Here is a 72,089-nt window from a genome sequence, read left to right on the forward strand (position 1 = left end):
CTGGAAACAGTTACACGACTTATTTGCCCAGCTGGATTTTTGTCTTGCTTTGATCTCATCCTTTTTCTTTTTTTAAAATTTTTTTTAGTTGTAGATGGACACAATACCTTTATTTTGTTTAAATTTGGGGTTTTTTTATGTGGTGCTGAGAATCAAACCCAGTGCCTCACACATGTTAGGCGAGTGCTCTACCACTGAGCCACAACCCCAGCCCCAATCCCATCCTTCTTTCTATGTCCCTATTGATCCCTTATGGAATAGAAATGTTTACTCTGTGCCATTATACATTGGATAAATTTAACTTTACAGGGGAAAAGAGATGAAAGTTTGCCTTCAATCTCAGAAGAGATTTTGGACTTGAACTTTTGGGCAATTCTTGCGACTCTTGGAAATGGACTAAATACATTTTGAATTGTGAGATGTGCATGAAAACTTGGGGTTCAGGGTGCAATGTTATGGTTTGGATATTAGATGTTCACATGTACACTCAGAAAAATGAGAAATTATGTCCCATTGATGTATGATATATCAAAGTGCATGAATGTATTCTACTGTCATGTATAACTAATTAAAACAAATTTAAAATGTTTTTTTAAAAATCTAAATGTGAGACAATATAGGGATGTTTACCTTAAATGATTTAATTATGAGAGCTTTAATCACTATATTAATCCACTGATATGGATTAACTAGGTAGTAACTATAGGCAGGTAGGGTGTGGCTAGAGGGGATAGGCATAACTTTGGGGTTAATATTTTGTCCCTGGTGAGCACAACTCTCTGCTGGCTATATCCTATGTTCTTCTCCTCTACCATGCCCTTCTGCCATGACTTTTGCCTTACCTTAGGCCTAGAGTTATGGAGTCAGCCATCTATGGACTGAGACCTCTGACATCATGAACCAAAATAAATTTTTTCACCTCTAATTTTTCTTGTCAGGTCACAGCAATAAAAAAGTTAACTAAACAGGGTACATGTCTTGGGGATTCTATATTTTGTCTCTCTCTCCAATTCCTTGCAGCCTTGGGCTGAGCTTTCTTCCTCCACACCTTATACTAAGATGTTCTGCTTCAACTCAGGCCTACAGCATTCAGGTTGGCTGACCTGAATGAACTGAACCTCTGAAACTGTGAGCCCAAATAAACTTTTAAGGTGTTCTTGTAAGATATTTTGGTCACAAACATAAAAAGCTAACATGGGATTTACATCTAGTATATGGATGTACAGGAAAAGATTGAAAACTAAGTTTCATGTTTGCTACCCTGTGTCTTTTTTCATGGGTAACATTTCCCAAATGGTGAAGGACATACTTTCCAAAGTTGTTCTAGTCACTCATGCTTACCGTTGGATCCCAGGAATTTGGAAGAAAGCCAGCTAGCCTTGGGATGAGAAAATGTTTGCCTGACAAATGTATCTGCCCATAACTAACAATTCCCTAGGAAGATAAAGGACAAGAAGCATAATGTATCTTCCATGGTCAAAATGGCACAACCCATTGGACAAAAGCACTGACATGCCCACAAACAAATGGAAAAAGTATTGGTTCCCAGCTTTAAATATTCTCAGTGATTCCTATGCAGCTGCAAATTTTAGATAGGCTCAACTTGTTTAGTTGGATCTTTAGACATTGGTACTAAAATCTCTGTTGTTCTTCCATCTGAATTGCTGTTTGAGAAGGAATTCAGAAACTTGGAACCAATTTGAGATTTTGTTTTAATGATTCTCATCAATATCTATTTCCCGTTTGACAGTCCTAAACAGGTGCTTCTTTCTCTTTCTGGTTTTGATGCCAAAACCTCTGAGGAAGTTACTGCTGATTTGGCTCAGCCTGGAAGCATAGGAACCCTGGATCTTCACATCTTCATCTATTTTTTTCAGGATAGCATTGGCTATCACCTTGATAGCATCTCTGGGATCATTCTTCACACATTCAAGAGCTGAAACCAGAAGGAGGTCAACTTAGACTCTGGATCCCTGAAGATTGTCTACCTAGCCCCACTCAGGCCCTACCCAAATGATAGGCCATTATCGTACAACTCCACTTAGAATCATTCTTGGCATTGTAAAAAAAGTAATGCTGGTTTCATTATAGAAAACATATTAAAGATTGTTTTTTTAAAAATGGAAAGGATAGCTGGATAGAATATTGAGTTCCTGTTGCCTCAGCTATTTATCAGATTGAGGCAGAAGGATTGCTTAAGCCCAGGAGTTCCTGGTCAGACTGGGCAACATAACAAGACCCCATTTAAAAAAAAAATGTGGGGAGAAGGAAGAGGAATCAAGAACCCTGTGAAAAAATACTGCTAATATTTTGGTGCCTATCCTTGCAGGGCTTTTTTTATATTAAAGATAGAACTTTACAAAGAATAAGAATAACATTTTTTCTTCCCATAAGATTTACCTGTTTACACAGTATAAGATCAAATCACAGGATTGTCATTTTTATGAACCCTCATTACTGAATAATTAAACTGCCTCTAATTTTTCACTGTTATACATAAGAATAATTAATTCATTTGTCAACTATTATTGAGTTCTTCCTATCACCAGGCACTGTGCTAGGTGCGGTGCATACAGTAGTAAACAAGAAAGATAGATTTCCCACTCTGACCATACTACCAAAATCTCTCTACAGATTTAATTCAATTCCTATTCAAGGTTCTGATGACATTAAAAATATGGAAAAATAAGAAGCCCAGAATAGCCAAAGAAATCTTTAGCAAGAAAAGTGAAATAGGAAGCATTACAATACCAGACCTTAAATTAATACTACAGAGCTATAGTAATAAAAAATAGCATGGTTCTGACACCAAAACAAACATGAAGACCAATAGAATAGAAGACAGACCCACATAAATACAGTTACCTCATAATAGACAAAGGTGCCATAAACATACATCGGAGAAAAGATAGCTTTTTCAACAAGTAGTGCTGGGAAAACTGGAAACCCATATGTAACAAAATCCAATTAGTCCCCTGTCACCCTTGCACAAGGACCTGTGCATTAGACCAGAGAATCTACACCTACTAGAAGAAAAAGTAGGCTCAAGTCTCCATCATGTCAGCTTAGGAACTGAATTCCTCAACAAGACTCCTAAAGCATAAGAAGTAAAATAAATAATCAATAAATGGCATGGAATCAAACTAAAAAGCTTCTTCACAACAAATAAAACAATCAATAACATGAAGAGAGAATGGGACAACCTTTGCCACCTGCACCTCAGGTAGAGCTTTAATCTCCAGGATATATATTAAAAAACTAAAAAAAAAAATAATAATACCAAAAAAAAACAAATAACCCAATGAATAAATGGGCAAAGGAACCAAACAGACACTTCACAGAAGAAGAAATATGAATAGTCAATAAATATATTAAAAAATGTTCAACTTCACAAGCAATTAGAGAAAAGCAAATTAGAACTACGCACACCATGATTCCATCTTACTCCAGTCAAAATGGCAATTATAAAAAATCCAAGTAACATTAAATGTTGGCAAGGATTTAGGAGAAAAGGCACATTCATACATTGCTAGTGGGATGCAAATTGGTGCAATCACTCTGGAACGCAATATAGAGTTTCCTCAGAAAACTTGGAATGAAACCACAATTTTATCCAGTTATCCCGCTCCTCAGCATATACCCAAAGGACTTAAAATCAGCATACTATAGTGACACAGCCACATAAATGTTCATGGAGTCAATTCACAATAGCCAAGCTATCAAACCAATCTAGGTGCCCTTCAATAGATTAATGGATAAAGAAAATGTAATATATAAACACAATGGAATATTACTCAGCCATAAAGAACGATGTATTATGGCATTTGCCAGTAAATGGATGGAACTAGAGACTGTTATGCTAAGTTAATCCCCAAAAATAAGCCAGTTCCTCAAAACCAAAGGCCAAATGTTCTCTCTGATATATGGATGCTGACTCATAATAGGCTGGGGTAGGGCATGGAGGGAGTGGAAGTTCACTGGATTGAATGGGGGAAATGTGAGGAAGGGAAGGGGGATGGGATTGAGAAAGACAATAGAATGAATCAAATATAACTTTCCTATGTTCATATATGAACCCATGACCAGTGAAACTCCAAAAAGTGGATCAAGGACCTGTGCATTAGACCAGGGACTCTACAACCACAAGAATGGGAAGTTATACTCCATGTATGTATAATATGTCAAAATACATTCTACTGTCATGTAAAACTAAAAAGAACAACAAAAAAGATATAAAAAAAGAATAAACCATTTATTTCGAATAAAAATAAATAAATTCCACATTGGTTTAGTCTGCTGCCTAGTCCAAATCAATTGCTTCCCACAAATTTGATGTAAGTTTTTTTTAAATGATAGTTTTTTAAAATATATTTATTTATTTATGTATCTTTAGTTTTAGATGAATACCTTCGTTGGTTTTTATGTGGTGCTGAGGATCAAACCCAGTGCCTCATGCATGCTAGGCGAGCATTCTACCACTGAGCCACCACCCCAATCCCTGATGTAAGTTTTAATAGTTCCTTGTATATTCTAGTACCCTGTTCTAGATCATCTACTGCATGACATACAAAAGTCTTTTCCAACTTTGTGATTTATCTTTTTGTTTTCTCAATGCTACCCTTTGAAGCATATAAAAGTGTTTTTTTAATGTCAATGAAAAAATTAAATTTTATTTCACAACAAAAAAAGCATAGGTATGTCTATTGGCTATTGGAGCTTACCAAGAGTTTTAAAAGTAATGATAAAAATTTTTTTTCCTAACACTGGAAATATTGGCTCCTCTTTCTACAAACCACCAACTCCCACCCCCTACCTCTTTCTTGGGACTTTGGTACCAATTAAAGAACCACACAGGAGTGTGGGTTCATGGAAAGGGAAATAGAAATTGAAAATTCTCATACTGGTTTTTTTCAGTAATTAACTTCTGTGCCCTGGGAGAAATGGTTCAGATCTGCATTTAGGAGAGTTGTAAATTAAGGCTAGTAAATGCTTCTCTGAAGTGTTTCTAACTACAGAGACATTAGAAAATAAACTGGTAGCTTCAGAGGTTTGGATGAAATGCCTCAAACCAGTTCCCAATTCTTGAATAGTTTGTAATCTATTCCATTATACCTTTTTTTCATGTTTTGTTTTTTAAAAGAATCATTTAGAAACATGTACTATTTATAGATGGGATAATATGAAGTCTTGGATTTAATTCAAAATAACCCTGCCAGGGACAGGGTATAGGTGGGAAAATTAAAAAAAAAATTTTTTTTTAAATAAAGGTTGGCCACGAGTTGATACCTGCTGTATCTGGGGTACAGGTACAGGGAGTTGATGATAATATTCTCTGTACTTCTGTCAATGTAAAGATAAGCTACAAAGAACAAAAATTAGAATGGCCTCAGGCTTCTCAAACATAACAAAGCAAGCCAGAAAACACTAGTATAATATCTCCAAAGTGCTGAGAGAAAGTAATTGTTGATCTAGAATTGTGTCAAATTGTCTTATTCCTTTGAGAATCCTTACATTAAAAAAAACATCTACCAAGAGTCTGAATATTAAATATTAGCATCCCAGAAATTTCTTGGGCTGGGGCTGTAGCTCAATGGTAGAGTACTTGTCTAGCATGTGTGAGGCACTGAGTTCAATCTTCAGCACCATATAAAAATAAATAAATAAAATAAAGGTCCATCTACAACTAAAAAAAATTTTTTTAAAAAAAGGAATTTCTGCAGGATCTACTCCAGGATAAATAAAAATGTTCCCTAAAAGATGGTCAGTGAAACAAAAAGGAATGGTGAAGAATACCTAAAACAGTTCGTGCAAAACAATAATAACAATCATAGTATCCAAATTCTGGGTTAAAAATAGAACCAAAATATTTGCTAACTAAAGCACAGAAATTAGATTCTATAGTTTGGGTATTAAATGTCCCCAAAAGGCCCATGTATTAGAGGGTTGGCCTTCCACCTGCAGAGCTATTGGGAAGTGGTGGAACCTTTTAGGAAGTGGACCCAGTAGAAGGAAGGTGTACCTTAGAAGTGGGTATTGGGACCCCAACCCTTTCCTAGCTCTCTTTGCTTCCCTAACATAGAACTATTGGGAGGAGGTGCAACCTATGAGGAAAGAGGGGACTAGTCTTAGGACATTGAATGTGCCCTCCAAGGGGGTTGTATAACCACAGCCTCTTCCTCTTTCTCTCTTTGATTCCTGGTGACCATGAGGTGCTCCCTACCTTGATCCGCTATCTGGCCATAGATCTAAGGCCATAGGTCTAAAGCAATGGAGATAATCAGTCATGAACTCAAAACTTCAAAACCATGAGCCAAATAAACTTTCCCCCTTATTAACTTGATTTTTGTCACATATTTATTATAGTTACATAAAGCTGACTAACACAATATATGTTATATATACTGTATATATACATATTTATACAAGTTGTATATATATATGTGTGTGTGTGTGTGTATACAATAATCCATGTATATGTATATATATGTATGCATGTACACACACACACACACACTATTACACAGAAAAATAATACAAGACAACACAGCACACAGGAGGAGAGAAGACTAGATTGGACACAGAGTACATGGAACTTTACCCTTATTGATAATGCTTCTATTTCTCTGCAAAGAGAATATATTCATGTATTTCTTCTAAATATAAATAACACTAAAATATTTTAATGCCATATAAAAGAAAAAACACTGCAAGTTCTTTAAGGGCAGGGACAATCTTGTCTTCAACACTATTGCAGTGAAAGCACCTACACCACATAATGTTCAATGACTGCAAGGATATATCACCAAAATATGAGCATTGTTTCTATCTTACTAGGAAAACAGCAAATAATTTGTTTCTTTCTTCCATTTTCTCCATTCTGTACTATTTTATATTACGCTTAGATGATAAAGATAGATTTCAAAAGAATGACACATGTCCTTAAGACATGTCCTCCATCCTGCACTGGATCTTACCCCACCCCTAGTGGAACTCAGAACCCAGGTACAAGGTCCAGACTCACCATGCCGTATCAGCTGTACATCATCATCATGTATGCAATTCATGTTTATGCTCTTAGTTGTTAATCCTAAAGACAGAACAGATAGAAAAATTTTTCTATAATTCCTGGGCCTTTGGGCTGACTCTTTTCCCAGGATCAGTGGTGGGAAAAAAAGGATATTTACAACCAGTGTTAGCAAAGAATATTTCGTATTTTATTATTTGATCTAATTAGTTATACATGACAGCAGAATGCATTTTGATTCATTGTACACAAATGAGGCACATTTTTTCATTTCTCCAGTTGTACACAATGTGGCGTCACACTATATGTGCAGTCATTCATGTACCTAGGATAATCATGTCCATCTCATTCCACCATCTTTAGTAAAGAATATTTCTAAGAGAAGATTTGCATCCTGGGTATGTCTTAGTAAAAGAAAAATTCTAGGTTACAGGAGAGACTGTGACCCAAAAGTTATCATCCATAGGTGACAAGCAGAGCATTAGATGAAGGTGTCGAACTTTATGGGATTCCTACACCTACAGAAAGATGCACAAGGGGCACAAGGCAACAAATTTGCCAAGATGAAATATGCATTGCCAATCAACATAGAAAAAAATTTAACTTGGATGCCGATAAAGACATAATTAATCAAAAACAACAGAGCACTCAGGAGTAGAGAAGAAGACTAGAGAACAGAGTACATGGAACTTTACCCTTATTGATAATGTTCCCATTTCTCTGCAAAGAGAACATATATATTTCTTCTAAATATAAATAACATTAAAATATTTTTTCACTTATCAAATTAATGATTTAAAAAATAATACTCAGGGTTGGCAAATGTCTGTAGAAATGAATACTCACATATACTATTGCTGAAAATTACTTGAGCTTTTCAGAGAGCATTTTAGCAATAAACATCAAAATTCTGCAAACTCTTTGGGCCTAGTATTTGTACTTTAAATTTTGTACTTTAAATCCATGATGGCTTGCAGAGATTTTGCCACTGCATACCTGCTTAAAAATATTTTTAAATATACAGTCTCAATATTCAAAAGTATGGACTGATTAAATTTTTCCATAAATCCATGAAAAAGAATTAATAATATGCAACTATAAAAATACTGTTGAAGCTATATAATGCTATGCATTTGTGATATAGCAAGGGAAAAAAACAATATAACAAACTGTCTTTTAAAAGTATTTGTTGTGGGAAGGGATATGGATATGTAGCACATTCTTAGGGAATAGTCTCTAGAATCAGTAGTGACTAAATCCAAATGGTGAAATTTTTGGCATTATTTTCATCAATCTTTTTGCCAATATAAATTGCATACATTTTTTTACTTAAACACATGCAGCTAATTGTAGTTTGAAACAAAAATATTTTGGAAAATCCATGGGGTCTTAATGGAAGCAATTGTTTTTTTCCTCTTTCAAATTACACTTCTCTTGTCCACAAGGCTGAATCCAGATGGTGTAGTGGAACCCACACAGAGCTGGGGTACAGGAGCATAGTCTCCTCTTCTTCCTCTGGACCTTTCTAAAGCAGAATTTGGGGCTGGATCACATGTCAACCTATCCAATCAGGTCAAGGCTAGGAAAGGAGGTCATCTGCTCTGTCACACCATGGTTCTGACCTAGCCCTTTGGCAGAAGATGCTCCCCTGCCAAAGAGGGGAGAGAGGAGTTGCCAGGTGCCACTGCCTTACCTATGAAATTGACTGCAGCTGCCCTTAGGAAGGGCTGTGGTCGCTTCAAGAAGCCAAAGCTCTGGAATAGTAAGTCCCCAAGTTGATGATATTTGTGCTGGCCCACCTGTGGAGCCACAGATGGGTGGTACTGAGCAGGAGAGGGCAGGTCTGGGATTACTGCAGATCTCTTCATAGCAGCACCTGCTCACCCTTGTCCACGGAACCTGCAGACTCCTTCATCCCAACCCCTCCCACCCCAACAGACTCAACGGAAAGTTCATAAAGAGAAACCTGCTCCATGAAAGAGAAGAGAATAAGGACAAAGAACTAATGTGGAGCTAAAGACACAGTTGTTCATTACTACCCAAATTGCTAAGCCCTTAATTATTTATTTTCAGAGAGCATTTTAGCAATAAACATCAAAATTCTGCAAAATCTGCATAGACTCTGATTCCTAATCTCTGGCTTGTCCTTGATTTCTTAAGAGCCACAGACCCTAAACATCATGACTACCAACCTAAAATCCTTCCCACATCTCTTTCACCCACTTTAACCAAATATCTCTATCCTATCACAATCCAGTAATCCAGCAGGATCTTTCAGCCTCTAAGGAAAAGATTGTGATTCTGGGAAGATCAATTACAGACACCAGGACATTAGCATCCTAAATGTGGATTCTCAGAATTGATTGGTGAAAAAGAACAGGACTAAGGAACAGCCTTAGTCCTGTTTTGTCCTCCTAACAACATGGCCAATAAGAACATTTTTTAAAAAAAAAATTTGTTTAGTTGTTGATAAGCCTTTATTTATTTGCAGTGCTGAGAATCGAACCCAGTGCCTCACATATGCCATCAAGTGCTCTACCACTGAGCTACAACCCCATCCCCCAATACGAACATTTTAACTGAGCTTTCTCAAGGACTTTCACTTACCAGGAATTTGCAAGTTTCTCCTACTACCTGGATGTGATCACTGAGTGTGGTATGCCGGAACGTCTCTGTGAGTGATGACCAGCCAAGCACGTGAGTCCACTCAGTCAGGGTCCCGCCACAGGCCTATGTGATAGAGAGAAGGGAATCCCCAAAACCCCACTACAATGATTCCCCAGGTCCAAGGGCTGAGTGGAATACTGGAGCGGATCCAAGTGCCCAGATCCAGCCCAGAGGGTGAAGTCCAAGAGATGGGGATGGACTGGACAGCTAAAATTGGACTCATGACAAAGGAGACAAAGGGAAGAGCAAAGGTGGTATGCTATAGCAGAAAAGGGGAATGAGTCAGGCTTGGGGTTGGCAGAACAGAGGTGACTGGTACCTTAACCACCTCAATATTGTTGTCCTGAATGCTGAGCAGCAATGGGACTAGAAAAGTGAAGACCTCTTTGCGAACAAAGGACCCAGGCTTCAATTTGAAAATTCGGCGTAACATGTAACTTAAGGCAGAGATGGCTGAGATCCTCACTTGGTCCCTCTCCTGCCATGATGCACAAAATAGAGAAGAGATGGCAGTAGTTTCCTGGCCCTGTCTGGCCTGGCTTCGTTCCTCCCATATCTCACTGTCCATGTTCACAGCACACCCATTGCCTTGTGTTACATTATGTCAAGGTAACATGAGTTGAGTGTTTGAATAATTTTCTTTAGATCCCTACAGCTAGTAAATCAGGGAAGCTAGGTCTTCCTCTCAGTTCTGCCGTGGACTATATATCTACGGCTTCTAACTTTGTCCCCTTCTAAGGGTATAACTCAAGAAGGTCAAATTTTTAAACAGAGTTATCCTACTTACACTATAAATAAAAGTGCTCAAACATACATTAGCTTGTGTCCATTTACAATGAGCACAAGAATCTGAGTTTTGTACATTTTCAGGATTATATTAATTGAACAAATCTTTACTGAGTACCTATCATGAACTAGGCCCAATGTCAAATAATAGAGACATAGTGAAATAAGACAAGACAGTACCTGAACCAACAAAACAAAACAAAAGAACATTTCAACAGTTGAATGTATACATTTTAGCATAATGGCAAAAATAAATAAATAAAACAGAAAAAAAGTCACATGTAGAGTAGCTCAAGATGAGTGAAGTCATCTCTTCCTACACCAAATCCCTACAAGAAATAGTAGATATCTATTTTTAAGTTTATAATGGATGTGGACTACTAAACAGGATCCCTCCCCAGGAGGATGCATGATTTCTTGGAAAGACAAGCAGCTGAAAGAACTAGAATTCAAGTAGACATCATAGGTCAGAGCTGCTACAGAAGGGGGCAGTAGGTCTGGAAATACTCTGAGCTGGGGTGCTGTGAATACAAGAAATTCAGGAAACTCTAGGAAACCAATAGAGAGATTGTACAGTTCCCAGCTATCCAATAACATCCAGGAAGATCAGGAAGACTGCTACTGATTGCCTGTCCAACTATCCATGTACCACTGGATGTTCCCCCAGCAATAGCCATAATAATGATAGATTGGTACCGCCTTCAACAAAATCTCTCATATGAAAATGCCAGAACTCAATATTAAGATTCAGCACACATCTAGGAAAACTAATGCTACAAAACAAAGGAATCATATTTTATAAACAATAGAAGAATCTAGCATTTAAGGACACAGTTAATAATATAACTGAACAAAAATTAGGAGTATAATTGAATCTTCAGAAAGGTTTTCTAAAAAAGAGTTCATTTTTATAGTGCTTAGAAATACAAGTTTTGACATTACACTTGATACTGAAAAAGGAAAGGCAGTATCCTTATAAGATAAAGGCAATATTCCCAAAAGTAATATAATAGCTGTTGGTATAATATAGCTCATCAACCAGAAGAGATCACCTATCTCATTAAAAAATAATAATAATTAATTCAGTTGATGGATTGAATAGCAGAAAAAACCACAGCTAAAACGGTTAATTTGTAAGAAGAAAAGAGTCAGCTCAGGAATTCTTCCAAAGAAAAAAAGAGATGGAAAATACAAAGAAAAAGAATTAAGAAACAAGGAGATTTCAAAGAATTAGAAAGAAGAGAAAGGCACACATGCTAAACAAAAGAAGAAAATTTTATGGATGATAAAACTAGAAAGCTTTGCCTTAGTAATTCACCTCAGTTCAAATGGCTTAACACAAAGTCGGCCACTTACATCTTAGGGGTCCGGCACCCTGATCTTTCCATGCTGCCAGACTGCCCCTGTGCAAATGGCCACTTACTGCTTCTTGGCTAGACTATAAATTCAATATAAAACATAACAACGTTCCTATTATAAGTACCTTTAAGTACTAGATAATATATACGAAAAGTATTTTAAAATGGGTAGATGAGATATGAAAAAGGCAGAAATCCTCAGGGGCCAAAATGGAAGCAGTTGTTCCTGAAGAAGGAGAGCATTACTGGTCTCAATAACTCTGGGACCTAGGAAATGCAGCCAGTCACAATGGGCCACAGATAGAGCTCCACAAGAATCCCTACAGTGAATGCCAAAGGAAACTACAAGGGAACAAAATATTCTCAAAGAAAAGTGGAGAAATCCTGGATTTCTTTTCTTTCCTGGCCCCCTTGCAGCAGGCTTCCAATGAGAGCCTGTAGGAGCCAAAACTCTGAAGGAGAGACACTTATTTTCCACTGGGAGGAACTGTGTCCCCAGGGGGAAGAGAAAAACCCCAGGAAAATCTCAATTCACATGTAAAGAGCCAATGTATATGCCAAGTCAAGAGGAAACAGGGGTTGGAATTATCTGATAAAAATTTTTGAAAGCAAGAGTCAGTAAACTTCTTTAAGTTCAGATCAACAAAAATCATACACTCTGAACTGAGAAAAAATTTTCAAAGTAAAAAGAATGTTGTGACTACACAAAAGACAATAACAAAAGGTCTCACAATTGTGTCAACAGAGCCTTAGAAGAACAGGATAAACACTTTGGAGCTGAATTTTTTTTTTTTTAGAAATAATAATTTAGCCAGACATGGTGGCACATGCCTGTAATCCCAGTGGCTCAGGAGACTGAGGCAGGAGGATTGCAAGTTTGCAGCTAGCCTCAGCAACTTAGCAAGACTCTATCTCAAAATAAAACATACAAAGACCTGGGGTTGTGACTCACTGTTTAAATACCCTTGGGTTCAATCCCCAATACAAAGAAAGAAAGAAAGAAAATAAATACTAAAGGGACAAAGATGTCATAGGAGACAAATGCTGCAACTTCCAGTTGCTCTGTAGTTCAAAACTGAAAGATGGTGATACTGCTTCTTAGCAGGGAATTTACTGAAATTCAATAATGGACAGTTACAGACTCAGAGAGACCCATAAATTCCGGTGTTTAGAATGGAAGACAAGAAGAGTATACTAGAGCGCAGCTGTGGCAGCAATAGTGCTACAGAGGAAAAAGAATCCACAGAAGAAAAGAATGAGAACCATGGTGGACAAGTTGGCACAGGAACACATGTAGAATAGCAAGGCAATCGAAACTTAGCTAAGCTCAGAGGTTCCAAAGGAAGGTGGTGTTTGAAAAGTAGTCATGTTTCTCAACTTACGAGTGGAGACCTAAGGCAGGGAGCCATCACGTGGCAATCATGCTTGAGATTGCTGCATGGGAACCTAGGAAGTCATAGCAAACACTGCCTCCCTGTCCCAACTGGCACCTATTGTGTGGCCTATGGTACCCCTGGCAGAACACGATTGAAACAGGCACAGAGAAGATTGGATCCAAGAAGATTCTGGCCAGAGATATGACTGGGAGTACAACTTGCTGACCCTGTGAGTCTGGTGACTCATGTGACCTGATGAAGAGGATCAGAAAACTGTTAAGCATGATTGGATTCAGGGTCTGAGCGTTTGAAGGCCATATTTGTGGATGGTGCAGTGCACAAGACTGGCTACACCACTTCTCCCCAGCACAGTTGACTGCTCTACTCTATTAGAATTCTGAGGAAGCCTCCAAGATCCAGACACCCAGTAGGAATTGGCCTCTTCCCAGCGATAGAAGTGTGTTGATCTAATCTCCCCAGACTAGATATACCCAACAAAGTTCCAAATTTTTTTATCATAGCTAGACCCTAAGCATAGGACCTTCTCTTTTAGAACTCATATCAGGCCTGCTCTGTGAATGTGCACTGATTTAGTCTGTGTAGACAAAACTCCAAGTGAAAGTACCTCCTTTTCCATTGTTCCTTGTACTGATGAACAGGAAAGCTGAGAGCCATTTTGTTTTGCTTGCCAAGCCTCCTTCTCTTTGGCCTTCACTTGCAATATCTCTCTTTTTACTTTTTGAATATTCTAAACTCTCTTTTGTATTCCTAACCCATTTTATTTTAATGAACTGTGATTCACCATCTTTTAAAACTATTTAGTTTATATAATTTTTGCCCCCAACATTCATTAATGTTGTTGCAGTTATGAGTGTGGTAGATGTCACAGTTGACACCTGGCGTTTTCTTTAATGCTATATCTCATTCATAGATGTTTGTTATTGTTGCTGTTGTTAATTTCTTACACCACCATTACTGCTTTTGTGATTATTAGTGTTGTAAATATCATAGTAAGCACTTAGTATTTATGTTAATGCTGCTTATTATAGGCTGCTTTTGTTATTTATTTCCCTCATTTCTGTGAGGTGGTGGAAATCCAGTGTGAAGTTCCAAGGTCACCGGGTAGACACTACACTGCTGAGCTACACCCCCAATTCAGCTAAGAGATAACAAACCTTGCTCCACACACAATTTAATCCACTTCAAATTTCTATAAAAGAATGGAGAGAGAAAAACCCCAAACCAACAACCAGACCTCAAGTAGAAATGACTAGTGAGGGTTTCAGGTCCCACTTATCTAGCAAGAGCAAAGAGAAGAAAACACAAAAAATGTAAACACCACATTTGTGAGGGGCCTCAATACAGATCACTCCTATAGACAACATGAAAAAATAGGGGAGGAAAGTGCCTCAAACAAACCAGGATACTATAGTAATAGAACCCATGAACAGCAAAGTTGATGAAATGTCCGAAAAGGAGTTCAGAAGGTTCATAATTAAAATGATCTGTGAATTAAAGAATGACCTAAATGAGCAAATACAGGCAAAAACTAATCACTCCAACAATGAGATAAGAGAGCAAATACAGGCAGCAAAAGATTACTTTGAGAGAGATAGAGACTCTGAAAAAAAAATAGTCAGAAATACTTGAAATAAAGGATACAATAAATCAAATTAAAAAACTCAATAGAAACCAACAAACTAGATCACTTGGAAGAAAGAACGTCAGATAATGAAGACAAAGTATACAATCTGGAAAATAAAGTTGATCACACAGTAAAGAAAGTTAGAAACCATGAACAGAACATCTAAGAATTATGGGACAGCATCAAAAGACCAAATATAAGAGTTATTGGGATAGAGGAAGGCACAGGGTTTCAAACAAAAGGAATGCACAATCTCTTCAATGAGATAATATCAGAAAATTTCCCAAGCATAAAGAACGAATTGGAGATACAAGAGGCTCACAGGATACCAAATGTACATAATTACAACAGATCTACACCAAGGCACATTATAATGAAAATGCCTAGCATACAGAATAAGGATAGAATCTTAAAAGCCGCAGGAGAGAGGAATCAGATCACATATAAGGGGAGACCAATTTGTATCTCAGCATATTTTTCAACCCAGACTCTCAAAGCCAGGAGATTGTGGAACAACATATACCAAGCTCTGAAAGAAAAAGGATGCCAACCAAGAATTTTATATCCAGAAAAACTAAGCTTTAGATAAACAGATAAACAGAAGTTAAAAGAATTTACAACTAGAAAGCCTGCACTAAAGAACATCCTCAACAAAATATTCCAAGAAGAGGAAGGGATTACACTAAAGGAAAATCTAATCAGAGGAGAAACCATGTCATGATAAATACCAAAAATAAACAAAAGTGGCTGGGAATACAAATCATGTCTCAATAATAACCCTGAATGATAATGGCATAAACTCACCAATCTAAAGACATAGACTAGCAGATTGGATAAAAAAAAAAAAGACTCAACAATATGCTGCCTACAAGAGACTAATCTCATAGAAAAAAACATTCACAGACTGAAGGTGAAGGGTTGGGAAAAATCATACCACTCACATGGACTGCGGAAGAAAGCAGGGGTTTTCATCATCATATCAAATGAAGTAGACTTCAAACTAAAGTCAATCAAAAAGAATAAAGAAGGACACTACATACTCAAGGGAACCATATACCAACAAGATTTAACAATTATAAATATATATGCCCCCAAACAATGGAGCAGTTATCTTCATCAAACAAACTCTTCTCAAGTTCGAGAGTCAAATAGACCACAACACAATAATTTTGGGTGACTTTAACACACTTCTTTCATCACTAGATAGATCTTCCAAATAAAAGCTAAACAAAGAAACTATAGAATTCAATAATACAATCAATAACTAATATATATAGAATATTTCATCCTTCAATTAGAGAATATACTTTCTTCTGAGCAGCACATGGATCCTTCTCTAAAACAGACCATATACTATGCCACAAAGCAGCTCTTAGCAAATATAAAAAATAGAGACACTACTCTGTATTCTATCAGATCATAATGGAATGAAATCAGAAATCAATGATAAAATAAGAAATAAAATCCACTCCAACACCTGGAGACTACATAATATGCTACTGAATGAACAATGGGTTAGAGAAGACATCAAGGAGGAGATTAAAAACTTTTTAGAGGTGAATGAGAACACAGATACAACATATCAAAATCTCCGGGACACTATGAAAGCAGTTCTAAGAGGAAAATTCATTGCATTGGAGTTCATTCCTTAAAAGAAGAAAAAGTTAACAAATAAATGACTTTACACTACATCTCAAAGCCCTAGAAAAAGAAAAAATCAACACCAAAAGCGGCAGAAGACAGGAAATAATTAAAATCAGAGCTGAAATCAATGAAATTGAAATAAAAGAAATAATTTTTAAAAATTGACGAACAAAAAGTTAGTTTTTTGAAAAGTAAAATTGACAGACCCTTAGCCATGCTGATTAAGGAGAGAGAAAACTCAAATCACTAAAATACATGATGAAAAAGAAAATATCACAACAGACACTACAGAAATACAGAGGATAATCAGAAATTATTTTTGAAAACTTGTACTCCAATAAAATAGAAAATATCAAAGGCATTGACAAATTTTTAGAGTCATATAATTTTCCCAAATTGAATCAGGATGATATACACAATTTAAACAGATCAATTTCAAGTGATGAAATAGCAGACACCATATCAAAAGTCTTCTAATCAAGAAAAGCCCAGGACCGGACAGATACAGAGCCGAGTTCTACAAGACCTTTAAAGAAGAACTAATACCAATACTCTCCAATTTATTTCAGGAAATAGAAAAAGAGGCAGCACTTCCAAACTCATTCTATGAGGTCAATGTCACTCTGATTCCAAAACCAGGCAAAGACACATCAAAAAAAGAAAATTTCAGACCAATATCTCTAATAAACATAGATGCAAAAATTCTCAATAAAATTCTGGCAAATTGAATACAAAAACATATCAAAAAGATTGTGCACCATGATCAAGTGGGATTCATCCGGGGGATGTAAGGTTGTTTCAACATATGGAAATCAATAAATGTAATATATCACATCAATATACTTAAAGATAAAATCATATGATCATCTTGATGCAGAAAAAGAATTTGACAAAATACAGCACTCCCCTTTATGTTCAAAATACTAGAAAAACTAGGGATAACAGAAACGTGTCTTAACATCATTAACATGCTATTATGCATAAAAACAACAATAATTGTTAGCAAGGATGTGGGGAGAAAGATACACTCATATATTGCTGGTGGGAAGGCAAATTGGTGCAGCCAATATGGAAAGCATTATGGAGATTTCTTGGAAAATTGGAAATGGTACCACCATTTGACCCACCTATCCCTCTCCTCTGTTTATACACAAAGGACCTAAAAACAGTATACTACAGAGACACAGCCACATTAATGTTTATAGCAGCACAATTCACAATAGCTAAACTATGGAAACAACCTAGATGCCCTTTAATAGATGAATGGATTTAAAAATATGGCAAATATACACAATGGAATATTTCTCACCAATAAAAGAGAATTAAATCGTGGTATCTGCAGTTAAATGAATGGAATTGGAGAAGATAATACTAAGTGAAGTTAGCCAATCCCAAAAAACCAAATGCTGAATGTTTTCTTTGATATAAGGAGGCTGATTCATAGTGGGATAGGGAGCAAGAGCAGGGAAGGAACAGACAAATTCCAGATAAGGCAGAGGGGTTGGAGGGGAAGGGAGGGGGATCTGAGGTTACTAATAATGGTGGAATGTGATGATCATTATTATCCAAAGTACAGGAATGAAGACATGAATTGGAATGAATATACTGTGTATACAACCAAAGATATGAAAATTGTGCTCTATATGTGTAATAAGAATTGTAATGCATTCCACTGTCACTTATAAATAATAAAAATAAAATCTTAACACCAAAAAAAAACAATCAATAAATGGGCCAAGAAACTGAACAGACCCTTCTAAGAGGATATACAATCAACAAATATATGAAAAAATGTTCAACATCTCTAGCAATTAAAGAAATGCAAATCAAAAGTACTGTAAGATTTCATCTCACTTCAGTCAGAATGGCAGCTATTAAGAATACAACAACAACAAATGCCGGTGTGGGAGAAAGGCACACTCATACATTGCTGGTGGGACTGCAAATTGGTGCAACCAATATAAAAAGCAGTATGGAGATTCCTTGGAAAACTGGGAATGGAACCACCATTTGGATCCAACTATCCCACTCCTTGGTTTATACCCAAAGGACTTAAAAACAGCATACTATAATAACTAGTGACACAGCCACATCAATGTTTATAGCAGCACAATTCACAGTAGCTAAAAATTGTGGAACCAACCTCTTTTAACCAGGCCACTGAAGTAGCAGATAAATGGATAAAGAAACTGTGGTATACATACACAATGGAATATAACTCAGCATTAAAAGAGAATAAAATGATGGCATTTGCAGGTAAATGAATGGAGTTGGAGACTATTATGTTAACTGAAGTAAGCCAATCCCTAAAAATGAAGTCCTGAATGTTTTCTCTGATATGAGGATATTGATCCATAATGGGGATGGCAGGGGGAGCATGTGAGGAATGGAGAAACTTCAGATAGGGCAAAGGGGAGGGAGGTGAAGGGTGAGGGCAGGGGGTAGGAAAGATGGTGGAATGAGATGGACATCATTACCCTAATACATGTATGAAGACACAAATCATGTAACTCTACTTCGTGTACAACCAGAGACATGAAAAATTGTGTACTTTGAATTGCAATGCATTCTGCTGTCATATATAACAAATTAGAATAAATAAATTTTAAAAGTTTTACTGGGTTATCAAAGAAAAATAAATAATATTTGTATTTCTGCATAAAAAATGGCCATATTATCAAAAGCAGTCTACAAATTCAATGAAATCCCCATCAAGATACTAATTACGTTCTTCATAGAAAAAGAAAAACCCCAAAAATTCATATGGAGGAGTAAAAAATGCTCAAGACCAAAACAATACTGAATACAAACAGCAATACTGGAGGTATTCTATTTGAAATATTCTATTTCAAAGCATACAGAATTATATGGAACTTACATGAAAACAGACACATAGACCAATGGAATAGACTAGAAGATACAGAAAACAAACACACTCAGATAGAGTCATCTGATCCTTATCAAAGATGCCAGGAACCTTTGTTAGAGAAAAGACAGACTTTTTAACAAATGTTTTGGGAAAACTGGGCATCAATATATAGAAGAATGAAACTAGTTCTCCATCTGACACCCTGCTTGAAAGTCATCTTGAAATGGATCAAAGACCCTGCAACTGCTGAAAAAAAAAAAGGATCAACATTCTAACATAAAGGCAGAACCAATGACTTCATCAGTAGAACTCCTAACGCTCAGGGAACAATGTCAAGAATTAATATATGGGATGGTCCCAAATTAAAAGCTTCTACACAGCAAACAAAATAATTAAGAGTGTGAATAGAGTCTACAGAGTGGGAGGAAATCTTTGCCAGCTACTCTTCTGACAGAGGATTAATATCCAGAATAAAGAACTCAAAAGACTTACCACCAAAAAAAAAAAAAAATAACCCAATCATTAAACAGGAAAATCAACCAAACATTTCTCAAAAGAAAAACAAATTCGCTAACAAATATAAGGGAAATGTTCAACATCTTAACAATCAGGGAAATGCAAAACAATACTAAGCTGAGATTTCATCACACTCTACTTCAATGGCAATATCAAAACTACAAATAATAATAAATGTTGGTAAAAGTGTGGGGGAAAAGGAAAACTTATACCCTGTTGCTGGTATCGTAAATACAAATAGCAATACCATAACCACTATGGAGATCAGTACAGAGTTTCCTCAAAGGATCGGAATGCAACCACCAGATGATCCAGTTATACCACTCTATATTATCTGTCCAAAGAAATAGTTTCAGCATATCCATATTTATAGCACGATTCAAAATAGCCAAGTTATATAAGAAACCAACCTTAGGTATCCATAAACAAATTAATGGATAAAGAAAATGTGGTATAAATACATAATGGAGTATTGTTTCGCCACAAAGAAGAATGAATATATGTCATTTGCAAGAAAATGGATACAACTTGAGAACATAATGATAAGCAAAATAAGTCAGCCTCAGAAAGTTAAGGATCATGTGTTTCCTCTCATATGTGGAATATAGATAGAAAAAGGAAGAAAAAAATCACATGAAAATAGGATAACCAGTAGAGCAGAGGAAGGGGACGAGGAATAGGGAAGAAGGGAAGAGAAAGTAGTAGTATTGGGGAATGAAATGGACCAAATTATGTGATGTGCTTGAATTAATATGTGAAAATGAATATATTGCATGTAATTTAAATGCAATACAAACAGCAAAAAAACTAAAAATTTTCCAAATTTAGTGGAAGATATAGATTGGTGAACCCTAAACAGGCTAAAAAGAATCAAATGTATGGCTAGACGTATTATAACCCACTGAATCCTGAAGAAAACTAGGCAAATTGAAGACATTGTCACATGAAAACTGAAAGCATTATAATTATAAAATCATTTCTGAGTCTCAAATTTCTTTTGCCACAAGAACCCAAGCATTCTAAGGACCTTGTATTATTTGGGAGGAGAGTAGGATCATCATCTTCTCTCTACCCTTCATGTCATGAATGGAATCTGCAGGAGACACTGGGACTCAGAACCAACTATCATTATGCTACATTTGTATTGTTGGATCAGTGGCTCCTTTGGGGAACATATGGTAAGAGTAAATGAACAGTTGTGTGTGGTAGGGATATATTTGGGGTACATCCTGCCAAATCTCCTTTTCTCTGCCCCTCAGTTAGCTCAGTGTTGCACCATCATCCCTAAACTCCAACCCAATATCCTTAGTTCAGCTTCTGAGGTTCATATTCAGTCCCAGCCCACACTGTTCCCAACTGATCCAGGAACTTAGACCCATACATCATTGATGAGCGGACGCAGTTGCCTGGAGATGTTACAAAAGACCACCTTGGTGTCCTCCCCTTGCCCGTGGTAGATGATATTCCGCAGGGTCTTCACTGCTTGCACTGCTACTCGCACCTCGTTATTCAGTAAGTCTCGCAAAAGTGGAACCAGGCTCTGAAGTATCTCTGACTATTTGGAAGAAGGCAGAGATCACTCATCACTCTGGGAATTAAACAACATTCTGGGAACCAGGTTTGAGAAAGCAGATGGTGCATAAGGCAAACCACCTGGGAAATCAAAGGTGATTTTCAAGGAATGGAAAGGGAAGGCTTGAATGGTATTGGAGCGATTTTAGGACAAGTGGATGGAGGTCTAAAAACTAAATGTTGTGATGCCCTGGGGTGAGGGAGTGAAAAATTCATAAATTCCTGTACTGCTGAGAGACCCAAGGAAGGTGAATCAAAGGCTCAGGACTAGCATTGGATCCTTTGGGTCCTACTGGCTCACATTTCCTGGGTGTAGTGCCAGGTTACTGATTCCTCGAAGACCGATTTCTTTCATGATGAGGTTGGGCTCCTTGATCCATCTGATTAGATCACCCACAAAATCTTGCCCTATTATCTTTGCTACTGACGAGTGCCAGAGGAGCTGTGGGGACAAGGGAATTATGGATAGAAAAAAGTTTATGAGTACTCAGAACTCATCTAGTACATCCTCAGGTGCCATACTCATGTCAGGAGTATGTCCAGTTGAGAGCAGTACAGATTTGTACATAGGGGTAAAGAGATTAAGGGTGAGAATTTAGCCTCATGATAGAGATGAGGCTGGAATTTTTAATCTGATGCTCAGATTCATGATTATTCTAGATCTGATAACCTCCTCTCCAGTTTTTCATGCCTCTTTTCACCAGGCCACTGAAGTAGCAGGGAAGGGAACCCATTTTTAATGGCTTGATTCTATTCTTTTGTCCTTTCTGGGGCAAATTACATAATCCTCAACTGCAGCAAATTAATGGCTGGAGCTGGTGACCTCTCCCCTCACCTGCACATAGAAGGTCCTGGCCATGACCTTCTGATGATCATCTGAGCTATAGAGTAGGTTCCTGACATGGCTCACGATTCGGTGCAGGATAAAGGGTTCACAATTCTTCACGATGCCACTGGGAAGGGACACATGAAACCAGAAGTTGCTGGAAGTGGAGAGGAGTAACCAGAACCAGAATGCACAGGACAGGGAAGATATGAGGGCTGTGAGATCAGAAGACCAGAGGGCTTGGAGATGGGGAAGGTAGAGTCAAAGGTTACTGGGATCTGGGAGACTGGAGTCAGAGTCTGGAGTTTTCAGGGGTGCTGGGGAAATGGTCCCACCTTGTCAAGTCCATGATACCTATGTAGTAAGATTTGGGGCTGGACAGGAGTTCCCAGCATTGATGTTCATTGGCATAGACTACCACTTCATCATATGCAGCCGCCTTGAACACCAATTTGACTACCTCCAAGGCACAACTGAAGGCCACCGCAATTGAGTTTATGAAAAAGAAGGGACCAGAGGGATATATAAGGGGTTGTGTCCTGGTTTGCAAACCCTCTGTTGGCAAGCTAGGTTATAGTTCTTGGCTCTGGTTGCTATGTTTGGCTTTACTGCCAACAAAATTCACAGCTCCACGAAACCCAACTCCAATTGCTCATCCACTCTCCCCTCCAAGTGTGATCCTCCACAGAGTTTTGTGAAAGAGACTATAATAGATAGTACAGAGAGTTCTCAAATTCTGTTCTCTTAAGAAACAGAAGCAGGGTTAGGATCTCTCTTTACCTCCACATCCACCTATTCAGAATGTCTCTGCTTTATTGGCAGTAATTTGTTTTCACTTCCATGTGATAAAATAACATATTTGGGTATCCAAACCCCATTTCACAGATGAGTAAACTGAGTTTTAGTGATGACTAGTACAAGATGACACAGCTGGTGCACAAAACCAAGACTGATTGAAATGGCCCAACTCACATGAAGAAAATGACAGTCTTATCCCATCACTTGCCATCTAAACTGAATCTTTTCATGTGCAGTGACTGGTTCATGGGCATGAACTGTTGTGTGAGTCAGTACAAGAATGCATGCTCCAGCACCCACACCCATGGTCTATCTCCCCCTCTACTGCTCTCGTCCTCTCAAAGGGATTAGCAGGGCTCTCAGAAACTGGTTAGTTTCAGTGCTCCATCACTTGGAGATTGGGCTTACCCAGTGGGGTCAAAAGGCTTGCTCTTGCCACCTGGGAACCCCTCCTTGGTGTAAACCACCATCTTCTGTGGAGAACGTTGCTCAATCACCCAGTAGAGGTGGCACAGCACAGACAGCAATAGTCGTGGGTATAGCTCCTGAACAGCCTCCTGGCATATGGTCTCTGAGAGCATCTCACATAAGGCACATGCTACCTGGGAAGGGGAAGGCAAATGGCCAAGCCTGGGCCACAACCACTCAGACTCTTCACTTGGAAAGCCCAGGCTACAACCCTGCCCTACCCCACAGCCACACAGCACTCTGATTCAGTCTGGAAACCAATACTCCTCCCTAGAGAAATGAGGGGACAATACATATGCAATCTACTTTCTTTTCTGTTCATCTGACATTAGAAAATGAAAGGTAATAAGGTACACCTATAGTCCCAGCTAACTGGGAAGCTGAGGCAGGAATATTGCTTGAGCCCAGGATTTTAGGGTAAGACAGGGCAACATAGCAAGACCCCATATCTTCATAAAAGAACGAAAAGAGGGAGGGAGGGAGGAGGGAGAGAGACAGGGAAGAAGAAACACAGTAAGGGAAAATGAGAGGTAATCCATTCAGCAGAAGATAAATTAAGGCAAACTTTGTCTACCCCGATTTATGACCAAATGACTATCATCCATTCCCCCGTTCCCACATTAGGCCTTCAGCAAAATGATCCCAGCATAGAATCAGGGTACAAAAAAAGCTGTTTAACCTTGCATGTCAATTTCCTTGTCCTGCCTTTCTGCAGTCCTTGGTATAAATATACAAAAAGGAGGCCAAAGTGCATCAGTGATTCCAATGTTAACACTCTTCTCTTTGCTCCTCCCCAAAGCCTGCTTGGCCACTCAGGCCAAGCCCTTGGGTCTTCAGCTCTGCCCATAGGTTCCTAGAACACTAAGTCCAGGACCCCCTCCCCTTCCTTTGTACTGACCGCCACAGGCTGGAAGGACATCTCCTTCCGTTCTTCTCTGGTGTAGGTCTTCTCCAAGACGCCCATAAGCAGCTGCAGAACATTTATTGTCGTTTCTCGCTGGGTGCCAAATGCCTTCCACAGGGCCAGTTGGGTTCTGTAGGACCCAGGGAAAGCTATGTCACAGGCCCTGGTGATCATGCTCCTAGGACTAGTTTATTATCAGGCCCATGAAAAACCAACAGTTCTCAGGGGCTGGAGGGAGTGAGACCCAAGTAGACAGGCCAAAGAACATGACTGGGACAAAACAGAAAGGAGGGAGACAGAAAGCACCCTAGAGGGGTGATTTTTGTTGTGTTTAAGGTGGATGGGGAGAAGATCTACTGAGCAGAAGACTGTGCCCCTGGACGATGAAGAGGTACCTATCCCAAGGCAGGGGTTTGTTGAGCAGCATAGGCACCACGGTGTGGGTGTTGCTGCCTGCTAGTGAGCTCATGGCCTGTAGGGTTTCCTCCTTTGTGCTGGGCTCCAGCTGAGAGTTGAGCCGTTCAAGAATGCACTCCACAATCTCCTCGATCTGCAGGGAGAACCAAAAGTCTCCCTAACTCCTTCCTTTCAGCTTTTGTCCCCTACCAATTTAAGTTTCCCCAAATTCAAGGGGTCCTTTGTTGTAATCTTGCCAGTGCCCTGCCAGGGGCCATACCAGCAGGCGCCACAGAATGAAGTTCAGAAGTACCAATCCAGATACCTGCCCACAACCCCAAAGCCTACAGAGGAGGTTACTTGGTTACTCAGGAGGGACCAGATCCTCTAGGGGAAAGGCAAAAGCCCTAGGGACACTTCAGTGTTCCTATCCCAGGTTTTGACCCCCAAAATTGCAGCAATGGTTGGCATTGGCAGTAGTGGGACCACAAGCTCTACCCTGTTCCTCAGGTCCCTAATACATGGACTCTGGAAAACCCTTTTAGTATAGTCCATGCATCCCTATAAAGTCTATATAAAAGGAACAGTGACCCAGGTGACCTCATTTTAAAGTCCTTTTCAATAAAGAAGGAAACAGATTTATATGCAAAACCTTCCCATTTGTACATGATAACCTAAAAAAAAATTCAAATGTCAGAATCATTCCACAAACTTGCTATTTTGCAGTCCATTACTACAGGGAATCAAGGTAAATGCTCCCAACTGTGTTTCTTTCTACTGTTGAGTCCTCCATATGCCTACACCTGTATACATCTCTGTTGTTAACTGTGGAGCCAGAAGCCACCTGTCCAAGAGAGGAAGCAGAGCTCACAGGAACCCGAGGAAAAATTCAGTCCAAGGATACAAGTTGTAGGTGAGTGAACTAAGCCAAAAAAAAAAAAAAAAGGGAGGGGGAGGGGGACTTGTGTGAGGCCCTTTAGCTAGTTAATAAGAGAGTCAGGAAAGAAGCCAGGGTTCCTGTTTTCAGGAGCCTGCCACAGCTCCACACTACCTTTAGCATGTCTCTTCCCCGTTCTTTCATAACTGCACTCATTAGCTGGGCTGCAGCCAGAGACACCTTGGACTCGCTGTCAGTTAGGTCATTCATGGCTGTCAGCACAAGGTTGGTGAGCTGGATCTGGGTGAAGTACTCTGCAAATGCCTGAAACAAGGACATCAGTCTGGGCAGGCCTCCTGCCTGTTAGGTCTTGGGATGTCCTTTCTGGTCATGAACAAGGGAGAACCCCGCTTGGGAGCAAGGTGCACTTTTATCCTTGGCCTGTATTACTTGCCCAGCTCCTAGAGGACACTTAAACTGGAAACAGAGTCTTTGGGGATCTGAAGGAGAAAACAGTGAACTCCAGGCAATGTGGGGAACTCAGAGGTAGAGGCTGTAGAGGCTCAGCAGTGGCAGAAAGAGGTCACATCATTAGTGATATCTGTTCCATATTTGCATTGGGCCTACACATTGTTCACAAAGTATCAAAATAAATGCTTCTGGGATATGAGCAATCAAGAAGAATTAGGATCCATGATGCTCCAAGGAAAGCATGTTGTTGCTCCCAGAACTGTGCCTTACACTGCATGGGCAATTTCCCCCAAATAAAACATTTACATCCAGCAATTGAGAAAGAAGGTAAGTGGGATGAGAGTCCTACCCAAAGGGTTTATAGTACAATGTAAGTGAGAGCCACAGCTCTTCTGATTTGTCTCTGCTCCCCTGCTTACCTTGGCAATTCTATAGGTGTTGTTATAGAATACATTGGCACTATAGACCTCATTTTTGTCCTCTTCTTCCCATAAGCCTTGTTTTTTCCTTGTCACCTCTGAAACAAAGAAACCCAATTCCACCTCTCAGATACCAAGAAGATTTCTTAAGCTCCCCTTTCCCACCTTTCAGGGATCCCAGTCTAACCCCAAACACTGAATTAAACACCCATCTTTGAGAGATGCATGTCCCATGGGGCTGGGAAAGAGGAATGGACATTAAAACAAGGAATGCTGAGAACTAAGGTCAAAGAAATCCCTACTTTGCCTGTGTCAGACAGACACAGAATTGGGTAGAAACTGGTGGGAAAAGAACTGTTTCCCAAGCAGTTACTTTATCCAAAGAGGGGCAAAATATCTGCAAATATTGGAGCAGGTTTTTCAGTTAGGAACTCAGGTGAATTCTTGGCTTTCTCTCTTCAGGAAGAGAGCAAGTGGGGATGGCTAGGCCTAAGTGGGAGGCTGGAGTGGGAGTGGGGAAAGAAGGCTCCCCATACGCTTTTGCTGCTGGAGGATACAGTAGAGGTTGTAGACAGCCTGGGCAGACAAGAAGCAGATGTTGTCCACTGGGTCCTGACAACGTATGGCCAGCAGCCTTACCAGGCACCCCAGCCAGGTAAACTGAATTTCTACCTAGGTAGGAGAGTTGAAAGTCACAGTTAACCCAGCCATTCCTTTAGTCTGGGTTATCCCAGGAAAATGACTAGGAGGAAGAGATCCATATGCCAGAGACTAGGTGAAATGGACATGAATTGAAGGTATAACTCAGTGGTAGATTGTTTGTTTAGCATGACAAGGTCCTGGGTTCCATTTCCAGCATATATATGAAAAATATGAGACAGACATATGTGTGTGTATATATACATACACACACATATTCACATACATATATGTGTGTTTGGATTATGTACACACACATACATATGATATGAATGAAACTGACAGGTGAATTGGGGCTATAACGCTATACAAGGTCACAGTTTGGGAATAATCTTAGATTCTTCCCTATTGTTTGCCTCTTGACATCCCACTCATTTTTCTTGCCTGGCTCAAATGCTTCCTCTTCTATAAAACCTACCCTAATTCCTCTCAATCATTTGTGTTTTGGTATTTTTCCCCCACCACATTTGATTTATGTACCCATCATCACCTTCTATTTCAGTCTGTTCTATGCACACCTCTCTCTTTCAGTGGATTGTAATATTCAAGAGGACAGAGAACTGCCCTAGACATCCACCTAGGCATGGTGCCTGACATTCAGGTAAGCATTCAGTGATTGCTTGTTGAAAGATTCAGAGTGAACCAGGTAGAATGGAAATGAATTGGTGGAGGAAGAAAAAACAACAGATGCTGGTGAGGAAAGGAAACAGGGAGAAAGGAGAAAACAAGACGGTGCTCTACAGAAAGTACAATAAGGAGTCAGGAGACAGGAGGTAAGGCTGGTGACTGAGGCCAGATGATATGATGAAATTTAGCATAGGGGTGATCAGAGGGAGCACCACGGCCCAGGCTCCAGGGCAGGTACCCACTCACTTCAAAGTTATTCATTTTCGCAGTGAAGCCAAGAATACGGGCAGCACACCACATGGCCCGTTCCCGCTCACTGTCCTTCAGGGAGTTAAGCCACGTGTTCAGTACCTACAGGGAGAAAAGAATGGAAGGAGAGGTCTGATTAGCTACATTCCAGAACCCAGAAAGGCAACTTGGAGTCTGGTTTCCACAAAGTATCAAAGCCATACTTCTGAGAGCCAGACTTCTTTTCCAGAAGCAGACCTATATGTGAGTCTGGCAACAGAGACCTTCATTTTCTCAGCCCCCAATATTTTCCCAATCTAGATGCTAGAAATCTCCCCACTGTAGATTCAGGAAGATGGCAGAAGTGAGGTAGGTAGCAACTCCAAATCTCCTCAAAACACAGAAAGGAGGTAGCAACTAAAAGCAAATTTGAGAACTGGGTGACAAAATAAATGCTCTAAGACTTGATACTTCATAGACTGAGACCTGGAAAGAATGCAAGATAGGTTAGAATAGGAAACAGAACTCAGGGTGCCCTAACCCTGTCCTGTGGATAAAGGAAGAGGGGCAATAAAGAGAAAAAGACAGGGCGGGAGACTAGATATTCTCTTAAGCTCACCCACTTAAAAACTGTTGTAAAGACAGAAAAAATTTGAAGTGCATAAAACTGCTTAAAACAGCACAAACAACTTAAAACCAAATTGGAAAAGAAAGCCTTCAGGGGGCAGCCATATTATGGAGCCCAACAGCAAACAAGTCACTCTCTTCAATCACAATGGCATCTTTCCACACCCAGACAGCTCTAAATTAAACTAGAAGGAATCCCCCCTGCAGTGGCCCTCTTAAAAATCCAACCAGAAAGAACTTCTAGAAGGACCACTACTAGTCATAAATCTCAGAAACCCCATCCCCATGCCCCTCACTACAAAACAAGGGGAACAGATTGGGGTGGAGGAGACCTGGGCCAAGGGAAGTCAGCCCAGGGAAGACTATTCCAAATAAATCTTCATTTGAATCTTTTAATTATATAAATCTTTAATTTACATAATTTATTATATAAATCTTTACATAATCAAAATCTTCAATTATATAAAAAAAGAAACCCTGAAGTTTAAAACAAATAAATCAAAATTCTGTCAATTTGACAGTATAAACAGAGAAATAATTACCTCAAATAACTTTTTAAAAAATATTATGACAATACCCCTTAGTTTCTATATTCTGACAACAAAAAGAACCTAAGCTTCATAGGAGAATGGGGAATAGAATATTCAAAAGAAGGCCAAAGTATCACATTGATATTAACATCAAGTAAGTCATATCAATAAGACAAACAATCAAATTCAAAAATAGATAAATTACTTGAACTCGCACTTCATTCCTTTGAGCCAAAACATGGTCTCACTTGGTTACCAAAATGACTTGTATAGTTTTCATCTTAGAGAAAACAGAGGTCAAGACAAATAACTCTCCAAGGCCACATATCTAACAACAGGACCAGAATCTGGAACTGCAATATATGAAAGCCGGAGCCCGTACTTCTAACCTTTATATGAAGGAGCAGAGAGCAGCTGGTAAAGAAGATGGTTCTGGTAGTGGGTGAAAGGGAGGAAGGAAGCTTCTCCTCCACAGGCAGACTAGCATCATTTGGACCCTAGCCCTGATCCCTGCCTTCCCTCAACACTCTACACCCAACCTTCCTCCTTGGTTCTACCTCTTATACTGCTCCCACCCCCGGCTATTCTGTTCCCAACTCAAATGGCTTGACAAAATTCATATCCACCTAGACCTCAGACTGTGACCTTTATCTGGACATAAGGTATTTGCAAATGTGATCAAGTTGAAGTGATTGCTGTCCTTATTAAAAGAACATACATGTACAAGCGTACATACACACACACTCACACACACACACACACACAACACACACAGAGTGAGAGAGAGAGAGAGAACCTGCACTGCGAATGAAGGTTAGAGGCAGAGATTAGAAAGATATGTGTTCAAAGTCAAGGGATACCTAGGATTGCCAGGAAACACAGAAGCCAGGAGAGAGACATGAAGCAGATTCTCTATTGGCACCTCCAGTAGAAGCCAACCTTGCCAGCACCTTGATTTGGAGTTTTTAGCCCTTTGAAGCCAGACAGTTAAGGTACATTATAAGGTACCTCTAGGAACAAATACATCAACATTCAAGGGTTCCTTCCCACTGACCTGCAAGCAGACCTGGATCTGAGTGGCCTTCTCAGTGACGAGTGCTTCCATTACTCTTCGAAGAGATTGCAAGGTCTCCCTGAATAGTTCCTGAGGAGGGAAGAGGGACTCAGAGCATTGCTGAGCTATCAGCTCCTCTAACTTCCAGTTGACACTCTTTTTCCTCAGGAAGCTTTTACTTGCTCAGTTCTGCCCCACAAGTTTACCCACATTTCCAAGTGCCACTTCCTGCAACTTGGATAATTCCTTTGTCATATTCACAAGAGCACACATCAGCCTGGTATGCAGTTACTCCCAGTGGGCTGGAAGTTCTCTGATATCACAGCCTACCCTGGAATTCCTCCATTCCCTGTTCTCCATGCTAAGCTCCTTCTGGACCTCTGCTGGCAGGGGGTGCTACCTCATTCTCAGGGTCCAGGAGGCCAGCTGGCTCCAGGGGAAAGAGAGCCAGACTACCAGTCTGCAGGGTAACTGATTCACAAAAACTGGGACAGTAGATTACTCCTTCTTGCTCTGCAGTGAACTAAGTGGCTCTGACCAGAAATACTAATTCTGCCTCTAAGCCAAAACTTTGTGAAGAAAGTAGGTTATCAACCTCCAAAGGCTTCTTACAAGATAGTTGTATACCTCCAAAATGAACAAGAGGGGAAATGAGAAGGAAAGACAGCTCTCTGTGTAATGAAGTATTGAAAAGAAATCTACCTCCAGATTAAAGCCATTCCTACTGGGCATCTGGGATTCCTAGTCAGTCTTGAGCAGGTAAGCCTAGTCAAAATGCCCTCCCCACCCTAACCAGAAGTATGTGAGGAAAGCCTTATGGGAACATCACTTGGGGAAGTCCATGGCACATCTCATATATACCAGTTATTCCTTGAGAACTAAAGGAAATGTGAACTAAGAAGGATCCTTGAACATTTGATGAGAAGACTCATAAATTTATACAATTAAAACATTAATTCAAAAAATGAAGGTAAAGTATTTCTATCTGAAATAATTTACAAACCAGAATCTTTATACCCTGCCAAAACAAACATGAGTAAAGGATATTATTTTCAGATGTCTAAAGGCTCATTAAAGTTAACTCTCATGTACTATTTAATTTTAGAAGTTATCTAAATATATACTCCAGATATTCTCTTCCTTGAAAAAAAAACAAGTAAGAACTCATGGGATTTGGTCTCGGGGGCCATATAGGAGAGAGGCAGAGGGAGTTTAAAAAAAAAGGCTAACATAAACAAACAGACCAACTGATCCTAAAGGAAACCACTATAATTCAGGGAAACTTTATTTTGAAAAAAAAAAATTCTCATCAGTTGGGTGCAGTGATGTACGCCTGTAATACCAGTGGCTCAGGAGGCTAAGTCAGGTAGATTTTGAGTTCAAAGCCTGCCTCAGCAATGGCAAGGCCCTAGGCAACTCAGCAAGACCCTAGCCCTAAATAAAATATTATAAAGGGTTGAAATGTGGCTCAGTGGTAAGGTGCCCCTAGGTTCAATCCCTGGTACCAAAAAAAAAAAAATTGACTAGGCATGTATCTTTGTAGGAGAGTGCTTGCCTAGCATGTGTGAAGCCCTCGGTTCCATTCTTAGCACTGAAAAAAAAAAAAACACATTCTTACTCTCACTCCAAAATTCAAGAGACCATGGCATCAATAAAATAAGAATAGCCAGTCAAGATGAAAGAATACAACAGAGTTCCTAGGAGTGGAACAAAAATGCAAACTTAAATACTGAGCCCTTTCCTCCCCTAAAAGCCCTATAGGAAATGAACTCAGATCTCTTATTACTGAGATTCCCAGGAACTTATTTATCTAAGGGTTTTTAATAAATCATATGTGAACCATCCAGCCTGGTTTCAATCATATGACAGTTATAAAGGGAAGAACCAAGCAAGTATTCACCTTTGGGCCTTTTAATAAAAGGTGAGTAATGAGTGCCCCAAAATAGGAAGTAAATCTCATGGGTAGAGTTCAGACTGCCTGACCTCTAATCTCTTCTTCATAAGAGGTCTTCTTTTCAGTAATTTTGTTTTATTAAAGGCAGATTTTTCATAAAATGCCAAAGTCTATACTCTCACCCTTTTGAAAATAAAAAAGAAAGAACAACCAACAAAAAGTTAATTACCACATTGGCCTGGCCCTCCTTGGGACTAGATGCTTCTTTCCGTATGACGTTGGAGGATGGCAGGGAGAGCACACTCTTGAAGCATGTTTGAAGCACCTCTACTGTGTTTTCTGGTTCTAAGAGAGGCTTTAAATTCCTAAGATCCAGGATGAAGCAAAGATGCAACCACTGAATGTCAGAAATAACAGCTGAAGGAGAAAAGATGTAATAATACAGAGAGAGATGGTAGAAATAGGGTCAGGCAGGAGAAGGAATCAAGAGATACCAGAAGAAGAGGTAACTGGAAGAGGAAAAGGGAAGAAATGATAAGGTAAAGAGGATCAGGAAGTGGAAAGTGAAGCATAGACAGCAAGCATGCCTGACAGAGGCAAGGGCACCTGATGATTTGGGATAACAACACTTTTTTGTCCCCCAGATGTTCTGAGGGAACTGAAAGGTCAGGAATAGACCTAGAAGTGTTTAGTTAGGAACAGCCCAGAAAGCAAAAGGAAGTCTGGGCAGAAATGACAGCAAGTACCTGCAGGAAAGGAAGAGGCACTTTCTGCCAGATGCTCAGAAAATCCCTCCCCAAAAAATCCTAGCAAAAGAAAATGACATTGTCTGGTAGATGTCTACTACTGCCAGGGGACCCCTATACTGGAAGCCAACACAGAAAATGAGAGAGAGGTAGGGAGGGTTAAAGAGTTGAAATCAAGTCAAGAAAGAGTCAAGGAATCAAAAAATAAAGAACGGATGGAATACTGTTACCTGAAGTCAGTGATGATGTTCATGGCCGTCCGCCTAATGGAGCTGGAGACACAGTTCACTGGCTCCTCCCTGATTAGCTCCTGTGACAACCACCCCCCACCCACAGAGACCAAAAGGATCATGAGTACTTTTTCTTTCCATTCTCTTCCTCCTCCATCCTGGGCCATACTCACAAGAGGGTTGGACCTAGAACCCTCAGGGATTTCCAACAACCAGATTCTGATGAACAGCACCTCTCCCTATTTCCCAGCCTTCCTACAGTACTCACCCCTACCTGGAGGACAAGAAAGGTTAAGATGAAAGTAGGAGAAAGAAACTGGGCTACTATCTTCCAGGTCTAGTGAAGGAGCCTTCCAGTGGTTTCCTGGGGACCCATACACCTTCCTCTCCTGCCTCTACCCCCATTTTCCTTGAGTGCTACTTACCACCATGAAGGATATAATTTCTATTTTTTGGGGAATGTCATGTTGCAAAGTGATGGACAGGTTGCTCAGGATGACTGTCACACGGGATAGAGCATTCAAGAAATCCACCTTCACGTTGTTATCCTGAACAAAGCAGCATGCAAACAGACCACCTCCAATAACGACAGGAATTGTCCTGGGCCCTGGGAAACCCATCTTCAATCTGGGCATAAGGAGCTAAGCATTCATAGCCTCCCCTAGACTGAGTCCCTGCATGTTCTCTTGAGTACAGCTGAGAAGAGGCAAAGCCTGTGACAACCCCATAGAAGGAAAGGGCCACCCTCACACCAGCCCCCTGAAATAGCTCCCTCTTCATAAAACTCTTAAATTTTTCAATAGCATAGTATTCTTCTCTCTCAAGGGAATGTCTTTCCACTGAATACTGTCTTCAATATTCAGGTCGTCCAGCTGGATGGTAGATGGACAGGGAATGGGAAGTGTTTGTCTCTAGCCTAGAGACACATACTCTAGACAAGCAACAAAGGCAGGAACCCCACTAAATGCTTCTTTCATGAATGTGTTGGCAAATTAGGCATTATTCTTCCCTTCAAAGGAAAGGGCAGGGAGAAGCCCACAGGCATGCCACACAGCATGTCAGTGGGGAAGGAGACAGTTTGCAACCATCCTAAAATGACTACACTCTCCTCCAGTCAGTAGTTTCTCAGTGCAGGATAAAGGAATATGAAACGATTGAAATGGAAACAAAACAGCAATAAGAGCCCCACCCACTGAGTAACACTGTAAGCCAAGCAAAGGTTCCTTGCGGGGGGAAGAGAAAAGAAAGGAAGGGATAGGATGTGGGTGAAGGACAGGAAACAAGAAGTACCTTTTCCACAATGCAGTTGTGGTAATGCTGTAGGACCGAGGCCAGGATAGTATCCAAATGATGGAAGATGGCTCCCTTGCTCTCTGAGATAATCTTGCCATAGCTTAAGTAGATGGTGCTGCACACCAGGCCCCACTCCCTTTGCTGATATTCCTGTAGGGGAAAAGGGAAACTTGCCTTTTCTTCACCTTGTCCTCTTGCTTCATGTGGAAACTGAGGTCAAGAGAGGAAAAGATTGTGCAGAGGGCCCCAAAGGGAAGACAGAGCTATAGAAGGGTCAACTTGGTGGAGTGGGGGGATGAGTGGTGATAGCAGATCCTGAGACATGGACATAAGAGAACAAGGAAAAGGACAGGGAAGATAAAACTGCCCTAAGGTGAAATACAGGCGTTATAGTTGAATCACAAGGCATGGTAGAAGTAGAGAAATTGTGGTGATGTGGGATGCTGGTAGAGCCCATGGGAATGTCATCACCTTCATCAATTTGAGGATGGATGATGTGTCTTGGTCCATGAGTGTAGTACTATATTCCTTCAGCTCATCCAGAGTTATCTTCAGATGTCCCAAGGACACAATGCCAAGAGCCACAGCAATGCCCTAAAGCAGGGACATGCCACAATTTACCATGTGCTGAGCACCTCTACTGTGCTTCTCCAGAATCAGAGATTTAGAGAGAAAGAACGGGAGAAGGAAGGAAAATGTGGTCCTTTGGACTTGCGCTTTTCAAAATCCAGACAGAGAGCCAAACATTGTAGCAAGAAGTAATTCAAAAAGCAATTAGAGCCAGACAGGTGCACAACTGTAATCCCAGTGGCTCAGGAGGCTGAGGCAGGAGGATCACAAGTTCAAAGCCAGCCTCAGCAATGGCAAGGCACTAAGCAACTCAGTGAGGACCTGTCTCTAAATAAAATACAAAAACATGCTGGGGATATCGCTCAGTAGTTAAGCACCCCTGGGTTCAATCCCTGGTACCAAAAGGAAGAAAAGCAACTGGAGAGGAAACTTCTATGCACTAGTAAGTCAGAGAAGGATTGGTTTAAGGTGGGAATAGAGGGGAAGTACAAACTCGAGGTACATTATCAACAGGATTAGTAGCTAATTAGAGAAAATGGAAGTGGGAAACCTTATAGACAATGCTTTCAGAGAATTCCAGACTCGTGTAGGAGTGTACATAAACAGCAGTCACTCCAATCAGAATGGGCAGAGGGAAAAGAAGAGAGGAGAAAGTGGATTCTGGATGCTTTGTATGTAACACAGTGGTAAGACAAATAAGAGGAAATAGTGTAGCTGGAAGCATTTATCTGAGAACTGACCACGTAACTCAGAACCAGAAATTTGAAGGAAAGACTGGGAAGTCTGTGCCAGGAACTGTATATATGTACATATTTATTTATTAGTACTGGGAATTGAATCTAGGGGTGCTTTTCCACTGAACTATATCCCCAGTTCTTTTAATTTTGAGACAGGAGGTTTAGCTAAGTTGCTGAGGGTCTTACTAGGCTGCTGAGGCTGGCCTTGAACTTGTTATCCTTCTCCCTCAGTCTCCAGGATCACTTGGATTTTAGGGTATGCCACCATATATATGACATTATGATTCATCTTGACATAATTATAAAAGCATGGAATATAATTTGCTCTAATTCAGTCCCAAAAAAGTTCCCTTTTCCCTCTTCTCCCTACCCTGTTCCCTTTCCTCTATTCTACTGATCTTTCTGCTATTTACATATAGTTTTTTATTAATATCTTATGGATATACATCATGGTGAGATTCACTGTGGTACATTCCTATATGTACATAGGAAAATCAGGTCAGATTCATTCTACTGTACTTCCCTTATCCCATCTCTCCTCTCTCCCCCTCAATCCTTTTCATCTACTCTATTTATCTTTCCTTTATTTTGATGGAATCCTCCCCTTTTTCCTTTACCTTTTTTTCCCTTATTTTAGACTAGTTTCTGAATATCACAGAAAACATTCTACCTTTGACTTTTTGAGTCTGGCTTATTTCACTGAGCATGATAGTTTTCATTTCCATCCATTTACCAGCAAATGCCATAATGTCATTCTTCCGCATTGCTGAGTAATACTCCATTGTGTGTGTGTGTGTGAGAGAGAGAGAGAGAGAGAGAGAGAGAGAGAGAGAGATTTTCTTTATCCATTCATCTGTTGAAAGGCATCTAGATTGCTTTCAAAGCTTGACTATTGTGAATTGTGCTGTTACAAACATCAATGTGGCTGCATCATTATACTATGCTGATTTAAGATCTTTTGGATATATACCAAGGAGTAGGATAGCTAGATCATATGGTGGTTCCATTCCTAATTTTTAAGGAATCTCCATACTGCTTTCCAAAAAAGTTGCACTAATAATGTGAGCTCTCACCAACAGTGTATGAGTGTACTTTTCTCCCTACATCCTCACCAACACTTAATAGCATTTGTATTCTTTATAATTGCCTGGAGTTTTAATTGGCATTTTTCTAATTGCTAGAGATGTTGAACATTTTTTCATATATTTATCAACCATTTGTATTTATTCTTTTGAGAAGTGTCTGTTTAGTTCTTATGTTCATTTATTAATTGGGTTATTTGGGAGTTTTGGGTATTTTTTATTTCTTTATATGTTCTTGATATTAATGCCCTATCTAATGAGCAGGTAATGAAAATCTCCCATTCTGTAGGCTCTCTCTTCATTGTTTCCTTTGCTGTGCAGAAGCTTTTTAATTTGGGCCTACATTTTCTTCTAGCAGTTGTAGAGTTCCTAGTTTAATTTCCAGGTCTTTGATCTACTTTGAGTTGACTTTTGTGCAGAGATCAAGTTTCATTCTTCTGCATATGGATTTCCTGTTTTCCCAGCACCATCTGTTGAAAAGGTTATCTTTTCTCCAATATATGTTTTTGGTACCTTTGTCTAATATCAAATAACTATTTATATGGGTTTGTCTCTGTGTCCCCTGTTCTATTTCATTGGTCTTCATGTCTGTTTTGGTGCCAGTACCATGCTGCTTTTATTACTACCGCTCTGTAGTATATTTTGAGGTCCTACATTGTGATGCCTCCAGCATTGCTCTTTTTGCTTAGGATTGCTTTGGCTATTTGAGGTCTCTTGTTTTAAAGTTGCCTTTTCTAGTGCAGGGAAGATGTAATTGATATTTTGGTGGAGACTGCATTGCATTTGTATGATACCTTTGGTAATATGGCCATTTTGACAATATCAGTTTACCTATCCAAGAACACAGGAGTTCTTTCCATCTTCTAAGGTCTTCAATTTCTTTCTCCAGTGTTCTATAATTTTCATTGTAGAGGTCCTTCACCTCCTTAGATTTTTTAAGTTATTGTAAATAGGATTATTTTCCTGATTTCTTTTTTGGCAGACTCATAGAGTATAGGAAAGTGATTGGTTTATGTATGATCTTGTATCCTGTTACTTTACTAAATTTATCACCTCTAGACATCTTCTGGTAGTGTTTTTTGGATCTTCTAAATATAAGATGTCATCAGCAAACAGACAATTTGAGCTCTTCTTTTCCTATTTATATGCTCTTAATTCCTTTCAAGGACTATGTTGAATAGGAGTGGTGAGAGTGTCTTTTTCTGTTTGGGGAGAAAATGCTTTCAGTTTTCTCCATTCAGTATGTTGTTGGTTTTGGGGTTTGTTGTCTATAGCCTTTACAATGTTAAATTCCTTCCATATCTAATTTCTCTAGAGTTTTAAATATGAATTGGTACTGTACTTTCAAATCCTTTTTCTGTATTTATTGAGATAATCAGGTAATTCTTGTCCTTAAGTCTATTTATGTGGTGGATTTATTGATTTGCATTTATTTGCATACATTGAACCAATCTTGCATCCTGGAATGAAACCTACTTGATCATGGTGCACTATCTTTTAAATGTTTTGTTGTTGTTGTTTATATGTGGTTGCATCTATATTCATCAAGGTTATTGGTTCAAAATTTTCTTTCCTTAATGTGTCTTTGTCTGGTATTGGTATTAGGGAGTTAATGGCTTCATAGAATGAATTTGAAGTGTTCCCTCCTTTTCCATTTCATAATAATTTGAGGAGGGGCTGGGGATGTGGCTCAAGCGGTAGCGTGCTCGCCTGGTGTGCGTGCGGCCTGGGTTGGATCCTCAGCACCACATACAAACAAAGATGTTGTGTCCGCCGAGAACTAATAAATAAATATTAAAAAAATTCTCTCTCTCTCTCTCTCTCTCTCTCTCTCTCTCTCTCTCTCTCTCTCTCTCTTTCTCTCTCTCTCTCTCTCCCTCCCCCACACTCTCTTTAAAAAAAAATAATAATAATTTGAGGAGGATTAGTATTAGTTCTTCTTTTAAGGTCTAGTAGAACTAGCTGAGAATCTGCCCATTACTGAGCTTTTCTTTGTTTTAAGACTTTTGATAGATGCTTCAATTTTGTTATTTGATATTGATCTGTTTTCTGTATCCTCCCAGGTCAATTTGGGTAGATCATGGAATTTGTCCAGATCTTCAAGATTTTCTAGCTTATTGGAGTAAAAATTTCAAAATTGTCTCTGATGATCCTTTGGATTTCAATAGAGTCCTTTTTCATCTCTAATTTTATTGATTAGTTTGGGTTTTAACAATTTTTTAAATATTTTTATGTTTTATTTTTTAATTGTAGTTGGACACCATACCTTTATTTATTTATTTATTTTTATGTGGTGGTGAGAATTGAACTCAGGGCCTTGGCACATGCTAGGTGAGTGCTCTACCGCTGAGCCACAAACCCAGCCCATGGGTGTTTATCAATCTTGTTTATCCTTTCAAAAAACCAACTCTTTTTTATTCTCAATTTTATTGATTTGGGTGTTTGAGGTGTAATGTTAGATTATTTATTTGGCATCTATTTTTTTAATGTATGAACTCAATGCCATGAACTTTCCACTTAGAACTGCCTTCATAGTGCCATTTTAATATGTTGTATAACTATTCTCAATTTTTAAAATTTCTCTCCTGATTTCTTCTGCTACCCATTCATCATTCAAAAGTGTATTATTTAACCTCCTATTGTTACGGTGATTTCTGTTTTTCATCTTGTCATTGATTTCTAATTTCATTCCATTATGATCTGATAGGATGCAAGGAATTATCTCTACTTTTCTGTATTTGCTAAGATTTGCTTTGTGACCTAAATTCTGATCTATTTTAGAAAATATTTCATGCCCTGCTGAAAATAAGTTTAGTCATTGATGGATGAAATGTTTTATAGATGTCTATTAGGTCCATTTGATTAGTAGGATTTTTTTTAGTTCTGAAGAATCTTGGTTTATGTTTGGATGATCTATTTAGTAATGAGAGGTGTGTTGAAGGGTTTGTTTTATGTACGTAGATACTCTACTGTTTGAGTCATAAATATTTACAATTATTATACCTATTGTTGGACGATTCCCTTAACCAGTATGAAGTGACCTCTTTTCTCTTCCAATTAATTTTGGCTTGAAGTCCACTTTATTTGATGTGAAAGTAGCTACCCCTACTTTCTTTCAGCTACCATTTGCATGGTGTCTTTTCCCATCTTTCACCTTTAGTCTTTGTCAGTGAGTCTCCTGCAAACAACATATTGTTGGGTCTTTTTTAAATTTTAATCCAACCTGCTAATCTATGTCTTTTGATTAGAGTTTAGATAATTTACATTCAATGTTATTATAGATATGACTTTTATTTCCTGCCATTTTTATTTATTTCTAATATTTAATTTATATTTGATTTCCTTTGATGATTCTTCAAGTATAATTTATTCCTATACTGGTCTTCATTTTTATTTTTCATTTTTTCTTCATGAAATATTTAATCAAGTAGGGTTTGTACTACAGACTTTACAGTTATGAATTGTTTTTAGTCTCTGTGGGAGGTTTTATTTCATAATTTTGTTGGGTACAGAAATCTTGGTTGGGCTGGGCATGGTGGCACATGCCTATAATCCCAGTGGCTCAGGAGGCTGAGACAGGAGGATCATGAGTTCAAAGCCAGCCTCAGCAATGGTGAGGTGCCAAGCAACTCAGTGAGACCCTGTCTGTAAATAAAATAGAAAATAGAGCTAGGATGTAGCTCTGTGGTTGAGTGCCCCTGATTTCAGTCCCCAGTACCAAAAACAGAGACACTTGCAATCTTTATCCCTAAGATCATTCAGAAACAATAAAATATAAATAAATAAATATAAAAAATGATTATATGCTTTGTCTCCAAGACTTTGAAAATATATTTTCAAAATGGTCTGATCTATTCTTGTAAATCTGGGAATGGAACCACCATTTGACCCAGCTATCCCTTTCCTCAGACTATACCCAAAAGACTTAAAAACAGCACACTACAAGTACACAGCCACATCAATGTTTATAGCAGCACAATTCACAATAGCTAAACTGTGGAGCTAACCTGGATGCCCTTCAGTGGACGAATGGATAAAAAAAATGTAGCATATATACATAATGGAAATTTACTCAGCATTAAAAGAGAATAAAATCATGGCATTTACAGGTAAATGGATGGCGTTGAAGAAGATAATGCTAAGTGAAGTTAGCCAATCCCAAAAAAAACAAATGCCGAATGTTTTTCTCTGATATAAGGAGGCTAATTCATAGTGGGGTAGGGAGGAAGAGCATGGGAGGAATAGATGAATTCTAGATAGGGGAGAGGGGTGGGAAGGAAAGGGAGGGGCAGGGGAAATGCAAGGATGGTGGAATGTGATGGACATAATTATCAAAAGTACATGTATGAAGACACGAATTGGGTGTCAACATACTTTATATACAAACAGAGATATGAAAAATTGTGGTATATATGTGTAATTATAGGAATTGTAATGCATTCAGCTGTCATTTTTCAATTTAAAAATGGTCTGATCTATTAGTGATGCTTTCCATTGAATTTTCTATTTGGTTCTGTTTCAGAATCTCTATTAAAGTGATCTTTCACTTCCTGTATTTTCTAATTTTACCTGTTATGTCTTCTTTTAGCTCTCTGAACAATTTAACTGTGAAATTTGTAAATTCTTTCTCTGACATTTCTCCAATGTGGTGTCAACAAAGTCAATAGTGTGTCATGTTGTGGGCTGTTTGGGCAGTTTTTACCCTTGCTTTTTCATATTGCTTGCCCATCTGTTGGGATGGTTATAACTTCTTCTTTGAAACAAGGGACCCCTTTGTGAGCTTTTCTTCTCTTAAGAGTTCAAAGCCAGCCTCAGCAATGGTGAGGCATTAAGCAATTCAATGAGACCCTGTCTCTAAATAAAATACAAAATAGGGCTGGAGATGTGGCTCAGTGGTTGAGTGCCCCTGAATTCTATCCCCAGTAACTCCCTCCCCACCAAAAAAAAGTTAAGAAAATTCTTTTTGAATCTGACTTTGGATTTCATTAGGATTTGGCACATTTAGAAGACATCTGTCAGTCTTTGGTGCTGGATCCTCCACAGATACTGGGACACAGGGGCCATTCTCATAGTTGCTATGGACCTCCCACCAGCTAGTTCTGGTTTGTCAGCTCAGGGACCTGTGGCTTGCTACTCAGAGGGTGCAGTGTCTGTTGATTATTTCTGTTGTGTACAGTAGTTCAGGATGCAGGGTTCTTGGCTGTCCTGATTACTGTGGGTCACTATGTACCCATTCCTCTCTCACAGGATCCTTTTTGTGGTAGAGACTGGTGGCTATCTATAAGCATAGGTCCTGAAGTTGTGGATTCTGTACAGGTGATCTGTGGTGTAGACACATTCTTCTTGGCCAACATAGCTCACTGAGATACTGTCTTTAGTACTGAGTAAAGATATTCAACTGGTTTACCTGGGTTCCAACTTCTACTGCCCCAGATTGTGAATGGTAAGTGTTGATTCCCTCTGCTGAATTACTGAGGCATGATCCAGCCAGTGTCCCAAATAGTGCCCTAACACTCATCAGTTGCCATGGTGGTCAGGCTGGGAGCCCAGTCAAGTAAGAAGCCATCACTCTCTGCTGCCTTGGACCCAGGCAAATTTCTGCTTTGACTGACCTTCTAGTGGCTATGGTAATGATCTGGGCACCCTTCCTTTAAGCTTCCTAGGTACTCAGGCAACTTCTCATCATGGCCTTCTACAGGCTGCTGCCACAATCTGGAAACAATCCCTCTATGCCACTAGATATCCAGGAAGCTTCCCTCCAGGACAGGGCCCATGCAGACTGCAACCACAATCAGGGGAACAGCCCCTCTAGGCTTCTAGGCACAGGCAACTTCTCACCATTCCTCCCAACAACCTCAGCAATCCCGACTGCTCTCCTTTCCTCTACTAAGACCAAAACTGCTTTGCCACTTGGGTTTGAGATCTCACTTCTCACAAATTGCAAGCATTCTCTGCTCAGTCTCTGTCCAGCTCCCTGGCTCCTGCAGAAGCTATTCAGAGTGATGGGCTGAGTAAGCACTTCTCGGGCCAGTCTGTTCCATCCCACTTCCCTTGTTGGCAGTGCGGAGAAGGAGTTTTAACAACTTTCAATTAGTACTGACCCCTCTGTCTCATGGCAGACTCTTTTGATTTAAGTGTTTGTCTTTCCCTAGATCTCACTCACAAGGATCACTACCAATATAGAGATACAGATGCCAACTATTTACCAACCAGCTAGTTATTTTGCTCTTACTATAGGTGGAGCCACCATTAAGAGGAGGCAGAATGGGAAACAGAGATCAGGAACCCTTGTCCCAGAAAAGAATTATTGAGATGTATAGACCATTGACCTCCAAACAGATAAAGGAAAAATTTTTCCTAGTTATAAAACAAGGACTACTTGAGCATATTGAAAGGGTTCTCTTCAGTCTTTCTTCTTAGGTCCTCCCTTAGCTATCAGCTTCTACTCATCATGGTCATTGTCATCCATGCTCATTTGCCCATATCTGTACTTAGGTTTGTGCCAGCCCTACCCATGTTATCTCACTGATCCTCACACTAAGGCTTTGATGTACACATTATCATCCCCATCTTACACACAGGGAAGTATAATGGCTCCCAAATCCATATGTCCAGCCCAGATCAGAGATCCATATCTCCTTGGCTACTAGACCCTCCTATCTGGCTATACCATGGGGACCCCAATGCCTCCTGTCAAAAGTCAACTACATCAGTTTGCTCCCTCATTTTCTCCTGAATTCCTCACTCCCACCAAAAATACTATGAATCTCCCGACTTGGGACACCAGAAACCCAGGAACCATCTGAGGCATTCACCTTGCTCTTATCTTTATTCCCTGCATCCATTCTGTTCCCAAATATTGGCAGAGGATAACTTTTACTTCCCTGTCAAAGAACTCTGCATTCCAGTGCAACCAGAAAACGACTGCTCTCCAGACATGCCCCAAAGTTCTTATTCTTCTCTCCACTCTCAGCTTGGGGAAAATTATCCTGTGGGAAGACCTGCTTCCCTCTAACTACACTATCCCCACCAGCCCAAGCAGCAATAGTCTCAACCACCACCATGCAGCCCTTATTAAGGTTACTCTGTGAAGCAACTGGGGAGGCTGAGGCAGGAGAATCACAAGGACATCCTCAGTATTTTAGGGAGACCCCTCCCCCAAAAAAAGAAAGAAAGGAAAAAAATAATATTGGTGGAACAGTTGGCAATTTTTGAACTGGGTCTAAAAATTAGATAATGATACTATGGCAATGTTAATTTCCTGATTTTGATTTTTCACTGTGACTATATCTGAGAAAATTTTTGTTTGAGTAGGTAATATACACTGAAATATTTAGAGGTAAATGTAAGAAAATTTTTGTTTGAGTAGGTAATATACACTGAAATATTTAGAGGTAAATGAGCATCACACAATTCCCTGAAATGATTCATAAAATAATAAATATGTATATTTATAAATACAAATATATGAGGAAAAGAGATAGATGATAATACAAAGGAAAATGTTACACTTTGGGAAATCTGAAAGAAGGATATATATAGAAATTCTTTATATTATTGTTTGGTTTTCTTTGATAAATTTTCTGCAAATATGAAATTATTTCAAAACAAAAAGCTTTTACAAAAATATCCTAGGAGGAAGGTACCATAGCCTCATTTTACAGAGGAACAGAGAGATTTGGCAATTTACCCAAAGGCACACACCTAGTAAGGAGCACAACTGAGATTGCAACTCGGGTAGTCTGGCTTTTCCTCTCTAAAATGAAAAGTGTTCCCCTTTTGCCAGGGTCCTCTGCCTCACCTCTCTCTCCTGCAATTCATCATGGGCACTGTTCAGGATGGATGAGAGCATGGTCTTCACCAGCTGAAGATTCCTTGAGGTCCGCAGGGTGAAGCCAAAGAATTTATATAGGAAAGCCTGATGGATGGGAGGGCAAGTCATCAAAGCTTGGAATGAAGTTGGAGTAACCAAGGGAACAGTCATTTCAGAGATAAGAACTGTCAGCCATACCATTCTCCCCTTCTATCCCAACCTCCCCACCGCCCTTCTTGGTCCTCAGGGTCAGGGTGCAAGTATGGATAAGATAGCAGTCTCATAGTACAGCAGCTAAAGCTGAAGGGAAGAAAAGTTGTATATCTCATTTCTCAGTCTCTTAGGGTAGGGAGCATACCATCTTAAGAAACTCCCTGACCCACAAACTTCCCACTTCCACATGGGAAATACAGTTCCTTAAATTTGCATGTTTAAATCAAAATTGCATAATGGAAGGTATATTTTCTTTCTTTTTTTTTCTTGTGTCTGTGTGTGTTAGTATGTGCTGCTGGGAATTGAACCCAAGACCTTGTGCATGCAAGGCAAGCACTCTACTAACTGAGCTATATCCCCAGCCCAGTAGGTATGTTTACACAGTATTTCTTCCTCCCTCCTATACAATCCAATGATCTTTATCCTTGCTTACTAGGTTGCCCTATTCACTTTGGATACCCATATATATGTGCTCCTCTACTTTCCACCTTAGTGTCTTTGCATTTCCTATTTTTTTCTATCTGTACACTCTTCCCCTACTCTTTAAAATGCTGTCTCATTCTTCTTTCACTCATGTTAGCCCCAAGCCTTCCATGATCTCCCCTTAAGATCCCCTCCAGTGCACCATAGTCTTCATTTCCTTAAGAATCTCATCAGTCACTAGCAATCCTGCTCATGTATTTGCTTGGTTTATTCCTATCTCTCCCCAACCCAGATCTCTGCCCAGAATAAAGCTCAGATGCATTGTCTATCTTGTTGGTCACCAGTGCCTATGCAGAGCCTGAACAGCATGCATGCAGATGTCCCCCTTGATGCCTGAATGTCTTGCCAGAACCTCTTCCCCAGTCTATCCTATGCTGTTGGCTCCCTTGAGAGCACTTTCCCTGTGACTGGCTGCAGGCCAGTTTCTGCCTGTAGACTTCTCCCATCATTCCCAAGGTTAATATGGGCCTCTGTGCCCAGTAGAGTCTTGGAGTTGCATTCCTCCGTCTTCTTACATAGTATCCTCCTAACCATGGAAGACTGAAGCTAAGAGCAGAGAGAGAGGCAGGGACCAAGGCACAAAGCCCCCTTGCTTGTCTCTAGGCAGGAAAGACTCTGCAGTGCAATTTACACCAAAGACTTTCCATGAGGCTGGACTAGGTCCTTGTAGGGCTTCTGTCCTTCCCCATCTAGCTTCCTGAACTCTACTCCAGATTCTCCCAAGGGTACAATTCCTACCAACATGATAGATCACTCACACAAGACTCTTAACATCTCAGTCTCTGCTTCTACCACCTAACTTAAGGCACTGGTTTTAGTTGGCAATTACTACTCATCTTCCTCTGCAAGGTGGCCCATCTTCCCAGTTTGCCCAGGACCAAGGCCTTTCCTGGGCTTTCAGTGCTAAACCTGGGACTACCCCTAATGAAAGTGAACAAATTATATTTTATATTATGCATATTTGCAAATATGTGACAACAAAATCCACTGCTATCTATAATTGTAATACACCAACTAAAAAATACCTGGGACAACCACAAGGAAATCAAGATTGTGGATCATCTCCAGGAAAGCTGCTTTGTCCCTCTTCATAGGCCACACATTCACTCCCCTCTGCAGATCAATCCCTCAAGTAGACATGGTTTCCTAAAGACAGGACCTGTCTTTCACATGAGGAATCTGGGCCTAACAGGGCTTGCTGCATTGTGGGTACCTAGTACATATTTCTAGTAACTAAATTTGTAAGATAAGAATTCCTGCTCATGTCATGTTGCAACCCTAAGCCCACCATCCACAATGCAGTGCACCTTGTAGGTGCTTTGTAAATATTTGCCAATACTTAGGGTCCTGGAAGTAAGGCAGGCCTCTTGCCTGGAGACTCCTAAGCTGAAATAAAGTATTGCTCAGGGACAGGAAAACAAGATCAAAAATCAAAGAACTTAGATTCAAATGCCAGTTGTACAACAATCTGCTTAGGACTATAAAACCCCTGGATTCTAGGTTGTTTAGTCTTTTGAGATAACAAAGTATCTTCCCAGGAACCCCATGTTTGCTCTTCATCAATCCTCCTAGGATGTAGAGGTTATTCTTGCCATTTCCCTAGTGGGCGAGTTAGATTAAACAGGTTAAGACACATGATACCCAGAACACTTCAAACAGCCAGGGTCAGGACCCAGGCCTTTGCCATCGCAGACCCAAGCACCATAAGGGAAAGGTGCCCCACTATCTCAATCAGCTGTGGATCCTAACACCAAGCACAGTCCTCAAGCCATGTGCTGCATCCTCAAATTGCTTAAGTTTGATTCTATGGTCAATAATCTTTCCATTGCACCCAAGTACCAGCTCTATTCTGCTCAAAATTGCTGGGAGGTTCCATTAAGACAACAGAAAATAAAGCCAAAAACACTAAGCAAATGTGAGATACTTTCATGCTATTGCCATTCCAGGGTGATCTTCCCCATTCCTCAGTTCCTCGGGACCTAGGGACACCACTTTACTCTTGCTCCCAAGACCTACCCTTCTTGAGAATTTCTATAGCCCTTCCCACCAGGCTCCTCCCCTACCCCCAACACCCCCACCTGCTTCCCTTACAACTCTCACCCCAATCACACACACATACCTACCTTCTCCTCATCATCATTAAAGTAATTTATCTTCTCCAAGATGGTTTTGGCAAGTTTTTCTAGCCAGTCATCATCATTGATGGCCACTAGTGACTGACCTGAAAACTGAGAAAGAGGAAGGGAGGAGAGAGCCACAAGGAAAGGTGGGTAAGTTTTTCTGCCTCATAGAAGTGGAGTAAGACAAAACCAAGAGTCAAGGGCACTCTCTGGAAATACAGAGAGAAAAATTAAAAATGGGGTCTGGCTTGATCAAGGACTCAAGAACAACACTAGAATAATGGTCATGACAAGTCATATATGAAGCAGGCCCTTCCAGGTCACAAGATCCTCTCCTTTATCATCCTATTGAACTGTGTGAAATAGCAATGATCATTTCCAGTTTGCAGATGAAGAGGCAGTAGTCTGGGGGAGGCTAAATGACTTGCCCAAGGACACACAACCAGGGTCTTTCCTTGCTCTTCACCAAAGGTTGGGCCTTGTGGGGACATGAAAAGTGGGTCAAGGCTTTAGAGTATCATCAGAGGCTCCAATATAGAGACCAGGCAGCATGAATGGCCAGACAAAGGTTCCCTTGGTTATGGAGGTTCCATGATTGTAGCCTTAGCCATGGTGTTCTCAGGTCCTCTCCTCCCCTAGGATGCTGAAGAGGGAACCTCACTGGGTGGAGAGAGGTATCTCTCAGGGAGGGCCTCACATGGAGGAGTCTTTCCTCCCACTCCTTCTGATTCAGGGTCTTCTCAGTATTATCTGGAAAAGATGACAGCAATGGTGCCCACCAGATCAGAAGGCCCCAGTCAAGGGAAAAAAGTACCAACATCAGAACATTCTACCTCTCATCTCACACTCACTACAACCCAGCAAGACAACTGCTAGCCCACTTCACGAGGCCCCAACAGATGAGTGACATCCCAAAGGTCAGACACCCATAGCTGGGCAGTGTCAGAGCAAGGATGCCAACCTGAGTCTGTCTGAAAGCCTATCACACTCTCCCCTAATCCTCCACCAACATGAAGGAGCAGTAGTCACTCTGGAACTCTAGAGATACAGAACTCTGAACTAGAATTTGCATCACACATAACATCAACTAGGCGAAAAGCAGCTATTCTCACACTTCCTCAACCCTAACCAGATCCTTCCTATACCTTGTGACTCAAACCCTTCTGGAGTCTCACTCACTGCCCCAGCTCCATCCCTCCACCCTCCCAGCCCACCCCTCACCATCCAGGATCCGCAACATCTGGGGTATCTCCTTCTTCCAAACCTGGCCCACATCTGAGTTGATAACAGGATGCAGGGAAGTGATAGGATGCAAGGCATATAAGAGCCTTAAGGAGCTCACACCAAACTCCTTTTCTCTGTAAGGCTTCAGAGAAAGCAACTGAGAAACAAGAAAAGCAAACAGGAGGCAGAGAAAAGAATTTAAGGGAAGAGAAGGAAGAAAATTAGAATAAAACCATGGAAGGGTAGATCTGAAGCTGAGACCTTCCCCACTTGTTGAACATGTTCTCCAAAATGCCCTCAAATAAAACCTCTTCTGCCATGACTCCTGGGGGCCAAATTGGCCCATTACTCTAAGACCCCACTGAATCTGTAGGTTCCTGTTGATATAGTTATTACACTGATCTGTAATGACTAGATTATTGTCATTTGTCTCCCTCATTACAAATGTGAACACCTCAAAGGCAGGTCTATATCTGTCCCTCCATCCCTCCAAATATTCATAATATCTGTCACAGTGGTGAGCAGACAGGGATACAAAACGCACTTATTGAGAAAAATGACATCCAGAAAGGCATGTGCACTTATCCAAGGTCAACAGAAATAGGTTCGCCATCGAACCACAGAGGAGACAGGTCAGGCATTTTGCATCTTACCTTCAGTTCCCAGGCTCCATGTCCTACCACTTAAGCTCCAGTTCCCTCTTCCATGCTCTTGGCCCAGACTGCATCTCCCAGGGACTGCCATGATCCTTGGCCTTACCTCTTTACTCCATATCCAGCATAACACTTAGAATAGAGTAGTTCTCAAACTATTTAGGGATGACTAGATGGACGGACAGACAGATGAGTGATGGTGTGTGGATAAATAGATGGAGACAAGAATATTCATCCCAGCATCACTTACCACAAGATAGGTCAGTAGTTTCTGAGGGGAGACGACCTGGTTAGCTGAGAGGATAAAGGAAGGGTACAGAGTCAGTGCACTGAAAGCCACCATCAGAGCCACACAGGAGGAGAAAATGCAAAGTGGAGAAGGAGCATCAATGCCAGTGCATTGTCACAATGCTTGTGACATTTTTGACTCAGAAAGGGGAAAAAATCAAGCAATATATTCAATTTAAAGATAAAAATAATAATGTGCTGAATGACACCCTTATCCCAACCCTAACTCCACCAGGACTACAGGTCAGAAATGGGGTAAGTATGGGGTAAGTCTCCAAATCAGGGCCAAGGAAAAACAAAGGATCAGGAATAACTGTGGGCCCATGACTTTATAATTAACCAACAGTGTTTTCACATCTTGATGCCGGTGCTTCAAAATAAAGACTAGTGGCAGGAAGAAACTGTGTCCAGGGCTGCTTCTCTTTCAGAGGAGGCCCCTTGTGGATCATAAGGGGCCAAGAGGTCTCAGGATGCTGCCCCGACCCTCTGCTTTCTCACTCATGCCTGGGCCACGTCCCCACTGCAGCCTTACCCACATCATAGTTCTGCACCCCTCCCTCCTCCACCTGCCACCCCCACAGGGTCTCAGCTGCCTCCCACCCCACCAGGCCTGTCCCAGCCTGGATGCTCACAGATGCCACATGTCCAGAGGCTGCCTCTCCCCTGTACTCACGCATGAGGTGGAAGCTGCTGAGGTAGGGGACCTGGCCCAGGGTCCGTGCCTTCAGAGCTATCTCTGTGGCTGCTTTACTCAGAGTCACAAAGGCCAAGATGTTGCTGGGATGACACACCAAGGTGATCAGTATGGGCAAGGACACCTGGCAAATGACATGCCCAGAGCTTCAACACCAAGAGCAAGGCAGCCCCAATCATATATTCTCTAACCCATGATCTTGTATTCCTTTCCTGGTTTCCTAGAGAGGTATTTGAGATCTGCGTACACCTAGCATCCCTCCCATTCAACCATATTCTCTCTTCCTTCCCTAGCTCCTTCTCTCCCTCCCTTTTACTCTCTCTTCTTCCCCCTTTCAGCTGATATTAGTGAAATGTAACTGAGGTGCTGTTAAAATATCACTAGGAAGGAAATGATTACATAGAGGGGCTTTGTGAAATCTGGAACTGTGAGACTTTTAGTTGCCTTCATGGGGAAGATTCCAGATGCAGAAAAAAAAATGCTAATGGTCAGAAGACAAGAGCTTTTCAAGAGTGAGAAGGACTACAAATCCAGGGAGGAGCATAAATCACAACTGTTTTCCCTCCTGGCCCCTCTTCTCAGTTCTGATCCACGAGTCAGTGCCTAAAGGCAGCCATGAATACTTGGAGGTTCTGTGAGCATGCAGGGCACATGATCTCCCCTTTTATTACAGAAGGAAAGAGTGTGGTCCTGAGAGCAGTTTGCTCAAGACTCTACAACTAGAAACCAGCAGTGAGACTCAGACTCAGGCCTCCAGTCTTGCTGACCAATGTCCTCCTTGTACTCTGCCAAGCTGCTTCTCAAAGGGGGCCCCAGCACCTGAGGGGAATAGATGGAGGTGGTGAGGAATGGGAAAGACAGAACAAGGAATAAGATGGAGGGGGAGTGGAAGATGGGGCAGAGTAGTGATCTGGAAGCCAGTAGAAGAGGGAAAAAAAGCCCTTTGACCCCATTTAGCTGTACCATCTGTAGGATTTTGAAGCACATTATTCGAATATCCTCTTCATTCTGAGATAAGAAAAGGAAAAAGTTGAAATCTGAAGTCAATGTGAGGCCTTTACTGGCTTCCTCCCTGATCAGGGTCCTAGGCACCGAAGCTCCTCCACATCTTGCCAGCTGTCCCTCCCTCTTCTTGCCCTGGTGTTTTTAACCCTGTCCTTTTTTCCTTTCTGCATCCCTGAGGCTTGTTTCCCTTCGGTGCCCTCCCTTGCCTCTGGCCTCTACTCACTGAGGAGTTGGACTGGCTGAGCTTGATGAGGTAGTCAATGACAATGTTCCCCTGGGACAGGGTTAAGTAGTCAGACTGGCTCAGGGTCTCAATGAAGTTCAGGAGGGCTGCACGCACCTGTGGGGGCACAGACCATCACATGGCAAGCCTGGGAGTGATATCTCAGGGGTGGCTGACAGGATCCCTCATGTTCCAGTGAGGACACAGAAGACCACTCCAGATCTCCCTACTCCAGATCTCCCTACTCCAAGCCCAGCGTGACTCTTCTGTTGACTCAATGGTCATGACAGACCACCTGCCAATGAACCTGACCACTTTAGTACTCTGTCCTGAAGTTTCAACCCACTTCAATTCTATCATCCTCCTATAGAATGCTAAGTACTTTTTGTCCCCAGAGACACTGAAAATGGCAGGAGTGTTAGGGAGGGGAAGTGTCTGAGTTCAGGAAGGTTCCTATGTTGTGGCCTTCCAAGGTAAAGCCAGAAATGTATCTATAACTCCTGACAGCCCAACCCTCAAGACCCCATCCTATTCATCAATCTTCTAGGGATTTAGGCCTTTCTTTTTTAGGATAGTGTCATTATTCTCCACTTGCTACTCAAAACGACTGTCCCTGCTTCAGCCGCCTCAGTGCTCTGTCCTGCTCAATCCAGAACTGGGAGTCTCTGCTGCTTCCAACCCTGGCAGTGGAGCTTGTTCAAAATACAGCTTGTCAGGATCCCACCCCAGACATGATATGGAGATTTTCTCTCAAAACAAAACAGCAGTTGTGTGTTCTCAGGGGTCTAAATTAATGTCATTTAGAGCTGTGTCCCCACCACACTGTTGCCCACAGAAACAGTTCAGAAAAAGGCTGTTAAGTACTGCCCATTTCTCAACTCCTTCTCAGGCTCTGAAAAACTCCAATGTAACCCAAGGATAGAGGTCTGAGGACAGAACTGGACTGGCTATGAGACCTTCCTCGTTTCCCATCGCCCTCCCCCTCTCCATTTTATACCACCTTAAAGGCTCAAGAAAGCAATGGCCCTCCCAGTACAAACATTAATCCTCTGCTCACTGGCTTGAAATCCTCCTGTATCACGATGATGACAGAATTTATCACCTCACTCTGCAGTTTCTCTGTCTGGGACACTAGAGAAAACACATACATGCAGCTAGAGGTCAGCTTCCTCCCTCCTCCTCCTCTGTTTCTGGAGAAAGACAAATGGGAAGAATTCCAGGCACAGTACTGGCCTCCAAGGCTAGGTGAAGTCTCTGAAGGCATCTCAGCCCTCCCTTGACTCCTAAGCACCCTGAAAATGATTAGCCTGGACTTAAAAGTGATCTGAAACAGTACTTTCATCCAGCTAGCATCTAAGCCCCATTCCTTCCAATCTTCCATGGCTAAACATACAAATTCACCTCCCCAGCCAAGCTGTTCTACCCCACCTCTTCCACCTCAACCTTTAGAACTTTGACCTTTGTTCTTTGAGGTAAATTCCCTCTCCTGATATACTGTTGCAATCTCCTTCCTTCTGTGTTTTCAGTGAAATCACCTACATAAAGCCCATCCCAGCTACCCTGGTAGATCCCTTCTCGGTATCCCTGTCATACCCTGCCAACTTTCATTTCAGTAATGGAGTACATACTGTCCTACATTACTTCCCAGTGGGAAAATCCTCATCTTCTCTGTTATTTTAGTCAGGTTTTTTTGTCACTGTGACCACAAGACCTGACAAAAACATTTTTAGAGGAGAAAAAGTCTATTTGGGGGTCAAGGTTTGGAAGTCTCAGTCCTTTTATTGCTGACTTCATAGCTCTGGGCCCCAGGTGAGGCAGAACATCATGGCAGAAGCATGTGGCAAAGGAAAGCAGCTCAGGACATAGCAACAAAGGGCGGTGCGGTGGTGGGGGCAGGGGGGGGGACATTGCTCTGTTCACCAGGAACAAAAGATGTTGAGAGCCACAGCCGAAGGGGCCCCAGCAAACTTTCAGACTGCCAGCTGATGTGCTGAAGGGGCCCCAGCAAACTTTCAGACTGCCAGCTGATGATTGGCTCACAGCGGCCCCAGCAACATCTAGCTGACTGGCTCCTCTGCGGTGAAGCTCATTGGGCTGTTTCCCTGCCCTTTCAGACCACGGAGCTGCTCATTGGGGGACTTTTTTGGCTCCGCCCATGCGACCCAGCCAATCGGCCTCAAGAGCAGGAGGATTGTGGGAGGAAGAGGTTGTTGGGGTGTGTGGCTTGTGGGAAGCCGGTGGTGGCAGTTGGGCTCTGAGGGTTTTTTCCTGAGGAGCTGTTTTGTTTATCTTGTGTGGTTCTAAAAATAAAGTTAGTTTCTTTTGACAAGTGGCTCCTGAATTGTGCCCAGCCAGACTGCGGCATTTGGTGGCCCATATGGGGAACGAACCCGCGACCTTGGCGTTTTCTTTTAGTGCCTTCTGGAATGTTACATAATTTTTTCTTTAGCCATTATTGCCAGAATTCCTATCTTCAGTGAAGACAATGTAAATTGTTAAGAAAATTGTTTTCTTTTAGTGCCTTCTGGAATGTTATATAATTTTTCTTTAGCCATTATTGCCAGAATTCCTATCTTCATCCCAGTGCATGAAGACAAAGATAAAACCAATCTACAGCTTCTGCAATAGCCATCACTGAACTGCTTGCAGAACTTGCCTGGACTATGTATCACTTATATGCATTGTGAACTCACTTGTATGCATTGTGAACTATCTGTTGGTGCAGCAACTTCTGGTAGTGTTGGGGTATTTATGCTGATGGTGTCATCGGTGGTACAATTTTTCCAAAAGGAGCTGTCAGCTGGCTTGGTGTATCTTCCTCCCTTCTGTTTGTCATGATCGTTCAGCTAAAATTTGGGGGCCAACAGAGGTGAGGCAAAGAACCTCACCCCCCCGCTGGTACGAAGACCTCTACACAGGTGTGGCTGTATACTGGACTGGTAGTCAATGACGGGTAAGATCCAATTACTTTGGTACCAACCTAAGACAGGAGGCTGACGCCTTGAGGTCAGCTCATCCGATAACGGGTAAGGACCATATGTACTATTGGACAACCTAAGGCAGGCACGGTCCCTAAGCCACATGCTTGTTGTTTAAACAGAGAGGGGGAGATGTTGAGAGCCACAGCCGAAGGGGCCCCAGCAAACTTTCAGACTGCCAGCTGATGTGCTGAAGGGGCCCCAGCAAACTTTCAGACTGCCAGCTGATGATTGGCTCACAGCAGCCCCAGCAACATCTAGCTGATTGGCTCCTCTGCGGTGATGCTCATTGGGCTGTTTCCCTGCCCTTTGCCAGACTGCGGCAAAAATACATATGCCAAAAACCTATCCCAGTGACCTACTTCTTCCAGCTACACACTACTTGCCTACAGTTATCAACCAGTTAATCCATCAGAGGATTAATGCACTGATAAGGTTAAGGCTCTCTTAACAATCGTTTCACCTCTGAACTTTCTGGCATTGTTTTATACTCCATACCACCTGTTCAATAGTGAGTTTCTTGGGAGCAGGAAATCTGTTTTATGTGTGTATTCTCAGTGCCTAGCACTGTGCTAAGCACACAGTGAAAGATTCATAAAACATTTGATAGGAGGGGAAACTCTCTTGGAAAATCATACATATACCACTCAAACCAATAGGCATGGTAGCTGTTCTAAGCAGCTCACCTGTTTTCTCTTCAATCCTCACTAAAAAACACTGAAGACAGACATTATTTTTACCTCCATTTTTGAAAATGAGGAAATAGAGGTAGAGATTAAATGTAATCTGCCCAAGGTTGCACAGTTAGTAAGATGCAAAGCCAAGATTGAACACACTAAGTTTACTTTGAATTTAAAATCATCCTTTTAACTAATTCACTGGACAGTCTCCCTGAGAAAGGAGATCTCCTTCCTAGGAAAGACCAAGTCCTAAAGCCCCAGGACCATCCCCATTCCCACTCACCAACATGGAATACATCCCGGAAGACCTGAAGGGCTGACATAACCCTGGCTGGATCCTTGGATTCCATGGTCTTTCGTATTAAAGATACCATCTGATCATTGTACAACTTGGCTATTAGAAATACAAGGTAATCAAGGGTAAGTTTAAGTGGCAGTTATAAGGAGGAATAAATCATATTCACAGCAAACCCCATGACATGGGATGAATAAATTAGGGCCCATTACTATGAAGAAAAGAAGGCAGAAGAAAACAGGCATTTGTCTAGGATTTGCATGGAGATATTTTTCCTGAGCTACACCTTGTCCCCGTCCTACCAACCACCTGCCCCCATAGATCAGCAAACCAATCATTCCCATCAGTGCTGTAATAATCACATTATTCTCTTCCTGAGCTGGAGCTCATTAATGGAGAAAGGGAATTGAATCCCAACTCCAGGGAATGGAATTGAAAAGAGTGGAGGAGAACCAAGGCCCATGCCCTTTCAGATTCATTAAATTCCAAGGCTCACATGATTAACTTTATATCTTATCTAAAAGGATGGAAGCACACACCCCCATGGGAACATGGGCCCCCCCTCTAGTCCAGAGACAAAAGTGAGGACACACATTCCTGGGGTGAAGGAAATGTGTTCACTTACTCAACAGGGAGAAAGCCCTCAGGGAAACGTTGTGGTTCTGCACAGAATGAGGATCTGTGTTGGTGATTTTTTCACTCACCTATAGGAAAACCAAGGCCATCAGACCTGGAAGAACTGAAACTATCTCTACACATGGATGGGGAAACTGAGGCATGAAGCCATGAAAGTGTGGTATTTGGCAAGAAGGAAAACAAGAAGATACAACTCAGAAACATGTTTAGCTCCAGAGGGAAGACATCAGCCAACAAATTAATTCTCTGGAAGGTATCACCCTTTTGCAAATGTTCAGTTGTCTTCTTACTCTACTCAATAATACAGAAAGCCTGGCATTTCCCATAAGCATGATGGAGTGGCTTGAACCTTCTGCCCTTTTCTCAGATTTTAGGGGAAGCAACAAAGACCTGTCATCCTGGGAGACATACGATGTGCCCAATTTACCTAGAAAGAATATCTTTATCTGCAGCCAAAATCCAGGCATTTGCCTGCTCCAGGAAAGCCAAAGGTGTGAATAGCTACAGACACCACATGAAAGACACGTGTCATGTGGAGATGGTAACCTGCTCTGGGGAAGTCATCGTCTCTAAAGAAGACAGACAAGGCAAGCCCAGGATGTTCCCAGCCCCACAGCACTCACCAGCTTGAACAGCATGTCTGTAACATTTTCTATCTGTGACAGCAAGTTGACTCCTCCAGAGCCACTGAGCGTCAGAGCATCCAAGAGTTGACAAATACACTGTGTACATAAAGACAGTCAAGACAAGACTCCCAGCCTCTCCACAGACCCCAAATACTCTTTCCTCCCCTCTTCAAGGTCTAAATGATCCTAATGTCACGTGGCCATTTTTGGACCTTTTCAGGGCAGGTTCAGGGTCTGTTTGTTCCAAAGTTAAATACTGTCATGACCCATCTTTTCACCTTACTTCCAGCACATTCCTCTTCCTCAGGCAAACACCAATCTACTGTCACTTATCTCTCCCATATTTTTAAATAAACTTCCAAAATTATTTTAATAGGACAAATTATTCTAATAGGCATGTAGGGTATTTCACTGTGATTTTAAATTCCCTAGTGTATAAATGAAGTCAGGTAATATGCCTGTACTCATTTGCCATCCCTGTATCTTCTGTTGTGAAGTATGTGTTCAAAGCTTTTATCTGTTTTTCTAGTTTTCTTGAGTTTTGAGAGTTCTTTATATATCCTAGATATATTTATGATTTTCAGTTATTTTTTCCTTCTCTGAAGCTGATTTCTTCATTCTGTTAATAGTATCTTCATATCTGGCTAGAGCAACATGGCGGCGGGCGGGGAGGCAGCGCTTTCAGTACCTCCTCAATAACGGGATCAGAGAGGCACATTAATACGCTCAGATTCTACCTGCTGAGAAACTTCTAGCAAAATTCCGCTGAAGTGAGACCTTCCGGTGAATTAGTAGGATTATTGGAGGTGACAATTTGCCCCAGAGGAGTGACTCTCCGCCACACGGCACAGAGGTCCAGACCTGCCACCCGCCGATGCTGCGCAGTGACCAGCCTCCGAGGTGGCTCAGCAGGCACGGCGCAGGGACCCTATGAAGAGGTCGCTAACCAAACCTTCATGAAATAGCGAACCCAGAACCGAAACCAACCGAGACGGGTCAGACCAGAGACAGGCCAATTCCACCCCTCCCTTCGGACACTTCGGCAAGGAGCCTGGGGCCCACCATAGCAGAGAGGTGACATCACCAGAGTTCGGCTGACGGGATTCCTTCCCAGCGGAATCGGCTTTAGCAGGTGTGTGACTCCCACCCCCACCAGATACACACAGCCAGGAAACCTCAAAAATCTCTCCGTGGGCATGACTGTAGGAGCCAAGGGAAGCAGAGGAGACTCCCCACCCCCAACTCCCCCTACCGCCAACAGCGTGGATGCGACTGTAGGGGCTGAGGGAAGTAGAGGGGATTCTCGATCCCCAACTCCCCTTACCACCAGTGGTGACACCCAAGGTCTTAGCCTCCAGTTTCCAAGGGCGTGCCCACCAAAGGAGTCCGGAAAAATTAAACTGTCGGTTCCCAGATCACTGCTCCACAGCATTGGGGCTTAGATGAATGACAGAGAAGGTGCTCAGTCATTCGGGAAATAGGGCACGCAGTGGGGCTGCAAGTGTAACCAGATCCTTGGGAAACGCCTCCGGTGAGCGGGGCCTGGCTGGCTGGCAAGAGGAAGGGGGGGAGGGGCCGGAGAAGTGAAACGGCTCTGGACTAACAGGATTGAGAGACTCCAAGGAGCCGCCTTACAGGGATTGCTGTCGGCACATAGAGGGCAGAAGCTCGGCTTGGAGGGCTCCCAGATTACCTCTGACAACCACTATTCTACTCTGTATGAGTTCAACTTCTTTAGAGTCCACATATGATATCATGTGGTATTTACCTTTCTGTGCTTGGTTTACTCTGTGAAACGTCTTCTTGGGTTTATCCCTTTTGCCACAAATGACAGGATTTCCTTTTTCCAAGGTTGAATAATATTCCACTTGTTATAATATATACCATATTTTCTTTACCTACTCATCTGCTGACACATAGGTTGATCCATATCTTAACTATTATGAATAATGCTATGACAAACATGGAGTGCACCTTAGAAAAAACTTTTAACTTTTCACCTTTGAGTATGATAGTAGCTACAAACTTGTCATATATGTTCTTTATTTATGTATATTCCTTATATACCTAGTTTTGAGAGTTTTTAATCATGTAAAAACATTCAATTTTGTCACATGCTTTTTCTACATCTATTGAGATGATAATAGGTTTTTGTCCATTTTGTTAACATGTGCTAAATCCTGTTATGTTGAACCATCCTTGCCTCCCTGAGAATGGTGAATGATTCTTTTAACATACTGTTGAAATTGATCTGCAAGTATTTTGTACAGTATTTTTGTACCTCTGATTATCAGGGATTTGGCCTGTAATTTCTTTTCTTGAAACATCCTTGCCTGGTTTTGGTATCAGGGTAATGTTGGCCTCATATTTTGGAAGTATTCCCTTTCCTTTGATTTTCTTTTGCACAAAAACATCAGAGAAGGTTTGGTATTAGTTCTTCTTTAAATGTTTGGTAGAACTCATCAGGGAAGCCGTCAGGTCCTGTGACTTTCTTGGATGGGAGATTTCATTGCTGATTCAATTTCCTTACTTGGTCTGCCCATGTTCTTTGAGGTGCAATTCAAATGTCATCTCTTCTGAGAAGCCTTAAATTCTTGCATGCAGAACTAATCTTTTCTTCTCTGTGTTCCAAAAGGCCTTAATTCAGTCCTATCTTTACACAGAACCTCTAATTATAGCATTTATCACCTAGGCTGTATTTCTCATAGTTCCCTTTTCCCCATAGAAAAAAGGTGATTTTTCTTTTTTTTTTTTCTTTTTGCTTTTTTTTATTTATTTATTTTTTTCATCTTCCATACATTTTTGATTCAAATGAGTTATGCATTTCCATTTTTACCCCAAATACAGATTGCAGGATCACATCAGTTACACATTCACAATGTTTACATAATACCATATTAGTGACTGTTGTATTCTGCTGACTTTCCTATCCCCTACTATCCCCCCTCCCCTCCCCTCCCCTCTCGTCTTCCCTCTCTACCTCATCTGTTGTTGTTCCGTTCTCTCCCTTCCCCCCCCTTTCCCCTCACAACCTTGTATATGTGATTTCGTATAAAAATGAGGGTTTCCTTCGGTTTCCATGCAATTTCCCTTCTCTCTCCCTTTCCCTCCCATCACTCGTCTCAGTTTAATGTTAATATTTTCCTCATGCTCTTTCCCTCTGTTCAGTTCTTAGTTGCTCTCCTTAAATCAAAGAAGACATTTGGCATTTGTTTTTTAAGGATTGGCTAGCTTCACTTAGCATAATCTGCTCTAATGCCATCCATTTCCCTGCAAATTCAATGATTTTGTCATTTTTTAGTGCTGCATAATACTCCATTGTGTATAGATGCCACATTTTTTTAATCCATTCATCTTTTGAAGGACATCTAGGTTGGTTCCACAGTCTGGCTATTGTGGATTGTGCTGCTATGAACATGGATGTGGCAGTATCCCTATAGCATGCTCTTTTAAGGTCCTCAGGGAATAGTCCGAGGAGGGCGATAGCTGGGTCAAATGGTGGTTCCATTCCCAGCTTTCCCAGGAATCTCCATACTGCTTTCCATATTGGCTGCACCATTTTGCAGTCCCACCAGCAATGTACAAGTGTACCCTTTTCCCCACATCCTCACCAGCACTTATTGTTGTTTGACTTCCTAATGGCTGCCAATCTTACTGGAGTGAGATGGTATCTTAGGGTGGTTTTGATTTGCATTTCTCTGACTGCTAGAGAAGGTGAGCATTTTTTCATGTACTTATTAATTGTCTGTATGTCTTCTTCTGAGAAGTGTCTGTTCAGGTCCTTGGCCCATTTGTTGATTGGGTTATTTGTTATCTTATTGTTTAATTTTTTGAGTTCTTTGTATATTCTGGATATTAGGGGTCTATCTGAAGTGTGAGGAGTAAAGATTTGTTCCCAGGATGTAGGCTCCCTATTTACTTCTCTTATTGTTTCTCTTGCTGAGAAAAAACTTTTTAGTTTAAGTAAGTCCCATTTGTTTATTCTTGTTATTAACTCTTGGGCTATGGGCGTCCTATTAAGGAATTTGGAGCCTGACCCCACAATATGTAGATCGGAGCCAACTTTTTCTTCTATCAGGTGCAGGGTCTCTGCTTTGATATCAAGCTCCTTGATCCATTTTGAGTTAACTTTTGTGCATGGCGAGAGAAAGGGATTCAGTTTCATTTTGTTGCATATGGATTTCCAATTTTCCCAGCACCATTTGTTGAAGATGCTATCCTTCCTCCATTGCATTTTTTAGCCCCTTTATCAAATATAAGAAATTTGTAATTTTGTGGATTGGTTTCTGTGTCCTCTATTCTGTACCATTGATCCACCTGCCTGTTTTGGTACCAGTACCACGCTGTTTTTGTTACTATTGCTTTGTAGTACAGTTTGAACTCTGGTATCGCTATACCTCCAGATTCACACTTCCTGCTTAGTATTGCTTTTGCTATTCTGGGTCTTTTGTTATTCCATATGAATTTCATGATTGCTTTATCTATTTCTACAAGAAATGCCATTGGGATTTTGATTGGCATCACATTAAACCTGTAGAGAAGTTTGGGTAATATCGCCATTTTGATAATGTTAGTTCTGCCTATCCATGAACAGGGTACATTTTTCCATCTTCTAAGATCTTCTTCTATCTCTCTCTTTAGGGTTCTGTAGTTTTCATTGTATAGATCTTTCACCTCTTTTGTTAGGTTGATTCCCAAGTATCTTATTTTCTTTGAGGATATTGTGAATGGGGTGGTTTTCCTCATTTCCATTTCAGAAGTTTTGTTGCTGATATACAGGAATGCCTTTGATTTATGCGTGTTGATTTTATATCCTGCCACTTTGCTGAATTCATTTATTAACTCTAGCAGTTTCTTTGTAGACCCTTTTGGGTCTGTTAAGTATATTATCATGTCATCCGCAAATAGTGATAATTTAAGTTCTTCTTTTCCTATTTTTATGCCTTTAATTTCTTTTGTCTGTCTAATTGCTCTGGCTAGTATTTCAAGAACTAAGTTGAATAGAAGTGGGTGATAGAGGGCATCCCTGTCTAGTTCCAGATTTTAGAGGGAATGCCTTCAGTTTTTCTCCATTTAGAATGATGTTAGCCTGAGGCTTAGCATAGATAGCTTTTACAATGTTGAGGTAAGTTCCTGTTATCCCTAGTTTTTCTAGTGTTTTGAACATAAAGGGATGCTGTACTTTGTCAAATGCTTTTTCTGCATCTATCGAGATGATCATATGGTTTTTATCTTTAAGTCTATTGATGTGGTGAATAACATTTATTGATTTCCGTATATTGAACCAGCCTTGCATCCCAGGGATGAATCCTACTTGATCATGGTGCACAATTTTTTTGATATGCTTTTGCATTCGATTCGCCAGGATTTTATTGAGAATTTTTGCATCTAAGTTCATTAGAGATATTGGTCTATAGTTTTCTTTCTTTGAAGTGTCTTTGTCTGGTTTTGGGATCAGGGTTATGTTGGCCTCATAGAATGAATTTGGAAGAGCTCCTTCTTTTTCTATTTCTTGAAATAGCTTGAAAAGTATTGGTATTAATTCTTCTTTGAAGGTTTTGTAAAATTCTGCTGTATACCCATCCGGTCCTGGGCTTTTCTTAGTTGGTAGTCTTTTGATGGCCTCTTCAATTTCTTCTTTTGTTATTGGTCTGTTTAAATCGTGTGTGTCTTCCTGACTCAATCTGGGCAGATCATATGACTTAAGAAATTTATCGATATCTTCACTATCTTCTATTTTATTGGAATATAGAGTTTCAAAATACTTTTTAATTATCTTCTGTATTTCTGTAGTGTCTGTTGTGATATTGCCTTTTTCATCCCGTATGTTAGTAATTTGCGTTCTCTCTCTTCTTCTCTTCGTTAGCGTGGCTAAGGGTCTGTCGATCTTATTTATTTTTTCAAAGAACCAACTTTTAGTTTTATCAATTTTTTCAATGGTTTTTTTTGTTTCAATTTCGTTGATTTCCCTCTGATTTTAATTATTTCTTGTCTTCTGCTATATTTGCTGTTGTTTTGCTCTTCCTTTTCTAAGGTTTTAAGATGTATTGTGAGTTCATTTATTTGTTGGTTTTTTCTTTTTTTGAGGAATGAACTCCAGGAAATGAATTTCCCTCTTAAAACTGCTTTCATTGTGTCCCATAGATTCCAGTATGTTGTGTCTGTATTGTCGTTTATCTCTAGGAATTTTTTGATTTCCTCCTTTATATCTTCTGTAACCCATTGATCATTCAGTAACATATTGTTCATTTTCCAGGTGATGCTGGATTTTTCCTTCCTTCTTTTATCATTAATTTCCAGTTTCATTCCATTATGGTCAGATATGGTGCATGGTATTATCTCCACACCTTTATATTTACTGAGAGTCGCCCTATGGCATAATATATGTTCTATCTTTGAGTAGGATCCATGTGCTGCTGAGAAGAATGTGTATCCACTTGATGATGGTTGATATATTCTATATATGTCAGTTAAGTCTAGATTATTGATTACGTTATTAAGTTTTATAGTTTCTTTGTTCAGCTTTTGTCTAGAGGATCTGTCCAATGGCGAGAGTGGTGTGTTGAAGTCCCCCATAATTATTGTGTTGTGGTCTATTTGACTCTTGAACTTGAGGAGAGTTTGTTTTATGAACATTGCAGCACCATTGTTTGGTGCATATAAATTGATAATTGTTATGTCTTGATGGTGGATGGTTCCTTTTAACAGTATATAGTGTCCTTCTTTATCCCTTTTGATTACCTTAGGTTTGAGGTTGACTTTATTCGATATGAGAATGGCCACTCCTGCTTGCTTCCGATGGCCATGTGAGTGGTATGATTTTTCCCAACCTTTCACCTTCAGTCTGTGAATGTCTTTTCCTATCATATGAGTCTCCTGAAGGCAGCATATCATTGGATTTGTTTTTTTGATCCAGGTTACTAGCCTATGTCTCTTGACTGGTGAATTTAAGCCATTAACATTTAAGGTTACAATTGAAATATGGTTTGTACTTCCAGTCATGTTTATTTATTTATTTATTTTAGATTGGCTAGTTTTCCCTCTTTGGTTATTTTTCTTCCCCTTTACTGAGATACCTCCCACTGTTAGTTTTGGGCGCTATTTTTCAGTTCCTCTTCTTGTAATATTTTGCTCAAAATGCTTTGCAGTGCTGGTTTTCTGGCTGCAAATTCTTTTAGCTTTTGTTTATCGTGAAATATTTTAATTTCATTGTCAAATCTGAAGCTTAGTTTTGCTGGATACAGTATTCTTGATTGGAATCCATTATTTTTCAGTGTTTGAAATACGTTGTTCCAGGATCTTCTCGCTTTCAAAGTCTGTGATGAAAAATCAGTCGTTAACCTAATTAGTTTACCCCTAAATGTAATCTGCCTCCTTTCTCTCATAGCTTTTAGTATTCTCTCCTTGTCCTGTATGTTAGCTATCTTCATGATTATGTGTCTTGGAGTTGGTCTATTACGGTTTTGGATGTTTGGGGTCCTGTAAGCTTCCAGGATTTGGCAATCCATTCCATCTTTCATCTCTGGGAAGTTTTCTAGTATTATCTCCCTTAGTAAGCCATCCATTCCTTTGGACTGATTCTCTGTGCCTTCTTCTATCCCAATGACTCTCAAGTTTGGTCTTTTGATAAGATCCCATATCTCTTGGATAGATTGCTCGTGAGATTTCAGCATCTTTTCTGTGTTAACTATATTCTTTTCAAGTTGATAAACTTTGTCTTCATTATCTGATGTTCTGACTTCTACTTGATCTAATCTGTTTGTAATATTCTCATTAGCGCTTTTAATCTGATTTACGGTTTCTTGCATTTATATGATTACAACTTGATTTTTTTTTAACACCTCTATCTCCTGATAAAGCTCATTCTTTACTGATTGAATTTGTGTGGTTAGTTCCTCTTCAAAATATACTTTCAATGCTTGGATTTGCTGTCTCATGTCTTCTCTAATATTCCGTTCCATCTGAATTAGGTATGCCTTGATTTCTTTCCCTGTCCATGTTTCTGTTTCTGCTATGTCCTCCTGTATACTTAGATTGTCCTGCATTGTTTGTAACCCTTTTTTTCCCTTGTTTTTTCATATTGTTCACGTTGCTTTCCAGCTCTGTTGACTGCTTTGTAACTGCTTTCTCCTATACATTTGTTTTGGCTTTGTATATCTCTGTTGTCTCTCTTTTGTGTTGGGAGATTATGCCTAGAAATGTTGGGCTTTGTTGTGCTTTAAAGCAGATTCATTCAATTCATATAAGGCTTCTAGGTTCTGTATGCATATAATGATTTGCTGTTTGTTCTTAGGTCTATATGTTTAGGTTGGGTGCTCTGGTGGTACGATGGTTAGTATGTCTTGGCTACTTTAGAAGATTGCTCCACTGAAGGTGGATACTACCGGGCAATTGGATCAGGGTGTTGTTAGTAGCTAGGTATTTGGGAGTCTTATAGACAGCCTCGAGATATTCACCTATTTGCATTTAGACAATTACACGCAATGGAAGATGTAATGCTTGGGATGAGAGTTGCGGGGTAGGGGAATGAAGGTGCTGTTAAAAAGAAAAAAGGATGGAGGGAGAGATAGATTAGAGGGGGAATGAAAAGAACAAAAAAACTTGAAATGGGATAGAAAGAGAGAAGGAGTAGGGGGGAAAGGATCAGGGAGAGAATAAGGAGAGAGAAAAAAAATATTGGCAGCAGCAACCACAGCAACAACAAAAAAATAAATAAATAAATAAATAAAAATAAAAAAAATAAAGTCTTGGAGATCCACTTTCTTCTCTTCCAGTAGGCGGAGCTGTGCCCTCCAAGCGGAGGGTCTGCTCTCTACCTGCTGAGAGCTATCTCTGTAGGGCGTCTCCTGGGAGTCTCTCAGACTTGTCAGTCCAGAGCCATTTCACTTCTCCAGCTCTTAACCCCTTCCTCCTGCCAGCCTGCCAGCCAGGTCCTGTTCCCCAGAGGTGACTCCCCCAAGGTCTAGTTACACTTGCAGCCCCACCGCGTGTCCCTTTTAAGCCCCAGTGCTGTGGTAAACTGGCGGCTAAGAGCCTGATGGTCACCGCTGGTGATATGGGGGCCTTGGGGTCTGGGATCCCCTCTGCTTCCCTACAGACACGACCCCTGAGAAGTCAATGAAGTTTCCTGGCTGCCTGTATCAGTATGGGAAGTCACGCACCTGCTAAAGTGGATTCTGCTGGGAAGGAATTCCGCCGGCCGAACTCCGATGACGTCACCTCTCTGCTATGGCGGGCCCCAGGCTCCTTGCTGGAGTGTCCGAGGGGAGGGGTGGAACTGGTTCGGCCCGGTTCGCCTCAGCTCCTGACTCGTGGGGATTTGGCTAAAGACTTCTTCCTGCCAAGCTGTGTCTCGGCATCTAGCAGGACCCAGTCACTTTGGCTGCGGGCGGATGGACAGATCTGCAGCTGTGCCCGCGGTGCACGGACTGTGGAAGGTGAATCTGGAACTCCGCGTCTAGTGGCAGGGTCCCACTCGTCCGGGTCACACAGACGCTTTAAAAAAATCCTAGTAGCTCCCGGGCGGTCTCTCTTCAATGGAATTTTGCTAGGAGAATCTCCGTTGGTAGGATCCAAGAGTTATCCTTGCGACTTTATGACCCCATCACTGGGAGTGCAGTGAAAGTGCAGCCTCTCTGCCCGCCGCCATGTTGGATCCCTTCCAAAAGGTGATTTTTCTACCTCCACTTGCATATCCTAGTATATACTAGTGACTCAATGAATGTAGTAGGCATTAGCACAGAGGACAGCAAATTTTTTCTATAAAGGGTCAAATAAGCAATAAATATGTATATTTTTTATATTTTCTAATAGTCTTGTTTTTTCCTCTTATGGTCCTGGGGATGAAACCTAGGGCCTCGTGCATGCTAGGAAAGCACTCTACCATTGATCTAAGCCCCTGGCTCCAAGAAATATTTCACACTACATCTTCCATAGGGTCTCTATAACCAACTATTCAACTCTGCTGTTTTTTAACACTGAGGTAGCAATGGACAATATATATTAAAAAATATGTAAATGAATGGGCACAGCTAAGTTCCAATAAAACTTATTTTCAAAAACAGGCTTCAGGCTAGATTTAGCCTGTGGGCCATGTGCTACCAAGTTCAATACATGAACTTCATGAACTAATTCCATTTCCTTATCATACACACTGCAGTCACCTGGGAAATGTAGAAAGGCTTCAGTCTTGCTGACATCAAAGTCATTAACCGTTGTGTTAACCAGTTCACTTGGTTCTTGAGTTTGTATGGTGACATGAGGAAGAAGAGATGGCCTACTATCACCAGAGCCTGCTCTGCTACCTGTGCACAAGGAGATGAAATGAGCTGGCCTCAGTTCTGGAATAAAGATAGGACAAGTCCTCAATAGCTTTGCCTCATTCATCTTTGTCTTCCCAGAGCCTGGCACAGTGCCTGGCAAACAGAAGGAATTTAGTAAATACAAATAACAATTACATCATTAATGAAAACGTGAATGGGTTTGGGTTTGTTTTTTTTTTGTTTTTGTTTTTTTTGCAGGGGGTAACCAGAGATTGAACTTAGGGGCACTCAACCACTGAGCCACATCCCCAACCCTATTTTGTATTTTACTGAGTTGCTTAGCACCTGACTTTCGCTGAGGCTGGCACGATCCTCCTGCCTCAGCCTCCCAAGCCACTGGGATTACAGGTGTGTACTACCATGCCCAGCGATCATACAGGGTTTTTTAACTGTCCCCTTTTCTGGACAATAGGAAGAGGTAACTGAAAAACATCACTCTCCTTTTTGAGGATAGTCATTGTTCCTTAATGACACTGTTTGGGCTTCAGCATCAATCCTTCAGCCCATCAACTCAAACCCAACTACCCCCACTCCCACCTTCTTCATGTTCTTCAGGGGCCAACGGTTGAACAGAACCCGAAGGGTGCGGTAGGCCTTGATAGACGCTGTCTCAGGGGTTATGTCCCTTTCTTCACCATCCTTAGAGCTCATATCCAGATGCTTCCGGGCACTGACAACCAATCTGCTGAGCACTATGAGAGGAGCACAGAACTTCAGCTGCCCATTGAATTTTCCTTTCCCACAAAAGAATACAGTCCTCCTATACCCAAACCTTAAAGGGTCACTGGAATCCTGTGCAGGAAAACACCAACCCATTCACTGACTCTCCAACTATACTTTCTTCCAACTATAGCTGGTTCTCCAGAAGCACCCACAGCATTCCTATCAGGTTTGGCTCTTGCCCCCAACCAGGTGATAGGAAGCATCTGTTCACACCCTGTCCTATTCCCACTAATTTCTGCCCTTTCCTCAGGCCACTTGGATCCACATTATCTGGACTTTTCCTGCCTTTCTTTCCTCCTATACTGACTCAAGAGAGCCTTCCTCAGGGTCATCTGAGCCTCACCATGACACATCGCCAACATATCCTCCTCCTCCTCAGCCATCCTCAGCAAGCGCAGGATATAATTCCATGTAGCACCAATGTAGGTAATCGTACCTGAGAGGAAGAAGGAATGGTGAGCCTATTCTAGGGAGGTAAGCTTTCCAGCTATAGTGTACAAAATCTACATTAGGGGCCATAAGGCCTGGATTCTGCCCTAGATATACATCCAAAGAGTCTGAGAAACCTAGAGCTAGATATAATTTATCTGGACTTCAGTTTCTTCCACTGTGAGATAGAACTACAATTTCTGATGAGATTATCTCACAGAACTCACAAGAAAGGTAAAGCTTAATAATGGCTACTACCACACCATAAGTCCAAACAGCCTGCTAATACACCCTTTTCAAGGAAACTTGAACAACAAAAATCTGGGCTGTCTGAGGTCAATGTGGGGCATCTGCCTGGATTAGATCAGGACACAACTTTTACTGCCATGTCTTCTGAGCTTTCTGGGTAATCCAACCCACATGCCCTATCATTTGAAGCCAGTACCATAAGAAAAGCTGACTTCCTCCAGTCTCTGACTTCAGATACAAGTGGTAAATAAAGGGCAGGTGTCATTTGCCTGGTGACTTATTATTTTTGATTAAGCTTGGAATGGAATGGGTTGAGTCACCACTGGCTACTGAGCCACAGAGATGGAGACTGTACTCTATGGTGATTCCCTGCCTCAACCTACTATGACACTATTATCTTATGAGATTCTAATCAAATTCAAAACCAGTTTTCCCCAAGCAAAACATTCCTCATAACCTCCCCACTCCCTCTGTCAAGTGGGGACTTTCTACTCTGCTTGCTTACTCCCTTCTTTGTTCCTAAATGTCCTCCTCAGCCAACCAGGCTCTCAGGCCTTAACATGTTTCCTTCTATGCCATTCCTGGTCTCCAAGAACTCTCTCTCTTATGTTCCCATCACCCTTCAGGGATGCTGGTTTGTCCCAGTCCTACCCTACACACAACCTCAGCCTGACCCAGGTGGAACTGTTCCATGAGAAGAACTATGGTGATGAGGGTAGTCTCAGGTCCTAACAGTGACCCACACCCAATGTCCTGTCCTCTGATCAAATTAATTCCTCCATCACAGGGATCCATACCCTGGTAGAGGTTAAGTTTCCCCACTGCCACCAAGAGGCTCCTTGGGGGCAGGCTCTGCAGATCAGGTCTGTCCCACAGCTTGACAATGATCATTCCTGGGAAGTGGGACCCCACAGCCATTAAGACTGCTGTACACATCTCCTCCAGTTCTCCATGTGGCCTCTAGAAAGAAAGAAAAACTAACTGCCAAAGTTAATAACCAATACACATTCCCCAGGCTTTTGAGAATCAGCTTTGGTCAACAACCAATTCTATCAAGAGAGCAGGAACTCACTTAATATTAACATCACACCCCAGCCAATATGCATGTTTCTAGTGATGGATAACAAGAGCTTGTTCTTAAGTCTATACAGTCTCTTGTCTAGTATTTTGTGGTGGGGGTGGGAACTGGGGTTTCCAGAGTACAGAGCTTTCTCTGCAGCAGAAAGTTAACCAATAAAATGTGAATAGAAGCAATAACTTTGGAAAATCCCTGATAGATCCAAGGTCTAGGTCAGAAGACAAGTGTGCCAGGGGAAGGCAGGTTATCTGAAAAAGAAGAACACCTCATAGGTAGATAGTTAACTAAGAAAATAAAGCAGCAGATTAACCTAGGGTCATAAAAGTAAATATAAAAGTATGAATGTGAGTTGATAGATACATAGACAACATGCAAGTTTAGTCTAAAGGGGCTAGCAGATAGATGGGTTAAATAGGTTAGTTAGTAAATAGATTGAGATAATTAGTTGAGTTACAGTATCAAAGATGACTGTGTACAGCATCCTAGAAGGAGATTTAGGTCACAATCTGAGGACAAGATCACACTTGAGGTCAACAGCCCAAATCTTTCCCCCTTTCCATCTCACTTGTCCTGCCTATCTCTTCACTCCATTGCTATATGTTCAAACTACCTAGATCACAATTCCTGACATGCATTAGGATACAAAACATGGACTCCAATAAACTTTTTATTACTGAGTTACTCATATTCCAGGTCCCATTTAGCTTCCAAATGTAATAAGCCACCAAAAGAGAACTTCTGGGATCAGATCTTGTACCTTTCCTTTCCCCTGACATAGAGGCATAGACTCCTCACCAACATCTTCAGGTAGGTGATGATGGTATCTGTCACCTTCTGGCACAGTGCAGTTGACATTTTATTATTTAAGATTTTGACTTCTAATAGCTTGAGAGTTTCTAAGACATTATCAGCTGATACCTGTAGGAAAGAGAGAACTCAAGGGGAAAGTAATGTTGAAGGGTGAAAATAGTAAAATGGATAACAATCCCTGGTAGAGAAAGGAACAGGAAGAGCGGACCTAGGGAGTGGATTAAAGCTGGGTCAGGGTTTGTATAGAGGTGTGGGTCAGACCAAGGACATGGAAACCAGGCCTGGAGCTGTGAATGGACTGGAGACCATGTAGTGTTCTGCTGATTAGAAATTCTCCCTATCCTCCTTATATAGTGGTTATGTGCCCAACCCACTACTTTGGTGGAGGTGGTCCTGCCCTGGCTGGAGCCAGGAAGGTATCTGAAACATCCTCACCTCACCAGCAACTTGGAGGGCATCCATAAATTTCTTGATGTTCCTTCCTGTGATATCCCACATCAAGTCCCTTTCAGAGGTCGCTAACATAGCTGTAAATATCTCTGTAAACAATAAAGAAGTTGAGGAAGAGAGATGTTTATTTCATTTAGGAGTTGGGTATTTCCTTGGAAGTATTTCACCATGGTATGGAGAAAATGCACACACACACAAAAAGACATTTAAGAATAAAAAGGGAGAGCTGGGGTTGTGGCTCTGTGGTAGAGCACTCGCCTAGCATGCATGTGGCACTGGGTTCAATCCTCAGTACCACATAAATATAAAATAAAGATATTGTGTCCACCTAAAACTGAAGAATAAATATTTTTTTAAAAAGAATAAAAAGGGATTGCAGCTGTAGCTCAGTGTCAGAATGCTTGCCTAGTATGTATGAGGCACTGGGTTTGATCCTCAGCACCACATAAAATAAGGTAAAGGTATTGTATCCATCTACACTAAAAAACAATTTTTTAATTTAAAAAAACAATAAGAAGACATATTTTAACTCCTGATTCCAACCCTGTCATAACATAACATATTAAGCAATCTTTAACTCCAGGAACCTCTACTTCCTCATGAATGAAATAAGTATAAGAAAGATTAACATGAGAATCAAAAATAATGGGATATGTGTTAGTAGATATCAACTTTCTGGATCTACTCCAATCTGTTGGATCACATCATTTCCCCTAAGGTCATACATGCCTTTTAAGGGACCAGTGAGTTTTAAGTGTGGTGAGTGTTTATCCACAGAACTAAAAGTTATAGTTATACAAACTACAAAGCATGTTACATTAACCTGAGTCATAAGTTAATATTATTCAGAAAGAAAATAACTTAGCACATTTATTAGTTGGGTCTCAGTTTACTACTATTAAGGATAATTTATTCATTTAAATGCTTCATTTGTTTTTATTAAAGACATTACTTAACCTTGCCATGTCTTACTTTACTTAAAGGGTGTGTGGTCATCTTTGTGGTCCTCATAATTGTATTGTAGTTTTTACCTACCTCACAGAGTTGTTATGAGCATTATGTGAGACAATATATGTAGAAGAGTAACTAGCATGTAGTAAGAACTCAATAAAAACTTATTATTTTATTCACAATTACAAAATTGAGCACACTGCTTAAATCCAC

At 40.8% G+C, this 72,089-nt stretch overlaps 2 protein-coding genes across 2 annotated transcripts; both read right to left on the reverse strand.

The window, feature by feature from the left end:
* Positions 1-1,712: 1,712 nt before the first annotated feature.
* Positions 1,713-26,065, reverse strand: LOC143398280 (maestro heat-like repeat-containing protein family member 7). Its single transcript, XM_076855285.1, has 11 exons — positions 25,901-26,065; positions 24,849-25,003; positions 24,448-24,583; positions 23,490-23,683; positions 22,293-22,410; positions 21,759-21,899; positions 21,315-21,440; positions 9,632-9,754; positions 8,718-8,823; positions 7,022-7,087; positions 1,713-1,936 (listed from the first exon to the last, which is right to left on the reverse strand). The coding sequence occupies exons 1-11, from the start codon at positions 26,063-26,065 to the stop codon at positions 1,713-1,715; spliced, it is 1,554 nt and encodes a 517-aa protein (XP_076711400.1).
* Positions 26,066-26,667: 602 nt separating this feature from the next.
* LOC143396617 (maestro heat-like repeat-containing protein family member 7) lies at positions 26,668-35,094 on the reverse strand. The gene is made up of 8 exons (XM_076852543.1): positions 35,016-35,094; positions 34,542-34,694; positions 33,677-33,799; positions 33,252-33,331; positions 32,505-32,640; positions 30,382-30,471; positions 28,189-28,293; positions 26,668-26,714 (listed from the first exon to the last, which is right to left on the reverse strand). The coding sequence occupies exons 1-8, from the start codon at positions 35,052-35,054 to the stop codon at positions 26,709-26,711; spliced, it is 732 nt and encodes a 243-aa protein (XP_076708658.1). The 5' UTR covers positions 35,055-35,094; the 3' UTR covers positions 26,668-26,708.
* Positions 35,095-72,089: the final 36,995 nt, after the last annotated feature.

Source organism: Callospermophilus lateralis, chromosome 4, assembly GCF_048772815.1.
Source record: "Callospermophilus lateralis isolate mCalLat2 chromosome 4, mCalLat2.hap1, whole genome shotgun sequence".
Taxonomy (NCBI): Eukaryota; Metazoa; Chordata; class Mammalia; order Rodentia; family Sciuridae; genus Callospermophilus; species Callospermophilus lateralis.

Coding starts and splice junctions, on each gene's coding strand:
- LOC143398280 (XM_076855285.1), bottom strand. CDS start 26,065: ATGTCCTTGTTTCAGGCATTTGCAGAGTACTTCACCCAGATCCAGCTC. Junction 21,900..22,292: donor CCAGGACCTTCTATGTGCAG/GTGAGGGGAGAG, acceptor TTGTCCCCACAG/CTCCTCTGGCACTCGTCAGT. Junction 7,088..8,717: donor AGCTGCAGTCAATTTCATAG/GTAAGGCAGTGG, acceptor TTCTGTCTTTAG/GATTAACAACTAAGAGCATA.
- LOC143396617 (XM_076852543.1), bottom strand. CDS start 35,054: ATGGACCAAGACACATCATCCATCCTCAAATTGATGAAG. Junction 33,800..34,541: donor ACAACTGCATTGTGGAAAAG/GTACTTCTTGTT, acceptor TGCTTTGTTCAG/GATAACAACGTGAAGGTGGA. Junction 32,641..33,251: donor AACATCATCACTGACTTCAG/GTAACAGTATTC, acceptor CCTGGATCTTAG/GAATTTAAAGCCTCTCTTAG.